Genomic DNA, 61,792 nt, shown 5'->3' on the forward strand with positions numbered 1-61,792 from the left:
TATAAGGGGCTTATTGTCCGTCAGGTCTTAATTGCCTATATTGGACATGAATTGGTTTATACGATTCGAGTTTTTACGCCCTCACGGCTTTTGATGTATGCGTGTTTAGGTGGTATCAGCCATCTGCACTTATGGTAGAATGACCAAGATCTTTAACGTGCCATTGTGGTGACACGGGGGTGGGAGATGGATACCGTCTCTGGGTCTGCACATAAAGTTGACCCGTGTCCGTCCCGGCCCGGATTCGACCCAGCGACCTTTCGATCACAAGTCTAGTGCTCTACCACCTGAGCTACCCGGGCCCCATGTCTTCCTAGTTGAATAACGCAGTATAGTAGTATAGTGAGGCTTGGCAAGAAGAATAAATAACAAGTCGCGTAAGGCGAAAATACAATATTTAGTCAAGTAGCTGTCGAACTCACAGAATGAAACTGAACGCAGCAAGACCGTATACTCGTAGCATCGTCACTCCACCGCCCGTGGCAAAGGCAGTGCACGTGGAATTGACAAGAAGAGCGGGGTATTCGTTGCGCTGAGAAGGATAGCACGCTTTTCTGTACCTCTCTTCGTTTTAACTTTCTGAGCGTGTTTTTAATCCAAACATATCATATCTATATATTTTTGGAATCAGGAACCGACAAGGAATAAAATGAAAGTGTTTTTAAATTGATTTCGAAAAAAAAATTTGATAATAATTTTTATATATTTAATTTTCAGAGCTTGTTTTTAATCCGAATATAACATATTTATATGTTTTTGGAATCAGCAAATGATGGAGAATAAGATAAACGTTAATTTGGATCGTTTTATAAATTTTTATTTTTTTTTACAATTTTCAGATTTTTAATGACCAAAGTCATTAATTAATTTTTAAGCCACCAAGCTGAAATGCAATACCGAACCCCGGGCTTCATCGAAGAGTACTTGACCAAAATTTCAACCAATTTGGTTGAAAAATGAGGGCGTGACAGTGCCGCCTCAACTTTCACGAAAAGCCGGATATGACGTCATCAAAGACATTTATCAAAAAAATGAAAAAAACGTTCGGGGATTTCATACCCAGGAACTCTCATGTCAAATTTCATAAAGATCGGTCCAGTAGTTTAGTCTGAATCGCTCTACACACACACACACACACGCACGCACACACACACACACACACACACACACACACGCACGCACATACACCACGACCCTCGTTTCGATTCCCCCTCTATGTTAAAACATTTAGTCAAAACTTGACTAAATGTAAAAATTGGGATGGCGGCCAAATGGGATGGTGTCAAAATGGGATGTCGCGCTATTGTTATGACACGGTAGTAAAATGACGCTTGGCTTGTGAAATGTCGCGACAATGGGATGGGGGCGAAATGGAATGCGGTGAAACGGCATGGCGGCCAAATGGGATATGGTGTCAAAATGGGATGTCGCGCTATTGTTATGACATGTTTGTAAAATGACGCTTGGCTTGTGAAATGTCGCAAAAATGGGATGGGGCAAAAAATGGGACGGTGGCAAAATGGGATTGCACCAACATGGGATGTGGAACTAAAACCACCCCCACCACTCAGCGTAGAGGCTCTAAACAAGAAAAATTAATAAAAATAAAAGGCATGCATTACTTTGTGGAATGCGATATTTTTACATTTTTACATTTTTACAAATCGCTGTTTTAGGTTCGACGTGATTTGTAAAATGTTTTTACATTTTTACAAACCACGGGTTAACAGTAACTCGCTAACGCATTGCCTTCAAACTTTCGGAGAGTTGTGCTAACACATGTTGTAAAGTACTTTCGGAATTTCAAGTAATTTAAGACATTAGGTCTGCTGTTATTTGTCATGTCAGAAACAGTTCTTAAATTGACGATAGGTTTTTGCTGAATCATTGAACAAATTTTATTTGTTGAAATCTTCAAGAACAATGACAGATGCGCCACATACTCAAATTTCATGTACATATTTTATCAGACATGGGTGGTATGAGGATTTCAACGCGAAAGTAGTTTTTTTAAGAAGTTGACTCATTCAGAGCGCTGAGCGCAAATGTCGGCCTACGCATAGCAAAGCTCACTGCCAACACGCTTAACTGATCAATGGCTCTTGAAAAAGCATTTTCCAAAAATGTGTGTGTGCGTTTAAACAAGTGCACTTTGAACAGCCATTGGTGAAACTGTATTAAATTTAAGGGTAAATTGAAGCTTTCATTTTTCTAAATGCATGCTAATTCTAAAAAAAATTCTGTTCAATCGGACAGGGTACATCTTTATTTTTAAAACTCTTTCTGGGATGTCGCATAACAGCAGAACTAATACCTCACATGACTTGAGATTTCGTGTGTACTTTACGACATGTGTTAACACAAATCTCCGAAAGTTTGCGAGTTACTCAAATGTACCATTCTTTGTCTTATTACCCGCTAAAATGGCTTCAAAACTGCCTTTTATGCCTGCTGAGAGTATTGACACCTACACCGCTCAGCATGCCATAGCGTCCATGTTAGACAAGATATGTGAACAACACATACTGATTTGGATGCAGATTTGATTGTGTGAGCAAGAGTGACCCTGTTTTTTTAATTTTTTTATTATCTCAAATTGAAGAACAACTCATTTTTTGCCCACACAAATTGATTTGTTTCAGCTGTTGTGCCTAGCAGTGTTGTTTTGCCATTTTGAAGAAGACTGGGTGACAGGGTGACCCCCCAAAAATGCAACCCTCAAAAATGCTACTAACTTCTACATCTGTTGACCGAATCACTTTATATTTGGGTGACATAAACTTCAGCTACCGTGACACTTTCACAAAGGGGCAATTTTGTAGATCAAATGGTCAGACTTTTGTGCTATTTCAAAAAAAAAAGTTGCCAAGATGTGGAAGGGTCATGCATAGGCTTAAGTTTATGTCCCCCAAATATAAAGTGATTTGGTCAACAGATGTAGAAGTTATTAACATTTTTGAGGGTTGCATTTTTTTAAGGTCAACCTGTATTTGCCAAAAAATCAGCCTGACTGGGCCATTTCTACTTTAGTATTACGAAGTGAATTTCCAGGATGTTGTTATAACATTTAAAGATTAATAACTGAAACAGGACACATTTCTAAAGATTTCATATAACGATTATCCGCCCTATCCTGACACGCCCATCACTTTTCAGGTTGTTGTTTTTTCATCATAATTTTAATGCATAATTACGGCACATCATAGTCGAGTCATGCACAACTTATGGCGATTAACAGCAGTGTGCTAACAGTTTTGAAACTGTTTCAGATTTTTAAGTACTATTTTTGTAATTACAGGTCTTTGACGGGTGGTTATCAACCTCCCTTCACCTATCTTGGTAGTGGTGACAAACACACCTGGAAGGACATGTGGCTGCACTTGAAGTAGGCTCCTCTGGGAAGGATCCTCTGCAGGCCATGCCCAAAACCGGGGATGGGAGCCGCTCAGCAATGGACAGGACCAGCTAGCTCCCCCGCGGTCATCTCGTTAATCATGTTCTGACCAACACAGTTAAAAGTCCTATTGTCATGAAATAATGTGATGCATTCAAATTTTTATCCATTTTATCTGTTTTAGTAGATGTAGTATTATGAAACCAGCGGCATATAGATATAATTATAAGCCATGCGCACTTGACCGGCATTCATGAAACTTTGTGGAATTATCATCCCATATCTCAGGCCAATGTACACCAAATTTGAAGTAAGTTGCATAAGTAATTCATGAGTTATCAGCATTTTAATGGGTGGCATGTTTTTTTTTATTTTGTTTTGTTGAGGGGGTTACTTTGTACATGTTTGTGTGTGTGTGCTTTATGCATTCAGATGTATACATATGTAAGAGTGTATGCATTAAATAAGTTGGTATATAATTAAAATTCTGTTGTTAATAAATTGTGTCTCGACTGATTGATGGGATTGTCGATTTTGTAAGTATCCTTTTAAACAGCAAACGGAAGTATAGTGTGTCACCACCGCCCCCCCCCCCCCTCTCTCTCTCTCTCTCTCTCTCTCTCTCTCTCTCTCTCTCTCTCTCTCTCTCTCTCTATCTCTCTCTCTCTCTCTCTCTCATATGCACACACACGCATTTACAATATACAGCCCATACTTGAATAACTGAGATTAACATAAGCACTCAAGCAATAACAGAGAGAAGAAATCTTCAAACCATTACATTTGTAACTACACAAACTCACTGTAAGACTAAGAGACTGGATCTTTCTTCCCGATAACTCTTGGCGGCAGCTTCTTGAGTTGCTGTCCGCATGCGGACTCTCTGTGTCCTTGATTCCCTTTAACGTCCCCGATTGCGCTGACAAACAATGTAACACTGCTGGCCCTGCCCTGCCTCTTCTGACCGGTGGAGACGATGTTTAGCTCAGAGTTGAGACATGAGATAAGCGTACTTTGTTCGACCTGAGTATCGAAATGGACAGCTTTTGCAGAAAAAAAAGAAACAACAAAACAAAACTGTTAAAAGACATGGACAAACGGTTATACTTGACGGACATGAATCATAAGTGAATAAAATACGTGGCTTATAGTATACCTACCATGCAATACAGTACAGTGTTAGTTTATTTATGCCATAAGGGGCAAATGTATAATGAGTTACACGTTTGGCATTTTTAAGAACTATAAATGCATACATGAATCGTCTAAAACATGATCAGGTATAAGAAAACATGATCAGGTATAAGAAAACAAACACGTACAGATACTCCGATTCACTCAATCACTCGTACTACCACGTGAATGTCACACACACACACACACACACACACTGACACACGCACGCACGCACGCATGTACGTACACATACATGCACACACGCACACACATCTACAGACATACGCAGACGCACATTTTACACATACAGTAACACACAAACACGCACATTTTACACACATACGGCACACACATAGACCTAAGAAATACAAAAATAAAAACCAGCTGCATTCTAAGATTCGACCGGAGAATCTAGATCTCTGATTCAACTGATTCAGTTAGATCTGTAGTTGTTAGTCTTGCAGGAAAATCAATGGCGATTCTGACATCGATGTTGCGGGTAGTAGTCTACGTAAACTCATTATAAATGAAAGCACACAAATCAAGGACTCTTGTTGGAAAATACCATTGTTTTTGATTCCGATCCTTATTTTGTAGTCGAAATGTTTTGTGTGTGCAGAAATACAAATTTAGATCGATTGCAAGCGTTTTAGATTTCATTGTCAGTGTACGTGTGTCACTGTGTCGGAACTGTGCCTCTCGAAACATTCAGTTAGCGTTAGACCTATGCTTTTGCTTTATTTTTATGATGACTCCTTAATTCCTGAACCGAATCATTAAGCAGAGCCTCTTTGTAAAAAACCGCCATAAAACAAAGTACCGTAATGTGCAATGCTGAAAGCGTAAATCTGACTTTTGAGAGGTTCCCTGAAATGCGTCAACTCGGCTAAGATTTAATATCTACGAATGACGAACACAGTACGTGAACAGAGCAAACAAATTGCTTGAAACTGTTTTGTTGCATTAGGAAGCCTTGTTTGCAGCCACTTAAAAGTCTTATACGACAAGAATGTATTGCATAATTGACAAAAAGAACTTACCAGAGAACTTTCGTCAAGCCAGCGGCTGCTCACCGCTAGGAATTCTGGGTGGTTGAGCACTTTGAAAACTTCCGGTTTACATCATGTTCCAAATAAGGATATCCTACTACGATTATGTTCCAAATAAGGATATCCTACTACGATGGAATACATCAATGAATTTTCAAACGGCTACACTTGCTCCGTCCTTTCTGATCGGAGGGGTGTTTTTTTGTGAAAGTGTTAGTGAATGGATTAAACATTTTAGCGGTCAAATCTCAATTTCTGTGAGAAAATGTAGACGAGGACCTTTAAGGCCCTATTCCTAGGAACGCCTAAGAGCGCGTATATGAAACTGGCCCCTAGTCCTTGCACCCGTAAGTTGTTCTTACTGTCAAAGTGAAAAGGTCGAATCAATTTATAGTCACGCGAAAAATACACTGTCACCTATCTCTATATATTTATAGATATAGATATACATATTATACGGCTTCTCTGTGTGTGTGTGTGTGTTTGTGTGTATGTATAGAGGGCCCCAAAGGGTTTAAAATCGTGATCGTGATTGGCGTTTTTTGACTTTTCTGTGACCGTGATTGCCGAAATTTCCATTTCTGTGATCGTGATGGGACTTTGCCCGTGATCCGTGATGACAAAAAAATCAAGTCTCGTGATCGTGATCGTCATTTGTTTTCGTGATCGTGATGGGCATTATTGCAAAGCATTTTATTTTCAACGTACATTTTTCACAGCTGTATCACTCTATGATCCTCTATTCGTCAAGGAGCCAATCCCGATTGAAGGGAAGCAACAACACATTCAGAAATATGATTTTGACAGAGATCCAATCAGAAGGCAAATTGCAAAAGTCTGCCAAACTTCATCCAATGGAAGGGCTTCGTGCACAAGTTTTGAGTGCATTCAGTCAAATTCGAATTCGAAGATCAAAAATGGCGTGCAGCGGTACTGTCATCGAACTTCTGTTATATTTTGTGGATTCAAGCCAGACCAAAGCAGGCGGCGAGAATGCCTTCCTTCTGCGGGTCGGTCTTTCCGAAGACGAAATATCAAGGTATGTTGATCTATGTTGCTCTATGACTGTTCTGAATGAAGGCAAAGATCTTGAAATTTGTTCAAGATCTTTGAGTTTGAGTGAGATCATTGACATTGTCGACATTGCCACGTCCGGCTGTCACTCGCTCAGTGTGACCTCGACTGGCTCGAGATCGAGTCTGCGTGTAGCCAAAACCGAAACTAGAAATGTGTTTTTTCATCCCAGCAACGTGGACACGCTTGGCATAGATTCTAATTGTCGCTTCTTTGCATTAAGCTTGGATTTATTTTAGCGCCTGTAAACTTTACTATCAACAATGGGTTAAATTCAGAAACAATGGCGGGGAGACGTGTCAGTTTGGGTCACTGATTTGATCCTCATGTCAAAGACGATCAAAGTCATGTTCGTTGGGGATTTTGTCAGGCATGCTACTTTTCCCTTAATTGCCGGAAATCCGATAAAGCCGTTTTCAAAATCGGGTAAAGTCAAATTTATTCCGGTGAAGTTGAAAAATTTCCGCAAAAACGATCCGTGTGAATATCGCGCAACGCGACCGGGCGCCGGTCTGAATGGAGCCAGCGCACAGTAGTGTTGTTTTCACCAGTTTGGAGGTGTGTTGAATGGTGGTGGGGGGAGGCTAAAATGGGATTTTTAACAAGATCACAACACTATTACGCCCTGAAAATGATGCCCAGAATGCACCAGATTGCACAGATTTTAACCATTTTTTGAAAAAATTTCCGGGGGCATGCCCGGACTCCCCTAGTTGGCTAGCCTGCTTTGCAGGCTCGGGCTTGTGGCTTCGCCACTGCGCGCTTCTTTCATGTAAAACCATTTTTTGCCTGTAGCATTCCTGTTTGTTTTTTCAAGGCCATGAAACCAGGCGATGGTGTACCTCAAATTGTATGGCAAAGTTGAAAATAAAGAACCCATTACACATACATGTACTTTAATTTCAATCCACCCAATAGTTTTTGAGAAAATGGGTTTACAAGATTTAGCTCTGGAAATGTGAAATTGTGCAAGTATATATTCATGTGTGTGAGTGAGGGTGTGGGAGTTGAATGTGTATGAGTGGGGAGAGAGAGAGAGAGAGAGAGAGAGAGAGAGAGAGAGAGAGAGAGAGAGAGAGAGAGAGAGAGAGAGAGAGAGAGAGAGAGAGAGAGAGAGAGAGAGAGAGAGAGAGAGAACAATGAAAACAACATTCTTGTTACTGATTACAAATCATGATATGCATTCCTATGTGTGTATGAAAGAGAAATCAACAAATGATAATAAGAAAGTGCAACAGTTCTCACTTTGTGTTGAATAAACAATAGATCCAGAGGAGCGAATTACTGTGTGGTTGTGTTTACTTTGACACGTGCTTTCTGTACCTGAAACTTTTACCGTGACCGTGATTTGCCACTGGTGTTCGTGATCGTGAAAACAAAAATCAAGGTAACTGTGATCGTGAAAGCTAAAATGTCCCTTCCCGTGATCGTGATGATACCCCCCCTTTGGGGCCCTCTGTATGGGCAACACCTGTGGATTTTAGAGTTCTGTTTGTGATGGGGTCTAGCGGGTTTTGTCTGTCTGTATTTCAGAAGCCACAACAGATAATATAGGGCTAAGAAATAAGCTCTAAAATTCTCAATCCCGTTTGACAGGACTTCGCCTTCAAAGGTGAGTGTGGTGAACCGCCACGCTGTCTGTCTCTGTCTCGCGATTCACCTCTAGTCACAAATATATGCACTGGAAGGCATTCTGTTTTTATGACGGGTAGTTTATATCAGTACCTGCTTTAATCTGGGTTAAAATAAGGGTTATTTTCTGAGAATCAAAAATAAACACCACCCCTATGCCACACGGCATTTAGGCTAAGAAAATAAACCTATCAATGTTTTCGATTCCTCGACTTAACTTTCTTTTTTTTCTCACGACCCAAGAATTTCGTTCGGCCCTTCAAATATTAAAATCAAAAATGACAAACTCGTTTTTGCAGACAAAGAAAGTTGCTCTTTTCACTTATTCAGGTGACACAGCCGACACACACGATTTCCGGCCAATCAAAAGACACATGCACCTTTGTAAATCAATTTAAAAAACAACCTCACACACACTTCAAACAAATACAATAATAACAAAATAAATGAAAAAGAACACCGACCCTTCTTTTGTTCTTGTTGTCGGAAACATTATAAGAAGTTTGATGGGTTGTTGACAGACCAGCTCTTTGGTCCGTCCGAGGGGGAGCATATCGTCTTTTGTTTCAATAAATATGAAACAAAAGTCGATATGCCCCCCGAAGCTGGTCTGTCAACAAACCACCAAACATCGTTTTTGTCATCATTTTGGTAGTGAGAAAATAAGTGCACAATCAACCCAGGGAGCCATGTTTTGAAACACGGGTTCCGTGCTGATAATTACCCACACGAGTCCCGGTTTGATAACCACTGGCAATCAAAGCTGGCGTGTGGAAGCAACTTTCTGTGTTTTTGAGTTCATAAAATGTTGGGATGAATATGTCAGGTTTGAGGATGCACAGTTCTGTAGGTTCATCTCGGTATTCCACCCCCTCGGCTTTCTGTTGTAAATATTAAGCTGAGTGATCGAATGTGGAAGCTACGTTTGGTCAAGGTCACAGAAGATTTGCGTCGTGCAGCGAAGTAAAGAATCGCGATCTTGTTTCCGACTCATTGCCTCTTTGTTTTTCATTAGACCTGTCAGTCTGCTTGCTCGGCTTTGTTAGATGTTTGCATATCTTGTTGCTATTTTCTTTGCTTTTATTATTGTTTCTTATTTGTGCTTCGTTTATCGATACAACGTCTTGTGCACGGGTCAAAATGTGTGTGTCAGGGGTCGTTTTACTTGAACTTGACGTTCGTGTTTCTCCGAACGTCTGTGTATCGAAACACAGATACACGCACTCCATGACTCTGTAAGAAGACAAAACATATCGCTAAGTTTCATTTGTTTTTGATGAATGTATGACCTTTCATGAAGTAGTTTTGTTTTTTGTTTACGTTTGCCAGTTCGTTTTTGGAACTTTGCAAAGCAGTGTCGTGTCGTCTGTTTAGGTCTGGGGAAACACCAATGAAAAGAGCCGAAGAATCCCCGAGCGTTTCTATTGGGTTTGCTTTTGATTATCCGTGTATAACCTGCTTCCTGCAACTATGGTAACCGGGGATTTATTGCCTGGGGAACATGAGATTTATTTCCCAGGTGCTTGTGAATGAAAACTCGTGAACATGATGACAAACCTTTTTATTGCCCTAATCTTCTTCTTGTCGTTCGCCTATACACCACTGGGAGTCCAGCTCTGGATATGAAGCTGGTGGTCTTTTGCCCTAATTGTTTCAGAGCTCTCACTGCGGTACGCGCAGTCCCTACTGGCTTGACCTACAGGGCGGGAAGCTGCCAGCAGTGGGACAGGAGAAAGCTGCACGCGCATGTGCTCAACATTGGTGGAGCTGCAACTGGTTTCGCACACCCATCACAGTCCGCAACTGTGGAGCCTTCTACCTGTACAAACTGGAAGCACCGAAGGACTGTGATCTTGCGTACTGTGCCAAAACAGTCTAGAGATCAAGTGTTAGTGCCTGGCATCTGCTACACGAGTCCGAGAAAAATGTCCCACTTTCTTTTTGCTGCGTTTCCCGCAGAACCCCTCTGTACGGTGCTGCTCTAACACACCGCGTACGCAGGTGACCGTAAAAACGGTCAAATGATCACGTGCAGATAAGTGACAGCGTTTTGGAAAACCCGGTTTAATTAAAATCTCAAGACACACTTTACGATGTGTGCGCTGACAATTTTCGGCATTTCAAAGCTAGCCGATGTTTGCATTGTCAGCAGATATTTGTTTTTAAATTATTATTATTATTATAAATAACTTATAATATTTTTTGTAATGTTATTTCTCTTTACAATGAATTCCCGTTAATCTTGGTGCTGTACTCAGTTGTACCCAGATGCTCAAATAAAGAATGATAAACAGAATCTGTGTTCTTTGTTTGTTGCCAGGCATTGTTTTGTCTGGTACATATGCAGGTTGGTTAATAAATATTGATAAATAGTATTTCGCTTATAGTAACTCAAACTGTAAAATTAACAGCACAGAGATGTTTTGGGTATGAAATGAAAGAGGACTGTTTTTTTCTACTTACACAACAAAATAGCATTTATACCTGTATCTTGTTCTCCCTAATCTCAGTTTGACAATGACCGCATGAGACATCGGGGCTCCAAAAACGTCCGACATTCAGTGTCACACTAACTGAAGTAAAGACAGCTTCGCGTAATATTTTTCGATTGATGTTTTGTTTATTCAAAAGGTCGAGTAAAAAATATCAATTGCCGAGAATGTAATTTTGTTCGTACTATTACCTTAAACCCTTTTTTAACTGGACTTGCCCCGTGAAGTGTGCGGAAACAGAGCAACGCTTCTACGGTACACCCCCCCCCCCCCCACACACACACACACACACAGACACACACACGCACACAGACACACACACACACACGCACACCCACACACATACCCACACATATACACCCACCCACACACACACAGACACAGACATACCCCCCCCCCCACACACACACACGTGTGCGCGCGGATCAGTTCTGATTTAACGCTGTCTCTGTAAGCTGTGCCATACTGTTACATTAAACAAAAAGTTCTGCACGCAGTGGCTTAGAAAGTGTGCTTTCACTTTCCTTCTAGTTGAAAAGAGAGAGAGAGAGGCAGTCAGACAGACAGACAGAGACAGAGAGACAGAGACAGACAGACAGACAGAGACAGAGATTGGTTGATTGATTGATTCATTATCAATTCATTCATGTATCTATCTTTATTACCGAAGGATGGAGATTTTAGGCTGACGCCGTATCTTGCAGGAATCTGCCCCTTCTTAATTAAACTACGACGTCAAATTTAATAAGTTCAGGGAGGTGGGAGGTTTGCACAAAACAATTGTTCCGGAATAGATTCTACACCTTTCACCGTCGCCCAGCGTGGTCATAGTCTTCTTCGTCTTTGTTCATGGGCTGAAACTCCCACGTTCACTCATGTTTTTGCACGAGTGGATGTTTACATGTACGTTTTTACCCCACCATTCAGGCAGCCATACGCCGATTTCGGGGGAAGCATGCTGGGCATTTTCGTGTTTCAATAACCCACCGAACTCTGACATGGATTACAGGATCTTTATCGTGCGCGCTTGGTGTTGTGCTTGCGTGTACACACGAAGGGGGATAAGGCACTAGCAGGTTTGCACATAAGTTGACCTGGGAGATCGGAAAAATCTCCACCCAGCCGCCGGGGTTTGAACTCACGACCTTCCGATCGGGAGGCCGATGTCTTATCCACTGTACCACTGCGCCCGTCTTGGTGACAGTCTATCATGCTGGTTAGTCTTGGTGACAGTCTATCATGCTGGTTAGTCTTGGTGACAGTCTATCATGCTGGTTAGTCTTGGTGACAGTCTATCATGCTGGTTAGTCTTGGTGACAGTCTATCATGCTGGTTAGTCTTGGGCAACTAAACAACTATCTCCTGTAATGTGAGAGGGATAGAATATTGTTTTTCAGGAAGAACCTTCGGGCGCTTCCTGTTTCGAAATACATTAATCATAAGGAAACGCCCGACCGTTCTCCGTGGAAAACAATATTGTACTATCTATCTTACATTACAGCAGACAGTTGTTTTGCCCTTCAAAACTCCTACCGGCACGGTTGGCCTAGTGGTAAGGCGTCCGCCCCGTGATCGGGATGTCGTGGGTTCGAACCCCGGCCGGGTCATACCTAAGACTTTAAAATTGGCAATCTAGTGGCTGCTCCGCCTGGCGTCTGGCATTATGGGGTTAGTGCTAGGACTGGTTGGTCCGGTGTCAGAATAATGTGACTGGGTGAGACATGAAGCCTGTGCTGCGACTTCTGTTTTGTGTGTGGCGCACGTTAAATGTCAAAGCAGCACCGCCCTGATATGGCCCTTCGTGGTCGGCTCAAAATTCCTACTCGCATTCGATTCAACAGATTACATGAAACAGAAATATCGACGACGTACTGTTGTAAGACCATACGAAAACAACCAAGTCACGACATACAATAGGCCCTATCAACACATAAAGTCAACCTGTCGGCCTGAAACTAAACAAGGCGCGTAAAGCGATATAAACACATTTAGTCAATCTGTTGGCATCCAACTAAAAGATCAACTCCAAAAAACCAGCATCATCAGCAAGACTATATTCAGATAGTCTCGGCTAACCATACCCGAAGACCGAGACGGTTCACGCTCGTCTCCGCGAAGCATGCGGACATTATACTAACCCTATTTCCTTTAAATTCTGAGCCCGTTTTTAAAGTAAACAAAACATGTACATGTATATATATATATTTGAATTCAGGAGACGATCAGGAGTACAATGTAATATTTGTTTAAACATGTACAATACAGTTGTGTAACTGACATTACGATTGTTTTCTCTACGATTATATTTAACTTCTCCATAATAAAAGCGAAAGATAATCTCGACAGCTTTGAATAATATAAACAGAAAGCAGAACTAACTTCAACAAACTAAATATTGAAATAAATAACTAAATAAATAACTAAATAAATAACTAAATAAATAAGTACCAAAATAAACAAATAAACACATAAATCAATGAATACATAAAGAAATAGTTATATCAATCAATAAGAGCGAAGAACAAAAGAAACAAAGAAAAGTAAACATGTTGCGGAAAGCGATATTAAAACATTTAATCTCTCTGCCAACTTGACCAAAATTTCAACCAATTTGGTTGAAAAATGAGGGCGTGACAGTGCCGCCTCAACGTTCACGAAAAGCCGGATATGACGTCATCAAAGACATTTATCAAAAAAATTAAAAAAAACGTCTGGGGATATCATACCCAGGAACTCTCATGTCAAATTTCATAAAGATCGGTCCAGTAGTTTAGTCTGAATCGCTCTACACACACACACACACACATACATACACACGTTAACACACACACACACACACACACGTATACACACACACACATGCACACGCGCGCACTCATTCACACACATTAGCATGCACACACATACATGCACACACATACATGCACACACACACGCACACACATACACACACACACAATCACACACACACACACACACACACACACACACACACACACGCACACACGCGCGAACTCACTCACACACATTAGCATGCACACACATACATTTATTTATTAAGGAGATTTCTATAGCGCATAACTAAAAGCACTATGCACACGTGCACACGTACACACACACAAACACACACACGTATACCCACAGACACATGCACACGCGCGCACTCACTCACACACATTAGCATACATGCACACACACACACGTGCACACGTGCACACACACACACACACACATACACAAGCACACATAAACACGCACAAGCACACAGACACTCACACATACACTAACGCACACACATCCACACACACGCGCACACACACACACACACAGACACACACGCACACACACACACGCACACGAACACACATACTTACCACACACACGCACACACGCACATTCATACTCCAACAATCACACGCGCGTGCGCGCGCATACAAATACACACAGCCACACACACACACATGCGCACACGCGCACTCACTCACACACATTAGCATGCACACGCATATATATGCACACACACACATGCCCAACCACACACACAAATACATACACACACACATATACATACCACCCTCAACACACACATACATAATAACGCACAAACACACACGCGCGCGCGCACACACACAAACATGCACTTACATACACCCAGACACATACACAGTCACACCCAGACGCACACACACACCCACACACACACACGCGCGCGCGCACAGACACTCACACAAACACAAACACTCACACGCACAACCTTATACACACACACATACACACACACACATAAAACACACACATAAAACACACACTAACACACACACACACACACACACACACACACACACACACACACACACGCAAATACACACATGTATTTATGTGTGTTTGTGCGCGCGCGCGTGTGTGTGTTGTGTGTGTGTGTGTGTGTGTGTGTGTGTGTGTGTGTGTGTGAGAGTGTGAGAGAGAGAGAGAGAGACAGAAAGAGAGAGAGAGAGAGAGAGAGAGAGAGAGAGAGAGAGAGTCAACTGGAAAGCTCAGCACAGTGCAATAGTTTCTGGCGTGCCACCTCTCAGGTACGTTACGGAATGTTCCGCGCAAACCCCCGTTTCCTAGACCATTCTCGGCGAGCGGTCGCCATTGTTACGCTTCAGTGACCCCGGACAATGGTACTCGTACCGAGCGCTTGCTAACGCTCGCCACAATAAAACTATGCGTTGCCTAGAAAACGTTCGCAAACGTTCTGTGGCGCTCTGCCCATGCAACGCACCCCAGGCCTACTCAGCGTGGCGAGTTTACTCGCCTTTCTCCTTATGGCTGGTGTAGAGCCGAACCCCGGCCCTGGTCAGTCAAGCGTGGCTACAGAAAGAAAGGAAAGTTCACGTGCCGTCAACACAAAGGCTACTGTGACACAGAACAGTCGAGTGTCAGTGCAGGGGTGTGTGAAACCAGGGACGATCGTTTATCTTTGGCTGTGGAAATGATGGCTGCTGCAATTAGATCTAAGGAACTTCAAACCTCACAGAAATCTCTCTCCTCTCTCATTGACACAAGACTGTTGGAGCTGGAGAACAAACTAACGAGTCGAGTGTGAGTCAAATCGCTGACCATTGTGACATTTTGCAGGCTGATGTGGATGCTATGTGTGAACAGTGTGACTCGGTCAAAGAAGATAACGCTGATCTCCGCTCTAGGTTGGAAATGGTGGAGGATAAGTGTGATACTGCTGACAACCAGAGCCGTCGAAATAACTTGGTTTTTTTTCGGTATGGGCCCTGGGACTGGTGCGGAGCACTATGGCTGTGAAACAAAGGTACGTGACTTTATCAAACACGAACTGCAGATTAGTGATTATGATTCTGATCGATCAAGCACGTCGGGTGGGTCACGCCATACTCGTCAGATTCCAGTCGTACAAACAGAGGGCAGAAGTTCTATGAAGGGCGAAATCAAGGAAAAAGAAATCCTGTGTTTACGTTCGTGAGGACTTTTCCCAGAATGTGCAGAATAAGCGTAAACACATTCAGCCCCTGCTGGGAACTCTCCGTGAAGACGGCAAGCAAGCATACATGAAGTTTGATAAAGTTGTGTGTGAAGGAACTGCGTACGTGTACAACACGCACAGCCAGACTATACAGCAACTCCCTCAGACAAAGAATAGCAGCTTTCGGGGCAACAGACCAGACCAGACGACGGGTAGTTCCAGAGACAACAGCGATGGCTACAACGACAGGGACAGCCCGAGGGACAGACGAGACGCAGTGCATGCAGCCCGCGACCTGGCCAGCCACAATCGACGTCACGGTACCGCCTCAGGTGCCAGTCACAGTGCCAGCGCCGCTACACGTTCCGGTGCCTGGTCCAGCTCTAGCCTAACTTCAGTTCCAGCTCCCGTGCCGACACCGGTGCTTTAGTCGGTCACGGTGCCTGTTCCTCTTCCAGTTCCAGCATCTCCTCTGGTGGCGGTTCCAGCGAGCGTGCCAGTCACCATGCCAACCCCGATGGATTAGCCGGGGAGAGCGCAGCGCTCCCTGGTTCTCGTGATCGTGAAACACGGTCACATGCAGCGTCCAGAGGGACGGGCAGAGGTAGGGGTCGACCTACTGTTTCGTGGAGATAGGGATACGGCCGGCCCCAACCTTTAGTTTCTGCACAGTGTTTTAATGGACAGACAACTGACGACAGGTATGTGCACATGAGTGGTGAATGTATTAACGCTAGACGTGAGAGTAAAGACAACACAAGGGGGACAAACACTGGTACAAGTAAGAGTTCAAAATCAGACGAGTACAGGGGAAGGTTTCATGATCAGCGTTCCCGTCAAGCTAGTGATACATTTAGTGTAGGTAAAGCAGTGTCTTTTTTGGTGTGGAACGTGGGAGGTCTTGCCTCTCAGCTTGGTGATACAGATTTTGTTGCCTATGTTGGAAAGTTTGATATTGTATGTTTTATTGAGACCTTTATTGATGACTTCTTTGATCTGTCCCTACACTTTAAAAATTACGTAAAATTTGTGTCTCCAGCTATCAAGCTCTCACATCAGGGTCGCAGGTCAGGGGGTATTGTCGTGATGTGTAAGAAAAACATAGCAAAGCACGTTGAATTGGTTGACGCCTCACATGATCATATGCTAGTCTTGAAACTGTCAAAACATGTGTGTGGTGGTGATCGAGATATTATCTGTGTTCGTGCCAGTGTATGTGCCACCATGTGGGAGCCCTTATTACCAAAAGACAGACTCCTCGTGCCATCTAAATGAAGTGGAGCTATGTTTAAGTGATGTTTTAGAAATGACAAGTGATTGCCACACGCTCTTGTGTGGTGATTTTAATTCTAGAACATTAGATAGACTACCAGGTAGATACGCAGAACATGTTTGACCTCCTTGATCAAAACTCGCAAGGTCATGACCATGACACGATTTCACATGGTAGAATGACTGAAGACTATACGCTAAATGGGTTTGGTACAAAGCTTATCGATCTATGTGTAGGCCTATGCTTTGATCTCAAAATCTTGAATGGCGTTTGCAATGCGGACAACTCGTGCAAGTTTACTTATATCTCCCATGATAGTGGTAACAGTGTGGTGGATTATTGTTTAGCCTCTGTTGACCTAGCCAATAACATTCACGATTTAACCATTGGCGACAGAATTGAACCAATGCATATGCCTGTGACCTTTGCGCTTGGGTTGAAAGTGAATCAGCGCCAGCCCCCTAAACAAGCACGTGTCTCAAAAGTTGTGTGGAACGATGCAAAAAAGAATGATTTTATTGAAAGTGCTAAATCAGACGATTTTAAAGCTAAGTTAAAGGAAGCGTGCGACATCATCAGCGCAGACATATGGACGAGGGGCTGGAGATTTTTAACAAAGCAATGTTACAGTCGGCAAAGTGCATGACCAAAAAAGTCGGAGGTGACAATGAAGGTAGAAGTGCGTCCTTATGGTTTGATATTGAATGTTTGGAAAAGAAGCGATCTGCGAGACGGTTGCTGAGAAGTTACCAAAGAATTAAAACAGAAGATAAAGAAGAAAAAGAGATAGCAAAGCAAAAGTACGCTGAAGTCAGGAAGGAGTATAAATATCTTCTTTGAACAAAGCGAGCAGAGTACAGATTAAAACAAGTTCATAACTTATTGCTCTCTGCTGATAAACCAACGGAATTTTGGAAGGAAATAAGGAAATGTAATAGAAAAGAGGTGCACTCCAACTCCGTACCAAAAGAGGCATGGCACAAACATTTTAAGGATGTTTTAAACACCGATACAGTTGAAGGTGAACCCGAAGACGATCAGTTGCCTGATACAGGTATCAGTGACGAAATTCTTGACAGTGAAATAACTGAAATTGAAATTAGTAAAGCAATCAGAAATTTGAAAAATGGTAAAGCGGCAGGGTTTGATGCTGTGTTGAATGAAATGTTGAAAGTGTCTGAAAGTCTTATTATACCTTTTTTAGTTAAATTGTTCAACAACATTCTCGAAAAGGGGGTGTACCCAAGAGAGTGGTCCAATGCCATTATTGTGCCGTTACATAAAAAAGGAGACTGTGATAACCCTGATAATTACAGAGGAATTTCCCTCACCAGTACGATGAGCAAAATTTGTATGTCTGTTCTGAACGACCACCTGTCTGTGTGGTCAGAAAATAATAACATTTTAGATGAAAGCCAGGCTGGTTTCCGGAGGAATTACTCAACTATTGATCATGTGTTTACCCTTTACGCTTGCGTCCAGAAACAATTTTCACAAAAGGCCAAACTGCATGTAGCCTACATAGATTTTTGTAAGGCTTACGATAGCATTAAGCGCCTTGTGCTCCGGTCAGTGCTTTTTCGATTAGGCATACAAGGCAATATATTTAAGGTGTTAAAGAGCCTGTATGCAAATGTGAAAGCATGCGTGCAGTGCGGAAACGAATACACTGATTTCTGTGAATGTATGCAAGGCCTTAAGCAAGGTTGTGTAGCCTCACCGACAATTTTCTCGTTTCTGATCAACGAACTGGCGCAGGATGTCATACAACGAGGCAGACATGGGATACGTTTATCTCCGTCTGAGTTAGAACTGTTTGTAATGCTTTTTGCTGACGACATTGCGCTGTTATCCAGCACTGTAGTAGGCCTACAAAACCAGCTTAATGTCCTGTGCTGCTCTGCAGATAAACTGTGTCTGAACGTGAACTTGACACAGACTAAGGTCATGGTTTTTAGAAAGGGCGGGCACATTGCACAGAAAGAGAAGTGGTTCTACGGAATGGATCGTCTTGAGATTGTGAACTCGTTTAAATATCTCGGTGTAACCCTTTCCACCCAACTGAGCTGGAACATTGCAGTGGAAACAAAGACTCGAAAAGAGAAAGAACCAATTAGGCAATGGAAGACACGAACCAGTAATCGACACTAATCTTACCGGATACTTTGTGCAGTACTGTTAGTCACGTCTAAATAACATGTACACATGTTTAACCCTGCTGGAGTATTACGACTTAACAGCAAGATTATTTTCTTTAAGTGTTACTTGTACAGCTTTACATCACTTTTACTATTAAGCTAACCAGCACATTATCATGTATATGTTCTGTAACACTTATGAATATTTAACCCGGGTCGGGTATTAAAATTCATGAACAAGAGCTTTTTGATAAATTCATGTGTCCAGATATATTGCATGTTCAGTTTTGTGATGTCCCAATAAAACGTGATTTTCGTTACTTGTGCTTCATGTTCTCTCTTCTGTTGCAACTTCATTCTAAATCAAAGAAAACAATCTCTAGCGGCGCACGCTAGCTTCACGGTGTGGGAGACGTTCCATGCGTAAAAAGCTCTGAGGCGGTCAGTGATCCAGCTCTTTTTTGTAGTCGGCTTAGACCGATCACAACTGTAGGTGTCTAAGGCAGAGTTCCACTATACGTTTTGGTTTGAAACGTTCACAAATGCATTGGGTATTACCATATGTAGGCACATAAATGCTACAATAAATATATATCGCAATAATTGATCATTTGTGTCAAAAAGTGGAGATGTGTATGCAAGTTCGGGGTTATGCTCGATACAGTCTAGCACAGACCATCAAAACCCTAATGGGGAGCTGGGCCAATGCAAAAGCAATGTTTTGGCGTCAAAACATTTTTCAGATTGCTTCTAGATTTCTCTCAAAATTAATTAACTCGTTTAATCGATGTGCCAGCTCTGAGCAATAGCAAAATGGGCGGAGCTTAGGTTTGTTCCAGCTCTGACGCAATTCGCAAAACGGACAATATAAGGCCCTTATAGATGAAACATGTACTCCTGATGATAGCATAGCATATACTTAACACTTCCTATCAGTGGATGGCATCAAAGTGGTGAAATCTGCATGTTATGCGGCAAAAACGAAATGTTCCAACTCTGAGGTGTTTGATCGGCAAAATGTTCTAGCTCTGAGCAAATGTTGAAATGTTCCGGCTCTGAGCATTTTTTATCGAATGCTCTGTAACTGAACATTATGACAGATGTAAACGAAAAATCAACATAGAACATGTAATATCTTGCGTAATGAGGTATTCCTTGACTTTTAAGGTACTGCATTAGTGTTTTAGACTTAGAGTAATTTCCAATAACTCTTTGTAGTATGTTGCATCCTCTTAATTTGAAATATTTCGATCAGTACCAAATGTAAAAGCAAATCATGTTTAAGGTGGAGATAAATGAAGCTGTTAGGTACTGCAGACACAGTTATTGGTTCGTGTCTATTTGTTTCTTGACCAGTACTCTTGATTTTGGTACCGTTTAGAATGATGCTTACTGTATTTAAATTGATCAAACACGTGGCAGTCGCCTATAAATGATGAAGTGTTTAGCTTTTCCCGATCAAGGTACATACTGTTACTTATTCGAACCTGGCAGTGAGGAGGGTATCACCGCAACAGTTGGTTTACATCATATATGTCACCGTGTATGTATGTGTAATTTTGATTCTCTGCTAGAGGAAGTAGATATTAGCAAAATACATGTATCAATTATGGCCGCCAGTTGCATTTTATATTTTCAAATGATCTACTTACGCTAGCAGATAATCCAAACCATACATACGTACACGGGTACATTATGATGTAGATCAACTGTTGCAGTGATACCATCCTCACTGACAGGTTCCACATACCTCAATCGGAAAATTCATTATTGACTGTAACGTGTTTGATCCAGGTATACACATTGAGCATGGTATCAAATGAAAGTGCAGGGTCTTAGGAACGCAACGGGTAAGATTCTACCAGCACCAAGACTGAGCATGACCGTAAAAGTCAACCTCCTTAAAGTTTGAACCGAATCCCCGCACCATCTTTGTGTCATCTACACACCGTTTGTACGATTTGTCAGAAATTGTCAACGTTCAACAACATTAGGTCTGGTTTTTGGCACTCAGCTTTTTCTGTCTGTGAAAACTGTGCAACATCTGAACGTCAGGGCATGCACAATTGATGACGTCACCACATGCCATCGCAGCTTAACAGACATCTGTATTATTATGGTTAGTGTGTTTGTATCCACCCACGAAATACAGAAATATCTCATATAAGAGTTTATAACCATAGGTCCAAGATTTTTTCACATCAGGTGTGTACCTCATAGTTAATTTGAACTCCAGATTATGCCATCGTACAGTATCAAGGAAGAGTTTGAAAGAAATGATGTCAAGTGCAAATGAATCGCAGTAGTTATTTCTCAAAAACTTGACACACGCATCAGCATTACCTTTTTGTTTTAAAATCGAAAGCTCTTTGATAGGATACTAACAAACTCTTCAATCAAATCATTTTGTTCTGTATGTAGAGAACATGGTTGTGGACCATGCAGTTTCAGATGTATATTTTTTACATTTAGTCAAGTTTTGACTAAATGTTTTAACATCGAGGGGGAATCGAAACGAGGGTCGTGGTGTATGTGTGTGTGTGTGCGTGTGTGCGTGCGTGCGTGTAGAGCGATTCAAACCAAAACTACTGGACCGATCTTTATGAAATTTGACATGACAGTTCCTGGGTATGATATCCCCGAACGTTTTTTTCCTTTTTTTGATAAATGTCTTTGATGACGTCATATCCGGCTTTTTGTGAAAGTTGAGGCGGCACTGTCACGCTCTCATTTTTCAACCAAATTTGTTGAAATTTTGGTCAAGTAGTCTTCGACGAAGCCCGGACTTCGGTATTGCATTTCAGCTTGGTGGCTTAAAAATTAATTAATGACTTTGGTCATTAAAAATCTGAAAATTGTAAAAAAAAAAAAAATTTCTAAAACGATCCAAATTTACGTTCATCTTATTTTCCATCATTTGCTGATTCCAAAAACATATAAATATGTTATATTCGGATTAAAAACAAGCTCTGAAAATTAAATATATAAAAAATATTATCAAAATAAAATTTTTGAAATCAATTTAAAAACACTTTCATCTTATTCCTTGTCGGTTCCTGATTCCAAAACCATATAGATATGATATGTTTGGATTAAAAACACGCTCAGAAAGTTAAAACAAAGAGAGGTACAGAAAAGCGTGCTATCCTTCTCAGCGCAAGTACTACCCCGCTCTTCCTGTCAATTTCACTGCCTTTGCCGTGCGCGGTGGACTGATGATGCAACGAGTATACGGTCTTGCTGCGTTGCATTGCGTTCAGTTTCATTCTGTGAGTTCGACAGCTACTTGACCAAATGTTGTATTTTCGCCTTACGCGACTTGGTTCTTGGTTATGCTACCCTCAGCATCAAAATACACATGTTCTACCCTTTCGTCTGGTTTCACTTGATAATCAAGAAGTTGTTGGCTTCATTTTGACAAAGGAAAAGGCTGTACACCTCAAAAGTTTCTCCTTGGTGTTCTTTGTGACAATGTAAGTATGCATTAATGATGCTGTCATCTCGTGCCGTGCTGTTTCCACATCTCACATATTCCATTACTTGCATTTAGCTATAAAAAAAAAGAACAGAAAAAAAGAAACCATATCACTTTAACTTCATATAGATGAGACAACATACAATCAAAAAGGTAATGAGAAATTATTAAAAAAAATGGGACCCAAAATGTAAACTGACCTATCGGCAACTTTTTTGAACTCAATATTTCTTTATCACTTTCTTTATTCGTTTTTTTGGTTTTTAAACATTTGCTTTAAATGCAGAGTGAGATACACCCGGTCACATTTGCTCAGAGCCGGAACATTTTCAACATTTGCTCAGAGCTAGAACATTTTGCCGATCAAACACCTCAGAGCTGGAACATTTCGTTTTTGCCGCTTAACATGCAGATTTCACCACTTTGATGCCATCCACTGATAGGAAGTGTTAAGTATACGCTATTCTATCATCAGGAGTACATATTTCATCTATAAGGGCCTTATATTGTCCGTTTTGCGAATTGCGTCAGAGCTGGAACAAACCTAAGCTCCGCCCATTTTGCTATTGCTCAGAGCTGGCACATCGATTAAACGAGTTAATTAATTTTGAGAGAAATCTAGAAGGAATCTGAAAAAATGTTTTGACGCCAAAACATTGCTTTTACATTGGCCCAGGGTTTGGGTGTTCTGTGTTAGTCTGTATCGAGCATGACCCCGAACATGCGCACAAATCTCCACTTTTTAACATAAATGATCAATTATTGCGAAATATATATATTCATTGTAGCATCTAGTTGCCTACATTTGGTAATACCCAAAGCATTTGTGAACGTTTCAAACCAAAAAGTATAGTGGAACTCTGCTTTAGACACCCAGTCTTTTCATGCTCAAAAAAAAAAAAAAAAAAAAAAAAACTTCCCCCCGGTTTTGTAAAGAAAATCTGGCCTGAAGTCTTTTCATGCGCAAAAAAAAAAAAAAAAAAAAAAAAAAAAAAAATCTAAGCTTCTGTCTGTGGCGGTTTGTAATTTGAATAACTACATCCAATAAAGTCTACCAATAACGTAATTCCTTTCTAAGCTCTCTGTCTCTGACGGATACATATGAATAACGACATCCAATAAAGTCTACCAACAGCTGCGAAAACTTTTAAGAAACTTGAAACTCATCAAAAGGAATGAGTTGCACCTTGGCCGGGTCATTTCGGTCCTGAATTTCCCGACCTGAGCCAGGCAAAGCAGGAAAACAATACAACGTAATTCCTTTCTAAGCTTTCTGTCTCTGACGGATTGCATTTGAATAACGACATCCAATAAAGTGTACACATTACGTAATTCCTTTCTAAGCTTTCTGTCTCTGACGGATTGCATTTGAATAATGACATCCAATAAAGTCTACCAAATACGTAATTCCTTTCTAAGCTCTCTGTCTCTGACGGATACATATGAATAACGACATCCAATAAAGTCTACCAACAGCTGCGAAAACTTTTAAGAAACTTGAAACTCATCAAAAGGAATGAGTTGCACCTTGGCCGGGTCATTTCGGTCCTGAATTTCCCGACCTGAGCCAGGCAAAGCAGGAAAACAATACAACGTAATTCCTTTCTAAGCTTTCTGTCTCTGACGGATTGCATTTGAATAACGACATCCAATAAATTCTACCAACTATCAGCTGCCGAGACATTTGTCTCGAAAAAATACGTTAAAGTTCCCCTTGGTTTGTCACTGTCAAAAAAAAGTTATTTGGGATTACTGGTAGCTTTTTTGTACTACCACGCATATGTAAAATAATAAAATGTAACGCTTTTTTGATAAAGTTGATATTATTTACAGCTTTCCGGTCATATGTCCGGCTATCACTCACTTTTAGGTGGCGGATGTCCAGATAATTATAACACGTGTTTCAGAATCTCTATTTTTGGGTGTGTAACTTTCAATAATGAGTGTTTTTATTTTTTCTCTCAAAAAGTATTCTTAAAGTCTAACTCATGTTTACACTCGCATTCTGTTTATGTAGCTTTAGTTTTAGAAATAAACAAGTCCAGATACAACACATTTTTCTTTGCGGCAAATGTCCAGGTATCCCCCCTCAGACACGTATGTGTGTGTGTGTGTGTGTGTGTGTGTGTGTGTGTGTGTGTGTGTGTGTGTGGGTGGGTGTGTGTGTACCCATGTTTCCACAGGTTTGGTTGCCTAAATCACCATAAGGCAACCATCCACACGTGGATGGCAACCTAAACTCTGGATGGCAACCTAATTGTGTGGATGGTCGCTTTATTTAACACCGTTAAATTGACTTTTTTGACGGAAAGAATGTCATAACAATGTTCAAAATGACATTCTTTCCGTCCTGTGTGGATGGTCGCTTCATTTAACACCGTTAAATTGACTTTTTTGACGGAAAGAATGTCATAACAATGTTCAAAATGACATTCTTTCCGTCCTCTATAGGCGACGAAATAGGTCAAATTTTGTGCATTTTTTAGAGCAAAATTCTTCGATGCCGGAGCGAGTACTGCACCCAGTGCTGTTGTAGTGCAAGTGCACTAGAAAGGCACTGCACCCAGTGCCGCCTCTTAGGTAACCATCCACACTTTAGGTGTGTGTGTGCGTGTGTGTGTGCGTGTGTGTGTGTGTCTGTGTGTGTGTGTGTTAGCGTGAAATATTGACTACGTGTTAAACAATTAACAAAACAAACTGCTACCCCTTGGTTCACCTTTTGCCTTTCTTCTTGTCTGATCCAGAAGCTTACTGAGGCAAGTAAGAAAATGTAACAGCTGCAGCGAACAATGCAAGAAATATTAAAGTCAGATTATCGTCCGGATCTATATCTATATATATGTATGTCTTTTGGTGTTGTTATTTTACTCATACAATTTCTGAAACAGGACGCTCTGTGACAAACTATTCTTCGTGAACATTTGCAGTATGTATTCACTTTGTTTCAACTTGACGTAAACAAATTTAAATTGGTTTGTTTGATGCTTTTGAACTTTGCAAAATTTGGTGAACTTCCATCTCCAACTGTAGCACGAAGCCGGGCACAAAGAATCCTTCTTTATCATGTATTATCGGTATGAAAATGCGTTCGTGGGATACCTCCAGCTTCGCTGGGATTAAAAAAGAATAAAGCTTAAATTTCTGATCAATATTGACAAATCGCAAAAAATCATGAATTTAAACGATTACTCAGAAGCAAAATTTATTTCGCGCCTAAAGAGATACAGAGTTAATTTAACGGATTCAATAGATTCAACATAATTCTACTTCAAAATATGCACATACAAAGTAACATTTAAAAAAAAGGTTGTAAGAATCAGCGTTGGGCACTAATTAGTCAACAATCTTTCTTCCAACAGGCAATGATGACTTGGTTTCTGCTGGCGACATCCTGCCTGCTCTTTGCTCCTGTCGATTGTGGTGGCTGGGTAAACGATTGGAATCAAAAGGCCCAACGTAATTGCTCGAATGGATCATTTCTGTCCAATATCGATAGCGAGCACAACAACGATTATGAGGACAGGCGGTTCCGAATGAGCTGCCGAAGCCTTCCAGTGAGTGGGGGTACAGCAAGCTGTGTCTGGACGTGTAAGTACTTGAGTTAATCTATATTGTGTGTGTATGTGTGTAACATGTGTAACCGTGTGCCCCTCTTCTCTCAAAACTCAAACAATCAAAACAAGCTGACACACAAGTTAAATTAATAGGTTCTTTAATTTCCAAATGATGGTGATGGGAAATGTGTGGGAAACGGGGGTTTACATTCAATAAAAACTTCAATATATTCTACTCTCTAAAACTAGAGTAAACCAAAACAATAATCTAGATCCCCACTCCAAAACTATACTCTAAAACTATACTCCAGAACTATACTCTAGATCCCCACTCTAGAACTATACTCCAGAACTACACTCTAAATCCTGACTCTAGAACTATACTCCAGAACTATACTCTAGAACTATACTCTAGATCCCCACTCTAGAACTATAGTCTAAAAAAGACAAGAGACCCATGAAACTCTAATTTAAAAATCAAAGTCTAAAAAAACAAAACATAAAAAACAATTTAAAAAAAAAACAATCTAACGAACCCAATCTAACAAACCCAATTAAACGAAACCCCGTCGCACATTCCGCCCACTCCGCAAGACAACGCTCACATCTGAGTTTCCATCTTCTGCTTGTGACAGACACATCACGCAACACCGAACACAGCGCTATAAAAATGAATTCGGCCTGAAGGGGTGTCAAATACAAACAGACAGCAATTTTACCTATGCAAATAACAGAATCGGCTATTCCGCCAGACCATTTCAACACATAGAAAGAATAGTCTCGAAACAGTAGTGAATCAACGATAGCTTAGGGGTACTGTGATGTCACAATAGTTGAATCCACGATAGCTTAGGGGTACTGTGATGTCAACAAAAAAAATCAACCCACTATAGCACAAGGGTACCGTTTGTTCACATGGTCACATAGGTTTGGTTTGACTACGCATGTTAGCGTTGACTTTATTCTTTCTCAAGAACGTTCACTGATAAAATGATAAAACGTATCATTTTTACTCAGACCGGCAATGTTAAATAACACTTGAGGTGCAAGTTGAAACAAGTGTGGTCCGATTTAAATCCGTTTCGGGTTAGTGGATGGAGCATTCCGTTATAAGCCTGTGATGTAATTGGTTACTTTTCTTGAAAGTCTCGCACTACCGAGAGTTAATAAAGAAGTGTTGGCATAATGCAAGGAATCACTTCGGTAGCAAATGAAACTACTTCCATTGTTTTTGTCCTTTTGTAGGATTTTAAACAGACACTCAACTGTGCTAACGTTTGCGAGAATATGACTACACATACCCCACAGTTTTTGTATAGTCTGAGACTGCCAACGGTCAGCCGTTTAAGATGTGTGTTCTCATTGCAGGGTATGGAGTATTTGTCTACTGTGTTGTTTTTATTTACAAGAAAACACACAGTATTTTAATACAACATGTTGAACAACTTCTGTGACTAACTGTTGGTATCATTAAAATAAGTTTAAAATTAAGCAACCTCTTATTTAACATTTCACTTAATGTTTCTTCTTAATTATTGAGCTTTATTGATGGTACTTACCCAAAGCGTGCTTATTGAGCTTCCTGTGAGTTGATGTTGACTGTCTTCATGTGCCAAACGTGACGCGAGCACAACTTAGTTTCTCCGAGGCTGTCACTTTGAAAACAAGTTTATGTTTTAGTGGTTTATCACATGCTAAAAGTGTCAGACATGGCACTACATAGTAACAATCGAAGAGTCGAGGTGGACGATGGTGGGAACTGCATGTTACAGGCAGTTATAGACCGTTTTGATTTTGTAACCGCTTCTGGTGTCGGTGTAAATATAGTTAACGTTATTTTGCAGGTTCAGCAAACATTTAACAAAGAAATGCAAACATTTAACAAAGCCGAGCAAGGAGAATGACAGGTCTAATGAAAAACAAAGAGGAAATGAGTCGGAAACGAGATCGCGTCAATACCGAAAACCCGAAACCGTCAATACCCCCGAAGTGTGCAAAGCCGACACACACACAAATACGAACAGTGTGTGAGGACGCCTAACTTGCACCTGCAAGTCTACTTTGGAGGCTCTTGCTTGCCACAGTAATGTCACCAAGTGTAGGGATTAAGTTCCGCGTGACATCATCATGCCTATTTAGAAAAACTACTCTGCCAAGCACTGGTAGATTATGATGTGAAGAATGATCATCCAGCAATTGTTTCGGCTTTTAAGTAAACATTGCCAAAAGCTTATTGTAAAACAATTTGCACCCAAATTAAAGCATACATTCACATGTCATTTAATTCAAACTCTCTAGTTAAGGCCGTTCACTTGACTATCTGGATCACCTTTTGGAGTAAAGATTTCTTTCACAGGCATCACGTGGCAACCGCTCAAATAACGGTACCCTCATACTAGACCAGACAAAAACGGAAGGGACCAATTAAACATCGACAATAAATCACAATAGGCAAAACTGTTCAACGTTTGCATACACGAAGAAAGTCAAAGTAATAATCTACCCAGAACATTATAAGATGTTTGATGGGTTGTTGACAGACCAGCTTTTTTGTCGGTCCGAAGGGGATCATATCGTCTTTTGTTTCATACTTATTGACCAAGGCCGAAGGCCGCGGTCAATAAAATATGAAACAAAAGTCGATATGCCCCCCCGAGCTGTTGAAATAGCTTGCATATTGCGTGTGCTATGTTATTCCTACTGATGCAGGTATCGCTCGCATGAGCGGTGAAAAACGGGATTTTTGCATCAATTTTGAGGGGCATAATGACAAAAAGTGCTGTATTTCAGCAATGACTTAGTGGATTGCTTTGAAACGTCCCGAATATTTTGCCAACATACCAGAGGCACTTCGAGTAAAATGTGTGATTGTTACAGGTATTTGTGCAGATGTAACGCAATGTTCCAGAAAACAACTTTTTAAACCTGTCATAGGAGTGTTCATTTGTGTCCAAAAAGGTCCGGAATTCCCATGTCAACAGACACATGATTGGTAAAGACAATGCCAAACTTTCATTTGCGTGTAACCACTAGCGTAAATTTGCTAGTCATGCAAACACATGAGAAAAAATGAAACGTTCACGCTGTTTCGCACTGACAGCGGTTATCGCTGCGTGCCTCTCAAAACATGCTGCGGTCACGCTTGGCTGGGCATTGCTGTGGCACAGTAATCAACCTTAAAATATAAAGCGTGTTTACAGTCCTAGAACATTTGCGTCAGTGCTTATACGCAAAAGAAACTTTGGCAGTACCTGTATCAATCATTTGTCTGTAGACATGCGAAGTCCTGAATTTTGTGGACACAAGTGAACAATTCTATGCCGAGTTTAAAAAGTATTTTCTCCGGATCATTGCATATGTCGTGCCTAGATCCTGAAAGTGCCTATAAGTTCTTGAATTAGGTAGTCTCTTGCCTAATTCGTGAAATAGGCAACGGCTGGGCCTAACCTGTGAAATCGATGTTGAATTTGGCCTAATTTGTGAAATTTTATGGTTTAGGCTGCCTGTTGCATAAATTAGGCAGCCTAAGTCGTGAAATTAGGCAAAGTTTCGATTTAGGCACGACTGCTGTACAATTTAGGCAAACATGTCAACAGAATAGGCAAAATCCTTGCCTAATGTGTGAAATCAATTCTAAGGTCTAACTGTTTTTTTCAAATTAGTCAGTCTGTTTGAACCCAAAATCATCCGCGTGCGTGCGCGCCTCTCACTGCGTTGCGGGTGACAACATATCAAGTCTGTGAACACTACTAACTACTTGTGAACAGTACTGACTGTGATACAAGTGAGATAATAATCACACTGGAGCATTTCAGATAAACTTTCTCAGTCACTACTTTACACCAGCACCTGACTGTCAGTGGGATGCACACCTGTCCACTAGGCATGGAGGCGAGAAGAAGATGAGGTTCTTCACCCTTGTGCACGGATCCCCTCGTCATCCTCAGAGTCAGGGATCTGTTGAGCGTTCCAACGCTGATGTCAAGAGGAATAGGGCAAATATGAGAGTAAAAACCTCGGGTGACTACAGTGCAGACTTGCAAATAGTTTAAGTGATATTATAAGTGCTAATTAACATCGATTGTAGAAAGTAAGCAAAGCATTGAAAACAAGACACTTTTAACACCAGAATGAAAGACAGATGAGTATTCTTTAGGCTCAGCTAAAAATGCTGAGTCGCGCCTCGCCGTTTGGAATCTGTGTCCTGTTTTTATCAACCTGTGTTGTTGTTCCACAAGGTCCGCATTGTGGATACATTTTTTGGGGGTAATAATTAAACACTTTAATGTCAGGTCTAGTCGTCAACATTTAAACACAAATTAAGTGTTTATAGCAGTTTAATTTGATCTCATAACATAATTAATAAATCGTTTCATATCTAACATCAGTGTGCGCGCCTTTCGTGTGCGAGGCTGGTACTACAAATTGTTCATACGAAATGACAAACACAGGTTACAAGCGATAACGTGCAAAAATACTGGTTTATTACTTTACATCTGATCAGTATTGTATATTGATTACAGTACTATGTATTGCATATTCAGTATTGCATATTGCGGTAAAAAAAAAAAACTAAACAAAGAAAAAGAGAAAAGAAAACAAATTATTAGACATGGCAAAGATATCAAAAATGCATAAACGAAACGCAAGAAACAACAAGTCGCGTAAGGCGAAAATACAACATTTAGTCAAGTAGCTGTCGAACTCACAGAATGAAACTGAAGGCAACGCAACGCAGCAAGACCGTATACTCGTAGCATCGTCACTCCACCGCCCGTGGCAAAGTCAGTGAAATTGACAAGAAGAGCGGGGTATTCGTTGCGCTAAGAAGGATAGCACGCTTTTCTGTACCTCTCTTCGTTTTAACTTTCTGAGCGTGTTTTTAATCCAAACATATCATATCTATATGTTTTTGGAATCAGGAACCGACAAGGAATAAGATGAAAGTGTTTTTAAATTGATTTCAAAAAAGAAATTTTGATCATAGTTTTTATATATTTAATTTTCAGAGCTTGTTTTTCATCCAAATATAACATATTTATATGTTTTTGGAATCAAAAAATGATGGAAAATAAGATGAATGTAAATTTGGATCGTTTTATAAAAAAAATAATTTTTTTACAATTTTCAGATTTTTAATGACCAAAGTCATTAACTAAATTTTAAACCACCAAGCTGAAATGCAATATCGAAGTCCGGGCTTTGTCGGAGATTACTTGACCAAAATCTCAACCAATTTGGTTGAAAAATGAGGGCGTGACAGTGCCGCCTCAACTTTCACAAAAAGCCGGATATGACGTCATCAAAGACATTTATCGAAAAAATGAAAAAAACGTCCGGGGATATTATACCCAGGAACTCTCATGTCAAATTTCATAAAGATCGGTCCATTAGTTTAGTCTGACTCGCTCTACACACACACACACACACACACACGCACAGACACACACACATACACCACGACCCTCGTCTCGATTCCCCCCTCGATGTTAAAACATTTAGTCTTAACTTGACTAAATGTAAAAAGGGAAAAATAAACAATCACAAAACAGGCGAAGACAAACAGACAAGAAAGTTACAATACCAAACACTCGTTGGTTAATCCTTTAACAGTAAGAAAGGATTACGTTCCTTACGTTAAATACAATAAACACTAAGAATACTCGAGAAACTTAGCATGAATACGTTTAAAACCAAAATGGCTACTTTAAGGAAAATACAAAATGTTGACTCATCAGGCCAGGAATACAAAGCAAACTGTCATGCTAAAAAGTCTCTAAACGACAACGTTCCTGCGTTAATCAAAGTCACAAACAAGATATTTCCTCATCCAATTTCCCCCAATAGCGTTATAAGAAATAAGCTCGTTTACAAACGATCACCACAGACCGCAAGCTCTTTTACCTAAATTATTTTAACGTAAAGCTAGGATAAGTCAGAGAAAACGTTTCACTTCGAACTTCGTTAACCACAGAAAACACAAGTTATCATTATAAACATTAGCGACTTTCTAGCGTCTACAAATCATTGCTGTACCTTTCACAAAACTAGAATAATTGAACACACAATAAAGAAACACTACAACAAGTCAGACTTCCAACTCACGTTATACGTAAACAACTCACAAAGTCATTACAAAATGGCGACCAAAATACAACACAAACAAGTAACAACAAAATTACCTTATGCGCTGTGTGGGTTGACCAGCAGTACCAAAACTGTAGCCTCTCAACGAAGGGCACAAAACAATTCACAAGTTTCAATAAAACTGTATCCAAAACACGTTCACGTTGACAATATCCAAACTGTTCACGTTGACTTTAAGACATTACAAGAAGAACTCCATAAGCTCCCTTGCTAACTTTGATACGTTACATAAAACATCCAAACGCTTCCATAAAACCCTCAGATCGACTAAAGAGAGGAAGTCAAACAGTAATATTTATAGAAGACAAAAACCTAACATGGAATAGTTATTCAAAAGTCAAAGGTCACCATATTGACCAAAAACATTCCTAAGACAGAATCGGGTGAGACTACTATTTTACAACCAATCAGTAACCGATCACGCGCGCACTTCGTGCATGCTCAAAACTTAAAACGGTATAATTTACAGAAAGAAGATCAAGGAACTAGCTGACATTAAATCCTAAAAAACACGTGAGTCACACGTATTCTAATGCTTACAACGCAGTTTCGCAGGGCTCACTCCAAAACCAGGACACGGAAAAGAAAACGTGAATCTCACGCGTATTTTAAAACTAAACGACGCAGTTTTGCAACGCTCCGACCAAAACCAGGTCACAACAAGGAGCACGTGAGTCTCACACGTAGAAAATAGTTAAATAACGCTCCACAAAAACAGGTCACAACAAGGTGCCAAGATAAAAACACGGTTTACTTGCTTTACACCGTAAAAGGGCTGAAGCAAACGTATTTACAACAAAAAATAGGTGAATGCATGCCACATCGGCATGCAAAATCAGGCTTGCTTTATTTTTACGCAAGAGCGTATTTTGAGATGTTTTGCTTTGACATAAAATTGTTGCTTGAAAATAAACTATTTTCTTTTGCTGCATACGCGCGATTTGGACGTGCTTTTCATTTCTTATCCCACATACGTGTGAGATACCACCCATGACATAACAATATCGTTCATCACAGTTCATGTGAATGAAGTCAAGTCTGGCAGGGACCTGTTTATCCATTGCGAATGATGCCAGAGTCACCGAGACAAACGTCATTATGGAAACACTTTCCCCTGAAAGAAATTTTAGAACTAACATGTCACGCTATGCTTTCGAGAGTGGCGTTACTTTGCTTGGACGTCAAAGATTGCAGGAGACTTTGTAAGAGATCGAGGTTCCATTAGAAGCGTCTTCGATTTGTATGCGTCGACTCGGGGATGTTTTGTGCTGAAGGTATGTAAATACAGTATGAAGGATAAACAGAAAACCACATGGCTTGCTGTGTCGTACCAGATTTACGTTCGTTGCTTTTTTAAATATTGAAAAACTCGCTTTCGCTCGCAGTTCAATATTTTAAAAAGCACTTGTGTAAATCTGGTACGACACAGCAAGCCATGTAGTATTGTCTATATTCAAACCTGTCAACAAATATGCGCGCCGGCAGAGTACATAGAGAAAACTATACGTACATGGCTTGCTATATCGTTCCAGATTTACACGAGTTGCTTATTCAAATATTAAAATGCGAGCAAAAGCGAGCTTTTCAATATTTAAACAAGTCGCGTAAGGCGAAAATACAACATTTAGTCAAGTAGCTGTCGAACTCACAGAATGAAACTGAACGCAATGCCATTTTTCAGCAAGACCGTATACTCGTAGCATCGTCAGTCCACCGCTCATGGCAAAGGCAGTGAAATTGACAAGAAGAGCGGGGTAGTAGTTGCGCTAAGAAGGATAGCACGCTTTTCTGTACCTCTCTTTGTTTTAACTTTCTGAGCGTGTTTTTAATCCAAACATATCATATCTATATGTTTTTGGAATCAGGAACCGACAAGGAATAAGATGAAAATGTTTTTAAATTTATTTCGACAATTTAATTTTGATAATAATTTTTATATATTTAATTTTCAGAGCTTGTTTTTAATCCAAATATAACATATTTATATGTTTTTGGAATAAAAAAATGATGGAGAATAAGATGAACGTAAATTTGGATCGTTTTATAAATGTTTATTTTTTTTTTACAATTTTCAGATTTTTAATGACCAAAGTCATCAATTAATTTTTAAGCCACCAAGCTGAAATGCAATACCGAAGTCCGGGCTTCGTCGAAGATTGCTTGACCAAAATTTCAATCAATTTGGTTGAAAAATGAGAGCGTGACAGTGCCGCCTCAACTTTCACGAAAAGCCGGATATGACGTCATCAAAGACATTTATCAAAAAAATGAAAAAACCGTTCGGGGATTTCATACCCAGGAACTCTCATGTCAAATTTCATAAAGATCAGTCCAGTAGTTTAGTCTGAATCGCTCTATACACAAACACAGTGTAGAAAGTATAGCGTGACGTGTTTGTTCTTCCAGGGAAAACAGCAAGGGCAAAAGTGTTTCTAGAATGACGTTTGTCTCGATGACTTTGGCATCATGAGCAGTGGGAAATCAGGTCCCTGCCAAGACTAGTTTGACACGACCTCATTTACATGATATACTAACGTGTGAATTGAACGATATTGTTATATCATGGGTTGTGTCTCTCGCGTATGTAGGATAAACCTGCTTGTCGTGGTTCTAAAACTCTCACGGTCAGACGGTGTTGTCGTTGCTCCGGACGATAAAACCTGCTCTCTGTGATACAATCGCAAGTCTGAACTAAAAGAACGCTCCGTTGCCTCATTTTCACCGTGACTTGAAAAAAATGGTCGACAGCGTCGGACAGCCTCTCTTCGTCGTTTCAACAATTTTCGGAAGAACATTTATAACTTTCTCGTCAGAGCTTATGGTGAAATATGTTTTTTTGTTTTTTTATAAAGGGTGAGAGAAATGATTTAGCATTGTCAGAGCGGATTAAAACCTGTTTCGCGAAAATAAAAGCGTCTGCCTGGGTGCAATACATTTCAACTGTGTGACCGGTTGCTTGTACAAGACAATCGGTGATTGCCTCACATGCAACGGATTGTGACGATCGAATCACAGCCGTGTGACGGTCTCATTACAAAAAGTACAGAACAGGAAGGAAGGTACATAGTAATTGTATTGATTGCTACTCAGGAAGGACTCTATTTGGATCATGCTTTGGTTGCAGCCATTCTAAACTCTTGGGATGACGACGTTGGCCACCAGTGTCCTGACGGAGGCTATGTCGGTGGTATGACCAGCTACCACGACAACCACCACGAAGACAGACGCTACCGTCTGTATTGCTGCAATTTGTCAGGTATGATTGTATTTACTGCTAGAATTTTGAAAACGGCGCAGCTAATATACTGTTATATTACCGCAAGTATCTTGACTAATGCAGGTTAGTAACAGCTATTGTGTTTTCAGCATAGCGATATTGTCGGATAGTTTGACTCGAACAAGTATAATACGCCTCGTCTTCGACTCGGTATACTATACTTGTTCTTGTAAAAACGCAACCGGTTTTTAACGAGAGCAGACGAAATATGCGAGCGCATGCTAGCTTATTGAGCATACACACGTCTCTGCCATCTCAGTGGCGGCCAAACGACGCAGCGACCGCCATTCGCCGTCAAGTTTGAGTTTTTTTGCCTGTTTAAAAATAACCATACCTAAGTGACGATGAGGAAGACCAAAAAGCTGCATCTTTCTGTGATTTGGTTGTCCATTTGACTGGCTGAAAGTCCTTTTTTAATCAGGTAAAAACCCACGCGCGCGTCTCACAGACTAAGCAATGCGATGACCTCTCTTGCGCTCGACACTTTGTCAGTTCAGAAATTTTGATGTGTTCAATGGCATAAATTGTATTGCAATGTCATGTTTCGTCTGAAATAAGAATTGTATAATCATGTTTGGCGTTGACAAGCATTTGCAAGACGAATTCCATGAATGATGTCCGTGGATGTCGCGTTGAACAGAAATCACGTGTAGCCAATGTTGTTATCCATATGAACTGGATTTTGAGCAACCTCCTGCGAAATATGGATAATGATCGAAAAAGGGCTGTGTGAGACTATCCAATCACATCCCCCGCTTTTCCCTGCGTGTTTATCAAAATTGCAATATTTAGAGGTTACAAGCCGAGTCTCAGTCAATGTTAAAATTAATGGTCGAACCGGACAGGCCTGAAAGTGGCGAGTATTTAACTCATGACATTAAATAACGGCTCGGCACCAGGATTAGATGGGATTGTTACGAATGGGTTTTGTAAATTTACCTATGATGTACTCACAAATTACTCATACTCTCTATTCCAGGTTCGACCTCACTCATAACAATACTCAAGAAGGGAAAAACAGTTTAACAATTTACTTTCGTCCTTTACATCTAAATACTACACAATACATCTAATGTCAACACGCAAACTATTCAACTGTCAATTCTGGTCATACACAAAATCAATTGTCTAACTGGCCTTTACTCGCACACACATGCATACTTCACTTTCTCACGTTACCACATTTGAGTCTTCCATGATGATGACGACGACGACGAATGACACAGGGTAAAGATGAAGACGATGTGCATAATGGCGATAATCAGGTTAACAGGACCAATGGTAGACGACAGAGAAGAAGACGGTGACCGTAGACATGCTGGTATGACGAGTGACACTGGATAAACGTAGATGCTATGTTACAGTCACAGTTACAGCGAGTCCTTTGTAGTGAAAGAAAAGTAACTAAACTTCTGAAAGCTCTGTGTCCACTTGTACATAACATTCACAAGAGAGGAGGTGAGTTTGGAAACATATTGATGCAAAGAGTTCAGAATCCTTTCTGGAGAGATGTTTTCAAACATTACAAACATTTTGCATGCAAATGTGTCCCCATCTCCTTGAGTGATTTTGCTTCAGAGCGTCTGTATTATAATGTACATATTTGCATAGATAAAAAGGTTATTTTTAACAGGAATTGGATGGAAAATGGCATTATTACAGTCGGTCACTTGATGAGAGCTGATGGGTTTTTGGCATATATATAACGATTTGAAATTGAAACATCCAAATTTACAACTGAATTTTGTTTTCTTCGAAGGCGTTATGCGCTCAGTTAAGAATTTTCATAAAAAACTAAAGTTAGATACAGTTTTAAACAATGTTTTTCATATTGGTGATGATGTTGTATGGAAACAAATAGCTAAAGGTGGAGTAAAACATATATATACCCATCTTGTGAAAAATGATGGCAATCTACAATGCATGGAAAAATGGGCTAATTTATTGAATTTTGATGTAAATGTTGGAAAGGTATTTCTGACAATAAGGCGAACTACACAAGACACATACCTAAGGTGGTTCCAATATAGAATACTATATAGAATTTTTCCCACTCAACGCCTGTTATTTTTGATGAAAATTTCCGACACATCACTATGTAGCTTTTGTACACAGGAAGAGGAAACCTTAATACATTTGTTTTGGGAGTGCACAAGAGTTAAGCTTTTTTGGTCTGATTTCACAGAATGGTTATGTCAAAATTTCACACATTGCAATAATTTGAATTTGTCAAAAGAGCTTGTCATTTTAGGGTATTTAGACAACTTTCATACGGATGCTGTTTTTGATTTGTTTATTCTCCTTGCCAAACAAAGTATATTTGGAGCCAAATTAAATAAGACAGTCCCAACACTAAATGTTTTTGTGAAAATTGTTAAAGAAAGGTTTTTGATCGAAAAGTATAATGCTAGTGTAAATAATTATTATGGTAAAATAATTTGAAAAAGAGTGGTGTTTATATAGACACTTTTTTCATTGATGCTATAGGATAATTGTATTGATTGATTTCGTATGAACATTTTTGAATGTGATACCCCCTGACCCATTTACTCATAACAGGTTATACAGTACTTTTATGCCGATAATTAAACACCATGTATACTTGGAGGCTAAATTGTGACCACCGTCCCCACCTACCTCCCTCACCCTCGGTTACCCCCCCCCCCCCCCACAACCTCAGTCCTCCCCCTTCCATATCCCCTGTTTTTTCAACAACCCACCCTACTGTCTATGTCTGTGTCTTGTCTAGGTATGTACGTGTGTATACGCTTTGTTGATAAACTCGGTGTATGATGTATGTTATGCTGGGTTTATGTGTATATAAAGGAAATAAAATGTATAAAAAAAAATTTAAAAAAAATGTTACAGTCATGCTCTCATGCTCTCCGCTGCCGAAGGAGACTATGGCGGTGGGGGTTGCCGGATTTATACTTCCTCGGTTCCTCCCTTTTGTCTGACGTACAAAGAAAACGACAATAATAAGTCTCTGGCGTGTAAACTGGAAATGTTGTATACATATGCATGGAGTTGGCCAGTTTACATAAACACTACTAATAATTCGATACTCTAACTAAATCGGTTATACAACATCAAAGAATATTTACCTCACTTCGGCAAGTCATTCACTCTATTTAACTAATTCCATCCGTCCTCTGTGACAATTCAGGTAAAAGTGACCGGGACAGCTCACCCGTCCACCAGTTGGGGTGGATTCACAAAAACTTCACGTGCAACGTGACAAGACAAAAATCCGTGCGTGTTTAGGCTGTCAACCCTAGCATCCATAGGTGCTTGCACTTGACATGATATTATACCCAAGTAATCAAAATCATGTTCGTAACATCACCCCTTTCCCCCGGGAAAAAATATCATACGAAGTGTAATATTTTTTTGTATCAAACACATTATTTACATATTAACAATGTTCCGGTAACCAGTGTGCAAAAGATCCTTTGTCACAGTCACAAAATCACAAAGATAGTTAAAAAAAAACTTCAAACTGGAAAATACGTCGTTGACTAATTCAGAACATCCAAAATCGACTTTCATGTCAGATCAGCAATACATCCATTCATACCTTTTACAATTCCTTCTCGTGGGATAACTCATAACTCATAACTCATAACATTTTATTGATCCAACAAAGGAAATTAAATTGGTCATCAGCACATATAGGTCATTAATTAATAATTATAAAAGAATAAGAGAAGAAAATTCATAAAACCCATGATAAAAAATACCCTTTTTTCTTGCACACCTGACACACCGACACACCAATACACATGCATACATACCTACATACATACCTACATGCATACATACATACATACATACATACATTCCATGTTACAGTGTAGTTAAGAACATCACAGTAATTATATCATTGTTTGGATTAACAGATAAGTTTTTATGTAAATGATGATAACAACAATCCATAATTAACGCTATTGCACTACCAAAGAAGAGACCAACCAAACACATAAAACCAATAACAGTAATCATCATCAGTTATCACAGGTATCACAGTAGATTAGCCATCAGGTAGTTAGACTCAATTGGGCAAAATATAGTGTCAACACCATCACAACAAAGCTAGAGCTTATTTTCACAGCACTAGTTATGGTCAAAGGTCAAACAGTCATCAAATCATATTAAATCTATCACTAAGAGGTACATTTAAAAGGCATCACTGATAGTCTGTGGCCAGGACAATGGCTCGGTTGCTGTTAAAATATCTCACAGCTGCAGGAAAAAAAGAACGCCGAAAACGCTCCGTTCGACACCTAGGCATGAGAAACCGAGCGTTCCGTGTGATGCGGAGATCCATCAGTGCGTCGTGGAGGGGATGCCCTGGGTCGAACAGAATAGCTCTGGACTTACTGGCAAGCCTTCTTTCGACAAGGACTTCAAGGGTGTCAAGGCTCTGGCCTACAGTAGAACTCGCTTTCCTTATCAGCCTGTTCAGCCTGCCAGTGTCCCTTGCAGTGGCATTCCCTCCCCAACACACTAATGCAAACACCATCACACTGCACACCATACTCTGATAAAACATGTACAGCATCTTGTTACACACATGAAATGATCTCAGCTTGCGCAGGAAAAACAATCTTGACTGTGTCTTCTTAAAAACAGCATCAACATGATTAAACCAGCTTAGCTTGTTATCTAGAACTACACCTAAATACTTGTACTCGCTGACTATCTCAATCGCATCACCTTTGATGACTACAGGATGGACAGTGTCTTTCTTTTTGCGAAAATCAAAAATCATTTCCTTCGTCTTGCTTGCGTTTAATACTAAAAAGTTGGAATCACACCAAGACACAAAATCATCAATACGTTCTCTATACAAGCTCTCATCACCATCAAGAATACTACCAACCACGGCAGAGTCGTCAGAAAATTTCTGAAGATGACATGACTCTCCTTGTACTTTAAAATCAGATGTATACAGGGTGAACAAAAAAGGGGACAAAACTGTTCCTTGTGGTGCTCCGGTGAAAGTGTTAATCATGTCAAATGTAAAAGTACCATTCCATCGTACAAACTGTGGTCTATCTACTAAATAATTCAGAATCCATTTCACTGTACTATGATGCAAAGACATGTTTTGTAATTTCTGAGCCAGAAGATGAGGCTGAATAGTCTGAAAGGCAGAAGAAAAATCAAAAAACATAACTCTAACACAAGGAGAGCTCTTCTCCAGATGTGTGTACACAGAATGTAACATAAACAATAGTGCATCATCAACCCCTACTTTGGCCCTGTATGCAAACTGCAAAGAATCTTGAAAAGCAGCAACTTGGACCTTCAAATACCTCTCAAGTCCTACTAATATGCACCATGCATTGAATTAGCGACACAATTCCCATCAACAGGTTTTCGAGTCATTATAGAAGCAAACTTAGTCCTATAAAGCTCACAATGAAGGCCACCAAACCAGCCTTGTACGCAAAATAACCCTGTGCACTACTTCCCCAGCAGTCACTTGTTATCATACCATAATGCGTACCCAATACAAACTCACATGCCTAGTCACATCTAGGAAATACCATCAAATACGATACTGAGTAATGACAATACTGGTCAAGACAATGAATACTCCTTATCAGAAAACGTACGAGAAAAATATAGAAAATGACCGCAACATAAGGACTGAAATGCCACCCGACATCGGAATCATCGTTCAATACCGTCTGGTCCCTTATGCTCAAACCGTTTCAAACATATCTAGACATGTAAAATGAGTCGTCTGTCCTTTTCTGTCTCTGACTCTTCAAACATATAATCTAGAGAGGACATCGGCTTCGTGGTTCTGAGCACCTGCGATAGGTACGACCGTGAAGGAATGGTCCTGTAGCGCCAGCGCCCATCGTAACAAGCGATGGTTGGCTGTGCGTGAACCAAACAAGTATGTGAGAGGTCGATGGTCAGTCTCGACAAAGAAATGTCGACCAAACACATATCTATGGAATTTGTCAACCGCCCAGACAACGGCCAAACACTCTCTTTCAATTGCTGAATAGCGTGTTTCTCGGTCCAGCAATTTCCTGCTTGCGTACAAAATTGGTCGCAATTCACCCTCTTCGTTCGGTTGCAGCAAGACTGCACCGATCCCCGTAGAGGAAGCATCTGTGCGAACGGTGAAAGCCTTCTGAAAGTCCGGCAGAAGGACCACAGGTTCGGACGACAGAACGGACTGGATGCACTCCAGAGACTTTTGACAGGTGTCTGACCACTTGACCTTAGAGGGTTGGTTTTTCTTTACGAGATCAGTCAATGGTGCCACTACTGACGCAAAGTTTGGAATGTAGCGCCTGTAAAATCCAACAAGGCCAAGCAGTGCCCGGACTTGTTTCTTTGTGGTAGGAACACTGATCCGCAGTATCTTTGAAACTTTGGCAGGCACTGGGCCCATGGTGTTCTGCCCAATGCGATGTCCAAGGAATTCAATAGAATCCATGCCAACTTCCACTTTTGAAGGGCGCGCCGTCAAACCATGAGTGTGCAGGACAGAAAGCACCCCGTCCAGAGACTGTAGATGTTCCTCCCACTTATTGTTGGCAACAAGGATGTCATCGAAAAAATTGAACGATGAAAAGCGTTCAAGGTCAAGTTTTCGCATCATTCGCGCGAAGGTACTGGGGGCATGCGAGTGAATTGGAAAAGCCCCCGCGACGTTCTGAACGCCGTTTTCGGTCTGTCTGTGGCAGCCATCGGAATCTGCCAGTATCCTTTCGTCAAGTCTATCTTTGTAAAGAACTGCTTATCACGTAGTTTTGCGAATAGGACTTCTGGGTCTGGGATAGGTTCTGTGTCAAACCTGGTGACCTTGTTCAGTGCTCTGAAGTCGATACAAAAACGTGTTGAACCGTCTTTCTTTTTGACGAGAACAACTGGAGATGAGAATGGTGACGTTGATGGTTCAATGACGCCCAATTGTAACATCTTTTCGACCTCCTGCTTCACTGTTTGTTCAGATTCAAACGGTAAGCGGTACTGGCGTACGTTCACCACTGTCTCAGTTGTGAGTTCAATGGAATGCTCAATGAGGTCGGTGATACCGGGTAAATCAGTGAGCATGTGTGCATGTTTTTGCAATAACGAAGCGGCATTGGACTTCTGAATCAGTGGCAAGGATTCGTGGAATACCACATCCTGAACAGATTCAGTCTGTTCCACCGGCACTGACATGAGTTCAACCTTCTCCAAATCAGTTTCAGGGACGATTGTCTGTTCCGATACGACCCCAAGGGCTGATCCAGCCTGAACAAGTGGTGGATCACGTGTGACAAACTTACGAAGGAGGTTGACATGAAACAGTTTATGTATACCTGGTGATGTTTCCACCAAGTAGTCACACTCGTTGACTCGTTTTACCACAGGGTACGGACCGTGCCACTTCAATAACATCTTCTTGTGGCTCTGTGGCAAAAGGACCAAGACCTTCTCATTCGCCGAAAAAATTCGTGTCTTTGCCTTAGTCTTCTGACGGCGACGAGACAGTAGCGCAGAAGATTGCACCGCGTCCTGAGCCTTCTGGACCATGTTCTGTAAGACAGACCCTAACTTAGAAACATAGTCAGAGACGATCTGCTGTTGAGAATCAGGATGGGTCTGTGTCCATGTCTCGTACAGAAGTTGTGAAGGGCCTTTGACAATTCGACCATACAAGAGTTCGAATGGTGCGAAACCCGTAGTTTCTTGGGGAATTTCCCTGTAGGCGAACATGGCTGCTGGAAGATATCTATCCCAATCACTTGGTTTTTCTGCCATAAGCCGTCTGAGAAGCGATTTTAAGGTCCCGTTAAACCTCTCCATCAAACCATTTGTTTGTGGGTGGTATGGTGTGGAATGCAGTTGCGCAACAGACTGTAGGCGGCATACCTCTCGCATTAAGTCGGACGAAAAATGTGTCCCCCTATCAGACAGGATTTCGTCCGGTAGCCCTACTCTTGAAAATATTTCCACCAGGGCCTCTGCCACTGCCTCTGTTGTAATTGATTTCAACGGGATTGCTTCAGGATAGCGTGTTGCTACATCAACTAACGTTAGGACCCAACGATGCCCTCTGCCAGATGTAGGAGAGATCGGTCCAATCAAGTCAATGGCTACCCGTGAAAACGGAGTGTCGATCACGGGAACTGGCTGCAATGGTGCTGGGGAAACACGTCCTTTTGGAAACGTCTTCTGGCATATAGTACAAGAACGACAATACTTCTTGACGTCCCTGGCCAGAAAAAGAAAGGGGCGATCTTTTTGAAGGTACTCCCCGCTCCCATGTGACCACCAAACAAACCGTCATGTGCGGCTATGAGAACGGACTCTCTCAAGTCGGTCGGCACAACTAATTGCCACGTCACCTTCTGAGATCTTTTTGACAATATGCGACGGTACAAAAGACCGTCGCGAATAGAAAACGATTCCCCATCGTTATCTGTTTCCGCGGGAGGCTGCGAAACTTTGATGAACAGCCCCTGCAGGTGTACATCCTCTTTTTGTAACTGCTTGAGTTTATCAGTGGTAATATCTAGCTTGGGTGCCTTAGCTGTAAGCAGAGGGCGGAAAGGTCGTGCTTCCCTGGCAAGCTGGGCACGTGTCTGTACCGCATTGGTCACCTGTGTACACTCGAAACTTGTTCCCGGGATACGGCCAAGTATGACATCGCAGGCAGGGTTTTCGATGACGCATACTGTGACTTTCCCCGCGAAATAGGGACAATCCAAGCTAACAGTTGCCATAGGTAGATGAACAATCGTTCCGTCAAACTGTCTACATGACTGAGTTTCACCCGTTAACTGATCGTCTGAAACAAGACTTTTGCGGACATCCACAGTGGTGCAACCAGAGTCCAACATGACAACGTCAGCTCCGTTAACTGTGCCTTTACAAGTCTGAATTGTATTTGGTAGATTGTCGGATGCTGACATCCCTACCATGGTGTCTACCGCTACAGGGACACTCACATTTGCAAAATGAGCTTGTGTTGATGGGCAGTCCCTTTGATAGTGTGATGTGTCACCGCATGTGTAACAGCCACGCCCCCGGCCTGTACGTGGTGCCCCCTGACCAGCCCTGCGAAACCCTCCTGAAGAGTTATAATTTGTTTGTCCTGTACGATCATGCTTTTGGTCCCCTCGATTTCCACGATAGTTAAACACTCGGCCAGATCTGCGTGCAGGTACATTACCCCTTCCTGAGCCCGAAAAATTGCCCGTGTTCGCCGACTGGCTACCAAAACTCAGATTGCTGAGAAAAGGTTCAGGGTTTCCTTTAGCTGCCATGGACTGCGTAGGGTGTGCTTCTCGATAACGATCTGCTGCTTCGATCATTCCTTCCGCGGAGGTAAACTTTGACTCTCTTAGGAATGTGACAAGTTGAGTGGAACAAGAGGACAAAATTTGTTCCCTCAGCAGTAAATCAACCAGCTTATCGAAATCTGCGCCTACTCCTGCTAACTCAGCCCAACGAAGAAAATATCTTCTCAATCTGCTGAAAAAAGTAGCCATATCTTCTGATTGTTCTGGCTTAGCTGATCTGAAATGCGAACGGAACCCTTCCTCGGTACATCTAAACCGCTTAGTCAAGTGCTTACTCAATGCGTCATACGATTGAGACTGTTCCACTGAGAGCTCTTGATAATAGGTCAACGCTTTGCCTTTTAACAGAGAAGTTAAGGTGGAGACCCAGTCTGATCTTGGCCACCCCATTGAAATGGCATGCTTTTCAAAACGGTATAGATAACTCTCAAAATCATCGTGTTTTTCGTCGAAATAAGGTAACTTTGGTTTTCCCTTTGATGATTTTTCTTTGTCCCTACTCTCTCTCTCACGGTCGGTTTTTGGGTGAAATTGAAATATGTCATTGTGAATTCGTATAATTATGCATTTGAGAAAGGGAACCTATCATATTCTCAATCCGCGGGGGTAATAACCTTAATACACAAAGGAAAAGAACTCCCAAGAGAAAATTTGAATAACTGGAGGCCAATCACGTTAACAAATGCTGACTATAAAGTGTTGGCTAAATGTTTAGCGTTAAGAATGCAAAGTGTAGTTGACAGCATCATACAGCCTGACCAGGTTGCTTTTTTAAAGGGGCGGGACATAGCGTCCCTACTGAGAATGGTTGACGACGTGGTATACAGTGCTCAACAAAATGATATACCTGGAGCCATGCTTGCTGTTGATTTTAAGAAAGCTTTTGATTCGATATCGCAAGAGTACATGACGTATGTGTTTTCCAAGTTTGGGTTTGGCAACGAATTTGTCAGATGGGTAGAGATATTAATGAAAGAAAGCTGGAGCTGCATTGGATACGGTGGGTGGCTTAGCGAAGAAATTAGGATAGAAGGCGGGATTAGACAGGGATGCTGTTTTTCTCCTTTGGCCTTCATACTCGGTATTGAATTATTAGCCATTAAAATGAGAGGGAAAAACGGAGTTCATGGTATACCAATTAATAAAAGTGAAGATATTTATGCATTGTTAAAAATAGCACTATATGCGGATGACGTGACACTGTGTTTACGAGACAGAGACGATATTAAACTTGCTTTAGACATTTTAAAACAGTTTGCAAGTATCTCCGGTCTTGAGATAAATACAAGAAAGACAGAAGCAATGTGGTTGGGATCAAGCATAGCGAGGGTTGAGTTATGCTTTGACTTGAATTGGAAAAATAAAATAAAGCTATTGGGTATATTTTTCTGTGATAGTGTACCCGCATCAAACATCTCAGAAAACTGGGAAAGCCGTATTGAAAACATGAACCGAGTCATTAGCACGTGGCATAGAAGGAATCTTGGATATTCAGGCAAAATTTGTATTATAAGTTTTCTCGTTCCACATCTTTCTTTCTTTATTTGGTGTTTAACGTCGTTTTCAACCACGAAGGTTATATCGCGACGAGGGAAAGGGGGGAGATGGGACTCGTTCCACAATTAGTTTACGTAATGAGAGTAATTAATTTATCAGAGAAGGTGTTAAACAGAGTTACCACAATGCTGTACCACTTTTTGTGGAAAAGAAAAACTACCAACAAAAAAGCATTTGATAAAGTTAAAAGGTGTGTGTTAAAATCTGATTTTGAAAAAGGAGGGTTGTGTATGCCCGACATTAAAATTATGCATCAATCGTTTCTGCTGGAATGGATAAGAAAGCTACATACGGCTACTGATACGGAAAAATGGTCATTCATCCCAATAGCGCAGTTTTCTCAACTGGGTAGAGACCTGACTTGTTTTCAAGCCAAAGTAAAATGGAGGCAATTTAAAAAAGAACATGTTAATCTAGCCCCTTTTTGGGAGGAGGCCCTAAAAGTCTGGACAGAGAATAACACCCACACAGAAATAGAGAACCCACTGTCGGTAACAGTCTGGAATAATAAAAACATTATGTATCGAAATAATGTGTTATTTTTTAAGAAATGGACTAAATGTGGGATCGCATTAGTTGGTGATATATGTGTTAATAACAGGCTGTTATCCCTAGAACAGATTAAAGTAAAAGTGGGTACTTATCCTTCACTGATGTTAGAGTATAATGTGGTAAAGACTGCTGTTACCTCGTTTATGAAAAGATATCCGGTGTATATGCTCATGCAATCCAATGAAAACAATGTTCTGCTTTTCGACCATAAAGAGTTATTTACAGCACGTTCTTATAGATTACATTTAATAAGTAAAACTGAACACAACCCTTGTCTGAATTTCTGGATGCATAAGTTTAATATAGAAATAACTAAATGGCATTGGCTCATCGTAAGGAATGTATCTAAAGAATCAAGACTGAGAGAATTGCACTGGAAGATACTGCATAACATATATCCGACTAATATTTTGCTGTGTAAAATGGGAATTAAAATGAATAACAAATGCTTATTCTGTCCAGATAAGATTGATTTTGTGGAACATTTCTTTTATGAATGTTCTGCTATACATCCAATTTGGGAAAGAATTACCAATAAGGTATTTCAGCAGTATAATGTTAATATAAAAATTGATGTTCAAACAGCACTGTTAGGATACATGAAAACACCTGGTATGTCAAACAATTTAGTAAACTATATCAATGTACTTATTATTGTGGCAAAAATGTGTGTGGGAAAATTCAAATACGGGAAACCAATAGAAATTGTGTGCATGTTTAATTCAGAGTTAGATTTGCGACACAAATATAGACTGAGAATAATGGTAATTGTAAAATATTTTAATAAAATTGTCCATTATTGGTATTTGTCCATGATAGAGGTAAAAAGATTAGGGCAAAAGAAGTAAATTTAAGTTTTTTTTCTGTTTTTGTTTTTTTCAACCCGTTATTTAGGCTGTTGATTTAAAAATGTAAGAATTTGATTGATAAAAGAAAAAAAGACCTATGAAGAAAGATGCTCCCAGCCGGAAGAAAAAAAAGGCAAATAAGAAGGGTAGTAGCAACCTGCATGCAACTGAGGTTAAAAAAAAGAAAAAAAAATCATGCAAAGGTGACATGCGACTCATTCCGTGGTGGAGGGTCACATATATTCAATTGCACGAAGTGACCACAGAATATGTGGTATGAAATATTATACTACACGTATAAAGCGTGGTCCTTTTTGAGTCACTTGAGAAAAAGTGACTCTATGTAATCGGTCAGTGTTAGTCTGTCCGGCCGGCCGTCCGTAGACACCACCTTAACGTTGGACTTTTCTCGGAAACTATCAAAGCGATCGGGCTCATATTTTGTTTAGTCGTGACCTCCAATGACCTCTACACTTTAACGATGGTTTCGTTGACCTTTGACCTTTTTCAAGGTCACAGGTCAGCGTCAAAGGAAAAATTAGACATTTTATATCTTTGACAAAGTTCATCGGATGTGATTGAAACTTTGTAGGGTTATTCTTTACATCAAAGTATTTACATCTGTAGCCTTTAACGAACGTTATCAGAAAAACAAGGGAGATAACTAGCCTTTTCTGTTCGGCAACACACAACTTAACGTTGGGCTTTTCTCGGAAACTATAAAAGTGACCGGGCTCAAATTTTATGTGAACGTGACTCATTGTGTTGTGAATAGCAATTTCTTCCTGTCCATCTGATGCCTCATATAATATTCAGAACTGCGAAAGTGACTCGATCGAGCGTTTGCTCTTCTTGTTAAAAAATGTAATGATAGTTTGTTAAATGATGGCATGTTTGTTAATGTAATGAACGGTTTCATTGAGGGATATACAAATGAATATCGTGATTCAGATCCGAAAGATCGCAACCGCTGACAAAAACAATAGTGTAGAGCGAAGTGGAGTGCACAGAAAAGTAAATCTGCGAGTGTTCGCAGTGCTGAAAGAAAATGTCATTTACACAAGAAAAAAATGTTTCAGCACTACTAAGTCCATCGTTCGGTTCACCACAATCTTTTGGCTACATAAGCGATGCAGAAAATGAGATAGTCTTTTCCTTAAGGTTCGCGGAGATAGATGTTAACAATGTTTGAGTTTGGTTATGTACAGATTTAGAATTAACGTGTTATTCCGATCCGCCCTGTTATTCTCGAATAACACCGACGAAAATAAAGTGGAATAGTGTGGTTCACATTTAGGATCTTGTCATATGTACATACTCATTTGTTTGACGTGAGTGTATAACGGTAGTTATATATAAAATTGCCAGGCGGGAAGACATCGGAGAACGTCAAAATAATGACAGCTCAAAACAAAACCGTGTGAATGACGTTTTCGAATCAGAATCAGGAGCCATTTATCTTTCTGAGGGTGTGTACTTGTTTGCCCGCCACGTTTGAATGCAATATTTTTACACCCCCGGTATAGGGGTGTGTATAGGTTTCACTCGATGTGTTTGTGTGTTTGTGGCGGTATTTGTGTGTTTGTGTTCGCAAGTAGATCTCAAGAATGAACGGACCGATCGTCACCAAACTTCGTGAACAGGTTCTATACATTCCTGAGACGGTCCTTACAAAAATTGGGACCAGTCAAACACACGGTTAGGGAGTTATTGGTGGATTAAAATTATACAACGACTTATAGACGGACACCCCCGTTGGTCAAAGGGAAATAACCTTCTCAGTTGGTGGCAGTGAGAATGGTTATTTCCCTTTGACCAACGGGGGTGTTTTTCCTATCAGAGGATTTTTTTGTTTTTTTTAAATCCAGGCGTCGTCTGAAGTGTACAAGAAAAAAGGAGTGACCTTGACCTGTGATCTTGAGTAGTGACCTTGACCCGGAATGCTTTCGATATGTTTGCTAGAGGTGTATGCTCCTTTTAAGTGTATCAATACATTTACAAAGTGTGAAATAGAAATCATTATTTCACAAGTTATTTAGATGGGTAATGGTGTCGGAGGACCAACGGGCGGACCAACGGACAGACGGACGGACGGACACAGAGCCAGCGACGACCAAACAAGCGGTCGCGCCACACGACTTTTGCCACTTGCTTGTGACAGCGAAGAGTACGGTACCTTGTGCTGCACGCTTTTGGAAAACTAAATATGACGTTGAACTCGATAAAGATTATTGGAATTTGGCACGATTTTGCACGGAATAAGAGCGTTTACGATTATTGCAATGGAAATTTAGAGTCAATGATGCCAGAAATGTAAAAAAAAAAAAGAAATTCCTTCGAGGTAGGAAAAACACCCCCGTTGGTCAAAGGGAAATAACCATTCTCACTGCACCCATTCTCACTGCCACCAACTGAGAAGGTTATTTCCCTTTGACCATGAATATGTTTCTCTCTAAGTCCTTGTAGAATCTTAATCCACCAATAACTCCCTAACCGTGTGTTTGACTGGTCCCAATTTGTGTAAGGACCGTCTCAGGAATGTATAGAACCTGTTCACCAAGTTTGGTGACGATCGGTCCGTTCATTCTTGAGATCTATATGCGAACACAAACACACAAACACATCGAGCGAAACCTATACACACCCCTATTCACGACTTTCCGACCTTGACATTGTAGTGGGGGTCAAGTGGGCGTCGGCATCATTGTCCAATCAGAAATAGGGATGCGCTTCCGCTTCCTGTCCCGCCCAGTCTGCGCAAAAGAAATGGCGCAAAACTGTTTGCGCGGAAAAAAGTGATGAAAAAAAAGAACACAACCTGGTTTGATAACCAAATGATTGCGACCTTGCATTCTAGCATCATTTAATGTGGAACAACGACACATCTGATAAACAAATAGCCAGTTTGTTACCAACACGAGAAACTAGGGTTTAGAATCGAAGCGGTAAACCCGGACGCTGTTTGTACACGTAAATCCGGAGAAGCTATCGAAGTAGGGGACATGTCGTTTCACTCCGAGTGTGCCAGCACCGGCCCTCTACCCGCCAAACCCCCACTAGGCAGGGAAAGTGGTTCGACCTTGCATGACTGCAGGGCAAGTTCGATTTTGCTAGCTAAAATTGCTGCTAGTGCTGCCTTGTCTAGATCTGAAACTTTTTCAATTGGATTTTTTTTCTCTATAATACTGGAATAAGTGGGTGCTTTTCTAGATCTAAGCATCGACCGATAGATAAAGATGTTCCTTGCATTGCATTCTCCTAAATCTGTTATTCTAACCAGTTTGTTTAAGAATATAATTGTTCGTTTTGTGTTTGTTTTTAGTTGATAAGCTTACAAGATTTTTTCTTTTTTAAGTAAGTGGTTTCACACGTATAACATGAAACCCACATGCACTAGACAATGGAAGTTGAGGTCCTCGTTTAATACAACAAATGCCAGTATTATATTTCAGACTCCTTTTGGAGGAATGTGTGGGGTTTGGGTGTTGAACTTGAAGTGGTAGATTGTTTGCACAGGTATGAATGTTCGTACGTTCGAACGTGCACACATGTATGCAGGCATTTGTTTGTCAAGCAGGAACATGCAACATTTTGTTGACCGTATGTGAGTGCGTGTGTAATAAAACCAACGACAAACAATACAAAAAGCTCCAGCTCTGCTTCTTCACCAGCATTGCGTTGTTCAGCTTTCCAGAAATATATTAACTCAGTCAGAACCCGCTTCATGAATATTTTATTTCAGGAAAAAGTCAATCGAATCTACACAAAAAAAGGTTATTGCGTTGTTCTGTCTTTGAGACTGTATCACGTAATATTGAGCTACTAGAAGAAACATGTCTGTGGCATAGTTTGACCCAACAGATAGAGAAGTCAACAGAGGTATTCTGCCGTCAGCAGCTTTATTGCTGTTTTGAATTTGATCTTGCATAATTGTATTACATAATTTTGCAACACACAAAGAAATCGTAATTGAATATTTTACGCAAAATTGAATAATTCGCAAACATGTTTGTATGAACAAATATTATTTTAAGAAAATATGAGTGTGAGGATGGACGTATTTTGAGTGAAGTAGCAGAAATTCTTTTTAAGTTCTTTAGCTACATGCACACGTTCTGTTAATTACGTTCTTAGCAGGGAGATCCAGATTAATAATACTGCTGTGACAGGTTGTGGTTTCCATACACACTTTGAATACAGGAAAAAAAAATAAAATAAAAACACAGTTAAAAAAAAAATGTGCACATAGGATTAAAATATTAAAGTGTACAGAATAAAAGCAACATATGTACAAAAACAAATCTCATGGTTCTCTTGTCAAACCCACTGCAGTAAGCACAGAATAGGAGAGAAGATTTTGAAGAAGGTGGCTTAACCTACTGAAGTAAATGATCAAGAGGATTCTAAGCATCCAGTGCTAAAGCTCTCAAATCACAAGACAAACACACTTGTTGTGGCTATCCGAACTGTTGATTTAAAAAAAAACATACCCACAAATTGTAAACATCTATTACAAAATTATAGATATTGTATGGATCTGTCTTTGTAAAATATACTGTGCAGAAAATTGTAAATAATCTGCACAAATCTCGTGGTTCTCTTGTCAAGTAGTAGGCACAGAAAAAAACACAAAAAAACCCTGTGTTTTGTCTTGTAAATTATACTTTACTAAATGTGTACAGTATTCTAAGAAAAGAAAAATTCTTCCTTTTTATCATATTATAATTCGGAATTAGAACAGGTTCGTTTTTCTAGATGGGCTACTCACCTACATCACGTTTCATGGTTGGGTTCATGTTAGTTAGCAACATGTTTTCAAATTCTCATCAGGCAATCACGGCTGACACTAAACACAGAACAGGTGGGAAAGACATAATTCAATTTACTCACCTTCCTTGCATTGTGAGACTGGCCATATGAATCTGCTGAAGTAGTTCCTGCACATATTTAATCAAATATTCATCTTAATAACGTGTTAATATCGCTTGTTCTAGCAAATCAGACTTGACAGTTTTCTGAAGGCTTGCACAATTTAAGAGCTTGCCTGTCCCCAATCATTACAATAAGAAACAACATCTAGTATGCAAGTATTTTCAGGGTATGAAGGTTTTAATATAATGTCGGTTCTTCTGGGGGCATGGAGAAACACCTTACACAAAGTAGAACATACACAACAAATTTCAAACAATTGAAGTCACACCATAGTTTTACTCACAAACAAACAACAGCAATACAATAAACAGTCTGCAAACGCCTACATGTTGTCTACACTAGGTATAAAGAAACAAAGAAGCACATGAAGACAGGCTTTGTCAAGTAGACCATTATAGCGAATGAGCAACAGCTGATGATCCAGACCACCAAATTGACATGATTTCCCCTTATTCAGTTTGTGATTGTAGTCATATTGACGATGCATGACTTCAATTTTTCTAAGTAAGTCTCTTGGTGCGTTTACGGATACATTCATTGTCACAATTACGACATGCTAATGTCTAACCTGGGTAAACTTCAATTCATGACTTTTTTTTAACTGGCATAGACATTATGAGCATACCAGAATTATTTTCCTGTTAGACTGTCTTCTTCTTTTTCTTCTTCTGCGTTCGATATTCATGGCTGTCATATCGTCAGGTCAGTGGCTGCCATGAAGTCTGCATAAACCAATTAAATAAAAATTAAGGAAAAAACCACCCTTACATCATAATAAATCAGAACCATCAAAACCACCCCCCACCCATCCAATAAAACCTGCATACAAAAACATTTCAAAATAAAAAAATGAAAACATTTAATTCCACTTCAAAAATATAAAAGTTGTTATGCTTTATTTTCATTATCTCTTTACACACACAAAAATTGCTGTGCAAATCTTTTTAAAAACATCAATGCGCGAGACACCAGTAACCTGTTTATGTTGTTGACCTTGCAGCTTTTCAGTTTAAGAGGCTGTTCAAAAAACCGTTTCCCTGGAATCTGCACTATGATAACCATGAATAATACCATAGGGAAAATATTACATCACCAAGACCTAAAAAATAACACCAACCGACACTCCTCACCCTTATTTCACCCACTATGCCAACCCAAAGACTGGAAAATAATAATCAAATACAGAATGAACAAAAATGCTTGATTTCATTTCTTCAATGATAAGTTGAAAATCTTCATTCTTCATAATAATGTTATTGGCATAATGTGTAATTGCCACAATTTACAGAGTTTTATGAAAAAATGATGCGATAAAAATCAAAGGGAAAACATTTGTTCATATACTGATACCTTATTTACCTTGTGGCTTGTGTGCCCCAGGTTTAGGAGCTGCTCAAACGTCCATTGCTCCTCAGTCTGCAAGAAATTAAGCGATGGCCTGAAGGAGAATGGAAAAAAAAATCCTTTGTCAGCACCCTGTGTATGTGTGTGGGTGGGTGTTTTAGATAAATAGGCAGGGTGGGGGGTGTGTGGGTGTGTGCAATAGGTACCACGCCTAATGCAGTCTGCAAAACAAGTGCAACACTTCTACAGAGCTTTTATGATACAAAGCTTCAAATAAGAAACACATTACAATCAAATGAAAGCTGAGCCTGTCATTGCAAAATAAGAAGGAATATACAACAATCCAGTGGCATGTAAAATATTGTTCCTTCAGAAAGATGGCTCTGACAGCAGAAACAATTTAACTTGAAGTTTGAGTCAAAAATTATTTCTCTACATTAGCGAACGTAGGCTACTTGCAGTTATACCCCTCACACATGAAATATTCACAGATTGAATAACAGTTTGTTCCCAATGTTGCTTCCGTGTATCGGTTAGATCCATCTCGGTTAGATCCATATATCTGCAGAGTACGGATTGTCATCCGTTTAAAAAGGAAAAACAATCAGAACTTGTCATCAGTGATCAACCTACCTTGCAAGAGTGGGGTGAAACACTCACTTCCTGCCAACATGTCTGCAAAAAAAGGAAACAATGCCAATGAAAGCTTAAAATGATTCTTTTGTTCAATATGTGTACACGTGCTTCATTTCTGGGGTGAAAGTGTAAAATATATCGATGGATTGATAGAACAATATAGCCTCAAGTTCACCGCACCAAAAAATACTTATCAATCAACATTGTCATCACTCGATCAGCTATTCCATCTCTTTCATGTGTGTGTGTGTGATGGTGTGAGCGTGTGTGTGTTTGTGTACGTGTGTGTGTGTGTGTGTTTGTGAACAAGCTTTGAAAAACGTATATTTACCTTGCTCTAGATCTACTGATTTTCGTAGGCGGAGACTTCTCTGCCGTGAGGGCGGCTTCGTTCCCTGGCAGAATTCAACATCTTGTACAGATCTGCCGGTGATTTTCTTTTCCTCCGCTTCGTGAGTCACTTGATCCACAGATTTAACGAACATTGAATGTTCTTTTAGTTCTTGTGACGAAGAAGTACAATCAAGGAATTAAGTGGGCATTCCTGAGTCCTCTGCTGGCTTCATGTCCACAAAGTAAATCGCACAAACTTGCAGGGTTTGGGGGGTAGTTTATTACTTTGAAGAAGAACAGCTAGTCGTCGCTGCCCGTTCAGCATTCTTCGCGCGACTTTTGCAGAGGAAGGCATATGCATTTTTTTTCTCCTGCTAAATGTTGCCAGGGTGCACAAACTGAGAAAGCATTCCCGATTTTCCACAATGTTCTACTTCTTTAGAGTCTTTTGCACAACATGATTTATAACTGCCAGTGTTAGTGTACGTATAATTCATGATGCCTACCTGACAGCTGGGTCAAACGTTACGTTCGAGAAAATACTCGAACTAAGTTCCAAACAACTCGAAGGGCAGACATGTAACATGTGGGATGTCATTCAAGGGTATCGTAATGTGGGAATGTCAAGGCCAGTTTTTGACTGGTTTTGAACTGAAGTTGGGCTCCGAATGGAAATAAACACTTCCTCCAGCTGCGCGACCCATTGATAACAACAGTTGGAACTGGTAGGAAGATGAACAGGTCTTGTGAACTGGCTACACACTGTTACGGTTCAAGTATAAGTTCAAAGTAAACACTCAACTGAGGTGGCAGGTAATGGCGGACTTGACTTCCTTCATAACCAAATATCACTCTTCTGACAAAAAAACGCAAATGCTATGTTAAACCGGAAAATACGTAAACCGGAAAAGGAAGCGCATCAAAACCAAAATGGCAGCCCCCATGAAATCCGAAAGGTCACGGAAAAAAGTCGTGAATACCGGGGGTGTAAAAAATGAAGAAAGCCTAACGGTTTTGTGCGTCAGCAATTGTTTTGACATGTGCAAGTTATATCCAAAGAGGGCAAATGTGGCGAGTGAAATTGTTCTGAGCGCTCTAGCACCAATAGTTTGTCAGAAAAGGAGTTGGTCCATATTAGGAACTCCTACTGTTGTTCGACGTCGTGTTCAGTACTCAGAAACGAGTTTTGAAGGGCTCTGTTTGTCTCTTCGTTTGTATTTTAATAATCGACCATATCTGCTCTTGTTTGTCTGTGATTCTTCAGGGCACTATACCTACGGCTGCTATACAACGGATTATGTGAACAACTATGACGAAACCTTCATGTTTAGTGTGCCTAACAATCTCGTCCTTGGTGGAATGAAAAGCGTTCACAGAAACTGGAACGAGTAAGTGTATGGAAGTAGATATACACCAATAGCGTCTTGTTGGAGAGGATTGAATTACATTACATGTGCCCAGTCAAGAAGGCGATTGCTTCAAATACCATGAATGCGACAAGCCAGCAGGCTATCAAAACAAACACATTTAACAAATAAACAAACCTATTAACCAGCAATAGCGTTTTCCTTCTAACGCATTTACTACAGACATTGATTCTGAAGTCGATAACGTTACGTTTCATGGAAATATCATCATTATATCCTTTTGTAAAAATCAGTTCTAAAAAGCACTGTCTTTACAAAATCAGGATCAAATGTGTTAAGTTTTGTAATTGTATTAATTATCTTTCAGCAACGAGGATGATAATATCAGCAGACAGATTATTCCATTCTTTTCTTGATTGTCTTTATTTAGTCTGAAAATATGCATTGTATTGTTAAGACGCGGTTGAAAAAAATAATTTGATGCTTGCTAGACTGCACATTACAGCCAAGTGCCTGATTATACTCAATTTGTCATAATGCAAACCATTCAAACATCCATACAAAACAATACAAAAACCGACAACACAATCATGTCCTGCACGAAGTTGTTTTCTTTTTAAGATGTAATCTGTGACCCAATACAATTGCAACAACTGGGGCTAAGGTGGTTCGTTTCTTTAGCTGGATACTGTACATGTATACTTAATAACTGAAAATTATCTTGAATCCAATGACTAATCGTTTATGTGTGTTTGTTTGTATTATCTTAACGTAATGTGGACTGCTTTACGTTTAGAATTGACGGCGTAGAGCAGGTAGGCGTACATGTGACATTGTATTATTTCTTCTCTTTCAGAGATCGCAAGTTCAAGTTCATAATCTGTGGAATGAAGTCAATCAATCAATGAAGTAACATGCTTCCTTCAGTTTTAATCGGAGGTTGCAGTCATTGCCAATCGGAGCAGTGACCAGAGCTCGCTCTCTCTCTCTCTCTCTCTCTCTCTCTCTCTCTCTCTCTCTCTCTCTCTCTCTCTCTCTCTCTCTCTCTCTCTCTCTCTCTCTCTCTCTCTCTCTCTCTCTCTCTCTCTCTCTCTCTCTCTCTCTCTCTCTCTCTCTCTCTCTCTCTCTCTCTCTCTCTCTCTCTCTCTCTCTATACAATACAGTTGTGCAACTGACATTACGATTGTTTTCTCCGCGATTATATTTAACTTCTCCATAATAAAAGTGAAAGATACTCTCGACAGCTTTGAATGATATAACAGAAAGCAGGACTAACTTCAACAAACTAAATATTGAAATAGATAACTAACTAACTAACTAAATAAATAAGTACCAAAATAAACAAATACATACATAAATCAATAAATACATAAATAGATAGTTATATCAATCAATAAAAGGGAAGAACAAAAGAAACAAAGAAAAGTAAACATGTTGCGCAAAGCGATATTAAAACATCTCTCTGCCGGCCTGAACATCAAAACTGAACTAAACACTCTTCGCCGAGACTTCACACTGGCTGACCTCGACCCGTCGTACGAGATAGCGCAGTCTCTGTGTCATGTTGGAACCTAATTTCCATCGAAAAATATTTTTTTATTTTTTGTTTTTGAGCCTAATATCTGTTCTAAACATAAGATTGCTGTTTATTTTTTTATCCAAGAAAAAATAAGGAATTCAAATAAATCAAGTTTGTGGTTGCATTTGCGATTTTAATTTGATGCCGTGTGTGAGTGTGTGTGTGTGTGTGTGTGTGTGTGTGTGTGTGTGTGCGCGCGCACGCGTGTGTGTGTGCGTGTGTGTGCGCGCTCGCGCGTGTGTGTGTGCGTATGTGTGTGTGTGTGTGTGTGTGTGTGTGTGTGTGTGTTGCGAGATAAAGAACAAGAACACCAGACCTTTCAAATTTTATTTTTCTCCTGATACAAATACACGGGATAAATTCACCTTTCGTGGTCATGACTTAGCATGTGAAATCGTTGTCGTACTCACATCCCAAAAGTGCACATTCCTGAAAAGAAGTAAACAAATCAGGAAAAATACTTTATTTTGCTTCACTGTACATCTTCATTGTAGGAAGAAAAACACGCAAGTTAAAATAGGAGGAGACCTAGAATGAAGAGGAATGGGAGATGTGCACACACACACACACACAAACACACACACACACATGCACGCACGCACACACACACACACACACACACACGCACACAACACGCACTCACACACACACGCACACAACACGCACTCACTCACACACACACACACTCACACACACACAAGCACCCTTAAGAGCACACGACACACAGTGATACACACACACGCACGCACACACACACACACACACACACACACACACATTTGCACACACACACATATGCACACACACACACGCATACACACACGGACACACGCACACACACACACATATGCACACACACGCACGCACGCACACATGTACACACACACACACACACACACACACACACACACACACACACACGCACACACAGAGGATAAGACAGAAGAGAAGGAGAAGAAAAGAAGAAGAGGGAAGTTGGGAAGGCATGAAGGTAGGCTACTAAAATGCTTGAAGATGCACAATTTGAAGACATTTATTCTTTTAAGAAAAAAAGGGAATGGGGGCTGAGAATAAAGAGACACGTATTGTGAAGTAACGTATAATCTTAAAGAAAAACAAGTCGCGTAAGGCGAAATTACTACATTTAGTCAAGCTGTGGAACTCACAGAATGAAACTGAAAGCACTGCATTTTTTCACAATGACCGTAGTCCGCCGCTCGTGCAAAACGCAGTGAAACTGACGAGCCTGTTTAGTGCGGTAGTGGTTTTGCTGTGCTGCATAGCACGCTTTTCTGTACCTCTCTTCGTTTTAACTTTCTGAGCGTGTTTTTAATCCAAACATATCATATCTATATGTTTTTGGAATCAGAAACCGACAAGAAATAAGATGAAATTGTTTTTAAATCGATTTCGGAAATTTAATTTTTATCATAATTTTTATATTTTTAATTTTCAGAGCTTGTTTTTTATCCGACTATAACATATTTATATGTTTTTGGAATCAGAAAATGATGAAGAATAAGAATAACGTACATTTGGATCGTTTTATAAAAACAAATTAATTACAATTTTTAGATATTTAAAGACCAAAGTCATTATTTAATTTTTAAGCCACCAAGCTGAAATGCAAAATCCGGCCTTTGTCGAAGATTGCTTTACAAAAGTTTCAATCAATTTGATTTACAAATGAGGGTGTGACAGTGCCCCATCAACTTTTACAAAAAGCCGGATATGACGTCATCAAAGACATGTATCGAAAAAAAATAACAAATTAACGTCTGGGGATATCATACCAAGGAACTCTCATGTAAAATGTCATAAAGATCGGTCCAATACTCTGAATCGCTCTACACACACACACACACACACACACACACACACACACACACACACACACACACACACACATACACACACACACACACACACACACACACACACACACAAACACACACGCACTTAGACTATGCATTATATGAATGCTAGTTTTGCGATTTTATGATGGTGAAACAGTGTCTTTGGTAAATCACGTTTTTCAAAAACATTTTAGGGTGACATATACCAGAAGACGATCACCGTGGAGTACACAACAAGAATTAGATGCGTTCTTTCACAAAAAATGTATATCCCAATAAAAACTACTTTAAACAGTTGCTGGTGAAATTTAGTCGAACAAAACATCACACGGAATTACAGAATTTTGCAAATAAATAAAAGAAAAGTAAAGGAGAAAAGGAAGATGATGGTACTTTGAATTACAACAATGTACAGTATAGTACAGGGCAGGGTCGAAGGGTCAGAGAAATAATGAGTAAGACAGACTCACTTGCTTATACAGTTTTCCCTCAGCAGCAATGACTTACGGCAACATTACGTCCACATTTTTTAAACCCTAGATTCAGATACAACTTCAGTAAACAACTGCAACATTCCTTCGTATTTTTTAAGACGTAGTAGGTATTCGTAGTGATGCTTTTTATATTTAGTCAAGTTTTGACTAAATATTTTAACATCGAGGGGGAATCGAAACGAGGGTCGTGGTGTATGTGCGTGTGTCTGTGTGTCTGTGTGTCTGTGTGTGTGTGTAGAGCGATTCAGACTAAACTACTGGACCGATCTTTATGAAATTTGACATGAAAGTTCCTGGGTATGAAATCCCCGAACGTTTTTTTCATTTTTTTGATAAATGTCTTTGATGACGTCATATCCGGCTTTTCGTGAAAGTTGAGGCGGCACTGTCACGCCCTCATTTTTCAACCAAATTGGTTGAAATTTTGGTCAAGTAATCTTCGACGAAGCCCGGACTTCGGTATTGCATTTCAGCTTGGTGGCTTAAAAATTAATTAATGACTTTGGTCATTAAAAATCGGAAAATTGTAAAAAAAAAATAAAAATTTATAAAACGATCCAAATTTACGTTTATCTTATTTTCCATCATTTGCTGATTCCAAAAACATATAAATATGTTATATTTGGATTAAAAACAAGCTCTGAAAATTAAATATATCAAAATTATTATCAAAATTAAATTGTCCAAATCAATTTAAAAACACTTTCATCTTATTCCTTGTCGGTTCCTGATTCCAAAAACATATAGATATGATATGTTTGGATTAAAAACACGCTCAGAAAGTTAAAACAAAGAGAGGTACAGAAAAGCGTGCTATCCTTCTTAGCGCAACTACTACCCCGCTACGAGTATACGGTCTTGCTGAAAAATGGCGTTGCGTTCAGTTTCATTCTGTGAGTTCGACAGCTACTTGACTAAATATTGTATTTTCGCTTTACGCGAAATCAAATCAATTTAAAAACACTTTCATCTTATTCCTTGTCGGTTCCTGATTCCAAAAACATATAGATATGATATGTTTCGATTAAAAACACGCTCAGAAAGTTAAAACAAAGAGAGGTACAGAAAAGCGTGCTAAGTTTTGACTAAATATTTTAACATCGAGGGGGAATCGAAACGAGGGTCGTGGTGTATGTGCGTGTGTGTGTCTGTGTGTGTGTGTGTGTGTGTGTAGAGCGATTCAGACTAAACTACTGGACCGATCTTTATGAAATTTGACATGAGAGTTCCTGGGTATGAAATCCCCGAACGTTTTTTTCATTTTTTTGATAAATGTCTTTGATGACGTCATATCCGGCTTTTCGTGAAAGTT

At 40.2% G+C, this 61,792-nt stretch overlaps 1 protein-coding gene and 2 long non-coding RNA genes across 4 annotated transcripts in view; 2 read left to right on the forward strand and 1 right to left on the reverse strand.

The window, feature by feature from the left end:
• The window catches only part of LOC138976527 (uncharacterized), an 8,980-nt gene extending 5,546 nt beyond the window's left edge, over window positions 1-3,434 (forward strand). The window contains exon 3 of the long non-coding RNA XR_011459050.1: window positions 3,299-3,434. This is a non-coding gene — a long non-coding RNA (uncharacterized lncRNA). The remainder of the gene's footprint in view (window positions 1-3,298) is intronic.
• A 22,053-nt stretch (window positions 3,435-25,487) lies between these two features.
• Window positions 25,488-58,254, forward strand: LOC138976530 (hemagglutinin/amebocyte aggregation factor-like). The gene is made up of 5 exons (XM_070349388.1): window positions 25,488-25,610; window positions 26,044-26,272; window positions 35,510-35,641; window positions 56,449-56,572; window positions 57,408-58,254. Exons 2-5 carry the CDS (start codon window positions 26,047-26,049, stop codon window positions 57,457-57,459), a joined length of 534 nt encoding a protein of 177 aa, XP_070205489.1. The 5' UTR covers window positions 25,488-25,610; window positions 26,044-26,046; the 3' UTR covers window positions 57,460-58,254.
• Window positions 52,735-55,340, reverse strand: LOC138976528 (uncharacterized). 2 transcript variants are annotated; one of them, XR_011459052.1, is made up of 5 exons: window positions 55,183-55,340; window positions 54,849-54,890; window positions 54,231-54,309; window positions 53,497-53,593; window positions 52,735-52,876 (listed from the first exon to the last, which is right to left on the reverse strand). It is a non-coding gene; the product is annotated as an uncharacterized lncRNA (long non-coding RNA). The 2 variants fall into 2 exon arrangements; XR_011459051.1 differs by lacking the exon at window positions 55,183-55,340 and having other exon boundaries at window positions 54,849-55,176.
• Window positions 58,255-61,792: the final 3,538 nt, after the last annotated feature.

This window comes from Littorina saxatilis, linkage group LG9, assembly GCF_037325665.1.
Source record: "Littorina saxatilis isolate snail1 linkage group LG9, US_GU_Lsax_2.0, whole genome shotgun sequence".
Taxonomy (NCBI): Eukaryota; Metazoa; Mollusca; class Gastropoda; order Littorinimorpha; family Littorinidae; genus Littorina; species Littorina saxatilis.

Coding starts and splice junctions, on each gene's coding strand:
- LOC138976530 (XM_070349388.1), top strand. CDS start 26,047: ATGATGACTTGGTTTCTGCTGGCGACATCCTGCCTGCTCTTTGCTCCT. Junction 26,273..35,509: donor AGCAAGCTGTGTCTGGACGT/GTAAGTACTTGA, acceptor CTTTGGTTGCAG/CCATTCTAAACTCTTGGGAT. Junction 56,573..57,407: donor GTTCACAGAAACTGGAACGA/GTAAGTGTATGG, acceptor CTTCTCTTTCAG/AGATCGCAAGTTCAAGTTCA.